This window comes from Hippocampus bargibanti, linkage group LG03 (genome assembly GCF_051943395.1).
Source record: "Hippocampus bargibanti isolate YZ-2025 linkage group LG03, ASM5194339v1, whole genome shotgun sequence".
NCBI classification, from domain to species: Eukaryota; Metazoa; Chordata; class Actinopteri; order Syngnathiformes; family Syngnathidae; genus Hippocampus; species Hippocampus bargibanti.
In genome coordinates, this window is record NC_142736.1 from 21,700,044 (window position 1) to 21,771,322 (window position 71,279).

The following is a 71,279-nucleotide window of genomic DNA, read 5'->3' on the forward strand; positions in this document are numbered from 1 at the left end:
GGGGTCGGTTGTACAAAAGGCAAATGCTGCTCCATCGTGAGTGGGAAAAACATTGCCAGAGGCCTGACCGCAGCTTTATCGGTACCAGCAAGAAAAGCCAAAACGTGAACAAATTCAGAAATGGCGCTACACATCATGCTTTTCAATTCCCGAATAAATTCAAGATGGCAGCGAATGAGTTAATGGATTATTTTTCCTGACTCCTTTTCCTTTCGGCTTTTCCCTTCAAGGGGTCGCCACAGCAAATCAGTGTCCTCCATCTTTCATGACCAGTGCTACTTATCCTTGTCATCCTACTAGCATGTGGAATTGTGGAGCTTGTAAAGACAAATAGCGCACTATTACATGCACCTGTTTCTGCAACATGATGCAATCCTTCTGATGATGATGATGATGATGATGATGATGATGATGAATGATGAATGGCGTCCGCAGTGCCTCTTTCTCCCGAGCTGCATTTGGAGCCCTTGAACTGCACCACAATTTCGGCGCGCTGGCGGCTAGCGCAGAGAAATTTGGCCAGCGTACAAGGCTACAAGCTCTTTTACCACGAGGAGAGCCAGTCCGAGAGCGCCCCACTTCAGCTGCGTGCCTCGGATCACTCACACACCATTGGAGGCCTTGGTGAGTTGACCTTTCATCCAAATTACTTCACTTTTCTTGGCTACACTGAATATTGCATAATCTGACTGACTCTTTAAATTGGTGGGGCAAAAATTTGGCTACCTAACATGAGTATTGTTTTCAGAATGGTGGACGTATGTTATTTGACATACAAAAAGGCATTCATGAGTCATTATAAAACGACAATTCTTTACTTTGAAAGAGGATATAAAAACTACAACTATTCTCTTAGCCAGTCAGTGCTCATAAGGGTTGAAATAATTGACCAATCTCAAATGCTCTCTTGGACAATAGATCTTTCTCAGAAGTATAACTCACTCAAAAAATGGATAGCAATTAACACTTGGCTGCAGAAAGGAGCGCATCAAAATGGAACTGTATAGTGCCACTTAGCAGTTTTTTTTTTTTTTTTGACGACGATACTAGTGCAGCGTGTTCTACCGGAAACAAATTCCTTGTGTGTTCTACATACTTGGCAATAAAGATGATTCTGATTCTGATTCTGATTCTGATTCTGATCAGCCACTGACATGAATTGCGGACAGACGACACTGCACGTTTTATTGAGGGGGTAGAGAGGTTTAACACCAGCGATGTGTCAAAATGTTCTGTCCTTGCAAAGACAATAATACTTCACTTTAATTCACAATAACTACCACACTACATCTCTATGTACTACATAATCAGTTGGATGTGCCATTGTTAGATCTTTCTTCTCACTGTAGTTTTTATTCAAATATTTTCAGTCTGTTCTTGTATACCTATTTACCAATACCGAATAGCTACCGAGCTAGATTTTCACACAACTCTGATGACAGATAAAAAGTTGTGTCTTGTGTTGGGTAGAAGTTCATTAGGTGTAGAATAGAAAGAATGGGATCAGGTCTCACTTCCATGGGGCCTGTGTGTGTGTGCCTGCGTGTGTGTCAGTGTCTTTTCAGCAGCTGCTCTGTAGTGTCGGTTGGACGGGAGCACATCACAGCTCCTCTGGCCTTTGAGGTCACTTGCATTCATTCTAGCTTTTGGTTTTTTTGTTTGTTTTTTGTTTTGTTTTTTTGGGGTGTGAAGAGGAAGTCTCATGCAATGTAGTGGACAACTGACCATCTGTGGCCGGAGGGGGTCAACCAGGTGGCCAACAGCTGACTTGTAAATTAGGCCGTGTGATGGTTTAATAGCATTCAAAAGAAACGAGCGGGCGCAATAAACGACTACCTTTGAAACAAAACCTTGCTTCTTTCATTTACTCGTTTGGTTTTGGTGAGAGTTATTATATGTAAGCAAAGCTAAATATGCTTATAAATGAAATGTATTATTCTTATTCTTATTCTTATTCTTATTCTTATTCTTATTCTTATTCTTATTCTTATTCTTATTCTTATTCTTATTCTTATTATAAAAAAAATCAAAATACATTTCCGAGCTGTTACTTTTGCATTACTTCCGATCAAGTATTTTTTGTTTGATGTTGGATAGCTGACTTCCCACTTTGAATCATAAATTCACAGCGTGTTGAACTAGCCACTGATAAACATTAAGCCACTCTGAACTTCGATTGTCTTCAAACCAAAGTTTCAGCTAAATAAAATCCGCTTTGCCAAAGGAGAGTCTCGGTGGCGTTTAGAAGAGTGGGGACGGCCGATAGTGGAGGCAGATTTACTGTGTGTTTTATGGCCACAATCAGTGTTGTCCACATCAAAGCATCTCATTGTGTTTGGCTCTCAAGAGTCACAAAGCTGCTTTATTGGCCGAGGCTTGAAACCATTGCAGCCCCTCACCAGCCGAGCTGTCGGCCAAACAATCAGCGTGTTTACCTACGTGAAAGAAAACCCAACTCTTGGATTAAATCTATTCAAAGTAGACTTTTCAAATGCACCTCATGTGAACATTCTGCTTTTTAAAAGTTCATTTAGCTTGCTCAGATTAACACACTCAAGGCTGCGTTTATCAAATACAAACATCATTTTTTTTCATACAGTATCGGGACATCAAGTATCACCAAAACTGTTTTATCACAGTTGAATTCCTTACTTAAAGGACAACTGACACCATTTTTTTGTTTCCAAACTGACATCAGAAAACCGTTTAATAGCATCTAAAATACCCAAAACACGCAGGCTGATATTTTTAGTGAAATGCAAAACACCAATAAAAATGAGTTAAAGTGTCCCAAAACTACTTCAAAATGACCTCGGAGATGGCAAGTTTCAGAAGGTCCTGCCCCCTTGTTCGTGACGTCACGCCAGGACGTCTTGCCTTGCTCGTAGCGTTGGTTGTCCTTCAATAGTCACGTAAAAGGTGACTTAAAGGACAACCGACATCACTTTTTTGTTTCCTAGCTGACATCAGAAAAACGTTTTATAGCATCTAAAATACCCAAAACACACAGGATGATATTTTTAAAGTGAAAGTCCCACTGGATTCCTGGGAGTACTCATTAACATATTCAAAGTTTAGAGATAACCTTTATTAGTCCCACAATGGGTAAATTTACCTGCTTGTTTTCATGCTTGTTAGCGTTCCACTTGTATTAGCATTGCTTAGGGGCATGCATTCTTCTTGTGGTTGACTTCATACACTTTGAACGCCCTCTATGGATATTTTAAGTGATCTCCTTTACACGGCAAAGTCAATCATCCTCCGTGATTTTATATGGCTTTGTTTTCATTTTCAAGCTTCCTTTCATGCGCATTTTTTTTACTCTCACTTGGACAAAAAAAAAAAATCACAATAAAAAAAAAATAAATAAATTATTGAAAGATGGTGTGGAAGAGCAATATTGTGAGTGTGAAAGTGTTTGGGGGTGAGTGTGTGAGTTGTTTTCTTTGAGTGTGAGGCTTTTGGATAAGATCCTGTTTTTTGTGTGTTTGCATGTGCATTCGTTGAGGGAAGTTTTTTGGTTGAAATAGAACTTTTTTTTTGTTGAATGTGAGATTTGAATGTGTGTGAGCTTTTTTTTGGTTTTAACTCATTCACTGCCACTCCCGAATTTATTCTGGAATTGAAAATATGACAAGGAGCGCCATTCCTGAATATGTTCAGCTTTTGGGGTTTTTTTGCGGGGTGCCGATAAAGCACTGGTCAGACCTCTGGCAGTGTTTGTCTCTTCCATGAGGAACAGTCGCCACCACTTGCACCTCATATTACTACACACCCATATAGCTTAGGTCTGAACTCTTTTTTTCTGATGAAAGAAGGGAGTCTAAGGTTTTGTACGCTGCATTGAATGTTTATGTCGTCCTAAAACTCAATATTCTGTGGGTCCTGCAATTTGAGTGAAAATGACAAAAATCCTGGCACTGGAGTGGACAAATTTTTGCACGTCTGGCAGTGAATGAGTTAATAGCAGTGTTGAAAAAAGAATAGAATAAGCATTTATTATTGTGTCGCAAATCTGGAAATTTTACATTTGGAAACGTTGCATGGGAATGAACAGAAATTTACCCACCTTGTTCCTAGCCCTTAAGAATTATGAATTATTAGAATTAGAATTAGAATTATTTGGCATGAATTATGGAGCACTTTCTGGGCGTGTGAGGGATTTTTAACATATTTTTTGTTTTGATTTAGATTTCTGTTGTGTGAGAGTTAAGACATTGTTTTTCACCCATGTTGCACATTCATCTTTTTGCATGGTTGTTCTATGTTGTCATTTCAATATACAGTAAAGTCTCGTTATATCGATATCGGATATATCAATAGTCGCACGGAGAAAAATACATGCAAACAGGGTCGGATATATCGATAGTCCCGGTTATATCGATATTTTTTCGGACTCCCTTGAATATCGATATAACGAGACTTTACTGTAGTACATGAATGAATAACCTAAACGTGAGAATTCCATTTTGAACGAATTCAGAAGTGTTTTAAAGGCAGACGAAATCCCCTTCTGATTATCTCTGCTGTCTTTATGGGTTATAGATATATATTTAGCATTTTAAGTGCTTTTATCTCCTTTTCACAAGTGAGTTTCCTCTGAGTACTCGAACAGAGTGGATCTAAATTAGAGAGAATTCCAGTGTCATACCTTCTTTGGGTTCTGCACATATTGAGGATTTAATCTAAGCAGACACAAAAACGCTGCCTGTTCATTTTCCTGATGACCAGAGGACCTTCATCATTTGAAAATTCTTGTATTCTAAATAGCATTTCCAAAACATCAGAAGATCAGAATCAGAATCATCTTTATTGCCAAGTATGTAGGACACACAAGGAATTTGTTTCCGGTAGAACACGTTGCACTAGTATCGTTGTCAAAAAAACTGCTAAGTGGCACTATACAGTTCCATTTTGGCTACTGTTGATTGCACGTCTGGCAGTGAATGAGTTAATAGCAGTGTTGAAAAAAGAATAGAATAAGCATCCATCCTTCTATTGTCAATAACATTGATTTTGGAATGCTCAGCTGTGACCAAAGTGGATATTGGTGATTCAGCACTGGGTATATGGCTGCACGAAGGCTGACTCTGAGCTGTTTGAGCAGTCCCAAATGATTGAAAGCGCACCGGGAGGGACAGGAATGTGTTCCGGAGGTTCCGCTCGAGTGTAAAAGGTGTGACTTTTTCCTCCAATGTGTGTCCTTTGCCTGGCCTGTGGGGTGAGCTCAAATAACTCAAACCTTTTGGCACCAGGCAGCGCTGTGTCCCCAAGTGGACATCCATGCCTCCTGACAACACGTCATCTGTTCATTTTGTTGATGCAACCTCAATATGTGTGATGCGTGTCATCCTGGAGATCACTTGAAGGATCAATTTGCGCTGACATTTCTGTTTGTTTTTGGGTATGCGTGTGTGTCAGGGTGAGAGTGAGGATGCGGGGGACGGGATGATGGATGCTGGGGTGAGTCCTGACGTTTACGACCCCTGTTCAGGGCGGGCTTGCTTACGGCCTGGGGGGCCTTTCGTAGGGCAGAACAAAACGTGAGAGGCCAATGAGGTCTGCATTTTTGCAGTTGAAAAAAGAAGAAAGAAAGAAGAGGGTGACCACTAATGGCTCAAATGTGCCCTTTACTACAAACACTTTGATTGATTGATGGAAGTCAAGCCATGAGAGATTTACACCTGTGGCAAGCACAGGAAGATACTTTACTCGAGGAAGCTCTCTGAATTGAAGAATGCTGTATTCTAAGAATACAATTTCAGAGCAGAGCGCCGATGCGTATGTGGAACTGCTGCGGCTTGGAATTGAAGTGGATTTATGTGGGACAGGAGATGTCAGACAATCTCTTTTCGTTGATGGATGCTACAGCTTCATGTTTGCTTTCAATATTTAGCTTGTAGCAGACGTGCACATTTCACCATGACGTCCCTGATCTGCTGGTGAAAAGAACGCTTTGTTTCTCTCCTCTTTCAATTAAGAACTGCGTCATGTAACAAAGAGGGTGCAGAAAGTGATTAAGATTGAATGACCTTGTCCTTAGTGTTGTGTCACATTATTATTATTATTTTAATTTCAAGATAGCCACACGAGAGTGGCTGCCTTTAAAGCAGCTCCTGTATTTTGTTTTTCTACTTCTTCTTTTCCTTTGCTTTTATTTTCATCAATTTGCTGCTGTGAAATGAAAGTTTCCAATGTGCACCGAGTTTAGCTTTACTTAGGCAATGAATGAGACAATTAAAAACGGACCTATTTTTGAAACGTTGACTTTACCAAAACACAAGAAACTGCATTGGAAATGAACCACACTTCCTTCACCAGTTCAAACAATTCAGCATTTAAATGTGACTCTCTGTAGTATTGTCCTGTTTTTGCATTTCCTGTGCTTGACCCTCCCCCACCTCCAAAAGAGCCCAAAATCCCCTCCTTTTGCAGGATTTAGCTTGCCCGGATTCCATGTCAAAGGTCATAGCCCAGATGTCACAGTTTACGCCCTCTACCCCGCACCCCACTCACCCCGTCGAAGATCCTCTGTAACATAATTACGCCAGGTCTTTTGTATTGAGATGCACATTATGCTTTTCTTTTGAGAGAGACAAAAAGGCATCAAAGTAAAGTGTTCATTTAGGTCCCTTAGCTCGGTATCCAAAACTCTCAAATAGTTTGTAACTATGCAAAGTATGATGGCAGAGTTAGGGGAACTAATAAGAATCCCTGTGAGTTTCTTCTCATATTTCACACCCGTGACCTGAGTTTTATCTCAGCTTGACCCCCTGGCCTTGGTCTGGCTCCAGTGCAGCTCCTCAGGCCCGTGTGGGGGGTATAAGGCGAGCCACTCCTCCCCCTCCTCAACACCTCCACTCGTGTGTGCTCATAACTTTTCCCCTCCATTATTCTGCTAATGTTTAACATTACAAATCTTATGTTGTTCTTCTGAAACCACAACTGAAGGTACATGTGCACATATGTTTTTTTATAACTTTGCTGCCCTGAGACAGTGACTGGAATTTTTTTGGTTCTGAATTGCAAGCAAGAATTTGAGACTGGCTCGATGTACAGTTTATCAGTACAGGTATGCCTGTTATCATAATGGCCAAGGCATGCATACAAAAAGGATCAGCACAATGACCATTGAATTTGAACCCCCCACCCCCCAAAATTTTCTTACATTCTATTTAATTATGCCATTATTGTATGTTTTTGAGAAGTATTTTTTACAGAGTGCCATGTTTCTGGTTTCCATGCACTTCAATGGTGAAAGATTATTTTAGATGCAATTGTTACACAACACGCAAGTGAGTTACGAGCATGGTCACGGAACAAAATTACGTCGTGTTAATTTAATTAAAATATTTTTGGGACCAGGACCAAAATAATGTAATCTTGGTATGAATGATGGAATTGTACCAAATTGATATTGATGTAAACATTGAACGGGCATTCATGAACATGTTTGAGGAAATGGATGGCATAACCATGCAACTCATTTTTAACTTACAGTCACAATATCAATCCAAAAATATGAATGTGCTTGCTAAATTGCCTGTTTTTCCCTTCATACTTGTGTAGATTGTCGGTAAGCCAAGTCATGGTCGTTTGGAAATGAACACCATGTATTTGTTGAATTAAATTTTCACTTTTTGTACGCTGAATGAAAGTTGCGGAATAATGTATTATATATCCTCATTTAAACCATATTGCACGGTATAACGGGATTTTATCTTCAAAATCTTGTGAATCCATAGTGTGAAATAAACAATTGAATTTGGTCACATGGGCAGGGTCCTTAAGGTCACTGCGGCCCACAACTGCCGTTGACCACCACCAATGTCTTTCCCAGGAGATTTTCTTAGTCCAGTCCCCACCCCTTAACCTCCCAGTTGTGACTGTGAATAGAAGTGTCCGCTGACCACTAAGGAGCAGAGGTTGACCTGAGTAAGAGAAAGGACCTTTTTGGTTTTTTTCTGCATTCATAAGATGGATGACGGGGTCATTGATCCAGTCAAAATGGTATCGTGAGAGCATCTGGCCCGTTGACATGGTTCTCATCCAAAGCCCCCATTAACCCTCCACCTACTCAGTTAGAATAAATGGGTCCAATTAATTCTCAGTGATCAGAAGCAGGAAATCTTTGTCACTCTTAATCAATGTCCACAACTGAAACCCTACATTGTTTGATTTTAACATGTTGTCATCTACTTTCTTTTTAAATATAGACCCACGGAAGAAGTACCACGTGAAACTTCTGGCTTACAACTTCATCGGCGATGGCTACCAGGCTGACCAAACTATCAGCACTCCCGGATGTGTCTGTGAGTTTGAAAAGCATTTCTTGTGTCAACAACACTGAAAAAAAGGTAGACTAACACAACACTTTTTTTGCTGTGCTGTGTTACGACACTGAAAGTGCACAGCTCTAAATTTGGACTAGCCTGTACATACTTTCCATATTGGAAAAATCCATCACCTAATGGTGGTTTTAAAATTGGGGGCTGAATGATATAAAATGCAAGATTAGTTGATGTTCTCTGTGTTTTACCTTTGTGATGTTCAATAAGTACCGGAATCCAACTTTTAAGATGTTGATGTTGATTTCATAATTAGTCCAAACAATACCCAAAACAATTCATGTTTTTATAAAAAAAAATCTGAATGAAATAACTCGCTTTTCCCCCTTTCATGTTTACAGCTATAAATGTATGAATTATAGGCGAAACATCTGACTAGTTTACAATCTTATATCTGTCATTTGTTCAACTTCACAAAAGAGAGAAAAATCAGCAAAACATTGTATGATGTTTTGCAAAAAGAGCTCAAAATAGCTAATCAAATAAGCCAGGCCTTACTAAATACGTATCTTTCCGATGCTATCAGCAAGTATCATTTCCTCTTTGCATTTGTCAGCTGTCCGAGATCGCCTCGTGCCGCCTCCGCCACCACCACATAACGTGTATGCAAAGACCAACAGTTCGTCAACCATTTTTCTTCACTGGGGCCGACCAGCCTTCACCTCCAGCCACGCGGTCAACTACACCGTCCGATGCAATCCCATCAGTTTGCAGAACGCCTCCCTGGTGCTTTACCTGCAAACGTAAGAGCTTATTCTCCGTGCATGTGCCATAGATGTGTTTATGCATTCATCAGGCTTACATTTTTTTTAATATCAATCTTGCATTCAGGAATGAGCAAAGTCTTTTCGTGCGAGATCTGCAGCCCAACACCAAGTATGAATTTGCTATCCGGCTTCATATTGACCAGCTGTCCAGCCCATGGAGTCCCGTGGTATACCAGAGCACATTCCCTGAGGGTTAGTGCCTTCTCATCAGCGAATCATTGATGCTGAATCATATCGTTGAATTATAAATGAACACACTTCAATTCATTGTACGCAATGTGGACGCCAGTGGCTAGCCGTGCATGTCAACTCTAGGCCTTCAGTAATGCGACGTCTGAATCACTCCACAGCTGTGAGTGTGGTGTGATTTACTACACGTCCACTTGAGGGTGTCGTTGGCCTGAAAATAACTTGTGAAATGATGTCCATCTATTAGTGACTAGCCAATCATGTGACCAGTCAATTGTAGTTTGCGAAAACTCTTGACGTTTCCAGCGCCTTCCAGCAGGCCTTAGGTTGTCAACTCGAACTCTGATTGGTTAAAGCAACAGTTTCATCTACATTGGTTTTTATGCTGCAGGGCCTGCGGAACTGATTGTGAAGGTGTGTTGGTAGATTTCTGACCCTAATAACAAATGATGGCTGAAATGTGATTGGTTAAATGCTGAAATACAAATCACATCTGGAAGCAGCACAACAAGGGAAAAGCAATGAAAGGAAGCTGAAAGACAATGTGGGATGATTTAATAAAAATTCGTGAACAAAATATAATTAACATTAGTTTGTGATTCAGATATAAGGCCAGCTGAGAAGCCCACGCAGGCCCTGACGGCTCACCACGAGTGGACGCTGATTTAGTGGTTAGCATGTCTACTTCACAGTTTTAACTAGCACAGAAGCTGCTGGAGCCTATTCCAGCCGGCATTGAGCAGTCGACGGGGACACCCTGAACCGTTTGCTGGCCAATCGCAGGGCACGCAGAAACGAACAACCATTAATAACCACTGGATCACCGGGCCGCTGACATATGAGATACTGCAAGATATTTTTTTTTACAATCCCACCTTTAAAATAAACAAGCATAGGTGAACACACAATCTAATGGCTTGTTACCCATCCATTTGTTGTGTGACAATAATAATGCAGTTATACGGGTTCAAGGTCATACAGGCCTTTTGATGGAAACCATACATACATACTGTACAAGGGCAAAAAAAATCAGTCTGACAACCTGAGTTGACATGACTTTATCTTCCATCTTGGACAGCTCCAACGCTGCCTCCTGCCAGCATCAAGGTGACTCTGATCGAGGAGGACACTGCCCTGGTGTCATGGAAACCCCCAGAGGAGGCCAATCTTTCTGTTACACACTACACAATCCTGTATGCCTCCAGAAATGAATGGCTCACCGGGGAATGGCAAGTGGTGCAAAGAGAAGGTATGTGTATGTGTGAGAAGAGGGATCAAAGAGCAACACAAGCAGGCAGACACATAAATCCATTCACAAAGCTTTGCTCCAGTCCTAGACAAATGGTCCATTGGAAATCAATAAGTTATTTCATCTTCACTGACATTTTCTCTTCCCTCTGTTGTGTTGCGTGACTGCTTAAATTCACTGCGTTTGTCCTTCTTTAGTGATTACTTTGCTTTTCACCTTATTTACACACAATCTTTTGAACCACGCCTACAAGCAAGTACCCGTAATTGAAATCCATGTCAATTTGCTACCAAAACATGAAAAATGATAATGGTGATTATCAGAATCAGAAAACCTTGATTCATCCCACAATGATGAAATTTGCAATTTGATGACGGTGGCCCACTGGACGACTGGTTAGCGCGTCGGCCTCAAAGTGCAGCGGTGCAGGATTCCATTACACCAACACCCAATTTCAATTTTCAACCCAAGATTATTACAAAGCTTTTATATTCAAATGATGTGTCAGAATATTTTTTGTTCCCCTTCATTCAACAACTTTGTATGGAAACATAGTCATAAATACAACACCAAAAAAAAGCAAGGCTATGCTTCTGTGTGACTGACAGGGAGCATCACCATGGCACTTCTGGAGAACTTGAAGCCTGGCCACTTCTACCTGGTCAAAGTGTCGGCGTCCAACAACATGGGCGATGGGCCCTTCTCTCATCTAGTGGAGCTGACAGTGCGAGCAGATCCCTCCTCTGGTCACCACCCGAGGCTCTCCACACACACCAATGGTTAGCAATGTCTTCATTTTATTTCATGTCTACTCTTTTTCAAATTCAACACTTGTTTAGTGTAGCTACAGGTAAACATAATCTGCAATGCAAAAATTCTTCAATAGAATCTTGCTTAACTCATTCACTGCCAGACATGCAAAAATGTGTCCAAATGTGTCGACATAAACATTCAGGTACCAGAGGGCCATGTTTGCCCTCTGGATATGTTTTTCCTTTCCACGAGGGGGCAGCATTTGCCCTTTGTGCAGCCCGCCCCAATTGCACCTCATATTACTTCATACCCATGTAACTTAGGAATTAAGTCTTTTTTTTCTGATGAAAGAAGAGAGTCTAAGGTTTCTTCCGCTGCATTGAATGTTTATGTCGTCCTCAAACTCAATATTCTATGGGTCCTGGAATTTGAGTGAAAATGACAAAAACCCGGCATTGGAATGGACACATTTTTGCGTGTCTGGCAGTGAATGAGTTAAAGGACAACCGACGTCTCTAGACAAGTTGTGTCCATAATTTGTAAAATGGCTTCAAATGCCTCCCATGCCCTCATATCTGTTGTAAACAAGCTGCAAACCCAGTCCCCCAACGCCTTGTTTATCATCTCAGGGGACTTCAATCACATTTCCCTGAAATTCTCCCTCCCAACATTCACACAGTATGTAACTTGTGCCACCAGAGACAATAACATATTGGACCTATTTTATTCAAACGCCAAGGATGCATACAAACCCTCCCCCCCCCCCTCCCCCCTCTCGGAAGAGCAGACCACAATATGGTTTATCTCCAGCCTGTGTACAAACCCCTTGTCCAGAGGCAACCAGCTGTGACCCGCACGATCAAAAGATGGTCCACAGAAGCTGAAGAAGCTCTGCGGGACTGTTTTGATTCAACCAGGTGGGAGCTCTTTACTGAGATTCATGGGGAAGACATTGACTCACTCACCAACACCATCACAGACTACATTAACTTTTGTGAACAAAACACCGTACCCACCAGGACTGTGCGGTGTTTTGCCAACAACAAACCATGGATTAATCCCGACATAAAAGTCCTCCTGAAGGAGAAGAAAAGGGCTTTTGTGTCGGGCAACAGAGAGGAACTGAAGGCCGTGCAGATCCAACTGAGGAGGAAGATCAGAGAGGGGAAGAAGGCCTACAGGATGAAAATGGAGGAGCAGCTGCAAGCCAGCAATGTCGCTGGTGTCTGGAAGGGCCTGAAAAACATCTCAGGCCACAAAAGCCCAGTGACATTGTACGAAAAAGACAAGGACTGGGCAGATGAACTCAACCGCTTTTTCAATCGGTTTGACAAGACGCCAGCCGCCCCCGGCCCACCGTCAACTTCACCTGTAGCTGCACCTGCACCAACTCTCACTGTGGCCTTACCCTCCCTGCCCCCTCTCACGACCAGCTTTCCACAACCAACATCTGCCCTCCCAACCGTTGCCACACCCTCAGCCGCCACTCTGCCTCCTGGTTCCTGCCTGTCTGTCACAACTGCGCAGGTGAGGAACCAACTGAGGAGGATGCAGGTGAGGAAGGCAGCAGGTCCGGATGACATCAGTTCCCGACTCCTCAAGACCTGCTCCGACCAGCTGTGTGACATTGTCCAGCACTTGTTCAACCTGAGCCTGAAGCTGGGCAGAGTTCCACAGCTGTGGAAAACGTCATGCCTGGTCCCAGTGCCCAACATTGCCAACCCCAAAGAGCTCAACAGCTACAGACCGGTGGCGCTGACGTCTCACCTGATATAGACGCTGGAGAGACTCGTCCTCGCCCACCTGCGACCGCTGGCAAGCTCATCGCTGGACCCGCTGCAGTTTGCCTACCAGCCCAGCATCGGTGTGGAGGATGCCATCATCTACCTTCTCCATACGGCCTTGCTGCACCTGGAGAATGCTGGGAGCACGGTGAGGATCACATTCTTCGATTTCTCCAGTGCCTTCAACACCATCCAGCCAAGTCTACTGGGGGACAAGCTGCGGCATGCCGGAGTCGACCATCACCTCACATCCTGGATTACAGACTACCTCACAAACAGGCCACAGTACGTGAGGGTAAAGAACTGTGAGTCGGACAGGCTTCTCTGCAGCACCGGAGCGCCGCAGGGAACAGTCCTGGCTCCATTCCTCTTCACCCTCTACACCTCGGACTTCAACTACAACACCCCAACCTGCCACCTTCAGAAGTTCTCTGACGACTCAGCTATTGTCGGCCTCATTACAGAGGGAGACGATAGGGAGTACAGGGGACTGACAAAGGACTTTGTGGACTGGTGCCAGCAGAATCACCTCCAGATCAACACCGGCAAAACCAAGGAGCTGGTGGTGGATTTCTGCAGGAAACAATCGTCACCTGCACCATTGAACATCCAGGGTTCGGACATTGAGAGGGTGACCTCCTACAAGTACCTGGGTGTTACTCTCAACAATAAACTGGACTGGACAACAAACACGGATGCCCTAATCAAAAAGGGACAGAGTCGCCTCTTCCTCCTCAGGAAACTGAGGTCTTTTGGAGTTCAGGGGTCACTCCTAAAGACTTTCTATGACTCTGTGGTGGCTTCAGCCATCCACTATGGCATTGTCTGCTGGTCAGGCAGCATCACCACCCGGGACAGAAAAAGACTGGAGCGCTTTGTCAAGCGGGCCAGTTCTGTCGTGGGCTGCTCGCTGGACTCTCTAGAGGAGGTGGGCAACAGACGGACGCTAGCTAAACTAAAAGCTATGACGGACAGCCCCTCCCACCCCTCCTGCCCATCCTGACAGCTCTGGGTAGCTCCTTTAGCCAGAGACTATTACACCCGCGCTGCAAGAAGGAGAGGTACCGCCGCTCGTTCCTACCGACTGCTGTCAGGCTTCACAATTCCCAATGATCACATGTGAAAAAAAAAAAAAAAAAAAAAAAAAAACTGGACACTTGTAAATATGGGTTGTTGCAATATATCTAAATGCATTTCTTGATTCTGCACTATGTACAGTCTTGTTTATAGAACGGTTTTTGCACATCTACATTTGCACAGTATACAGTTGACATTTTTATTTTGTTATGCTTAGAATATCTTGTTTTCTATCCTTTCACTCCCACCCCAACCCCATCCCTCTTCAATTGCTGCTGTGGACTGCAAATTTCCCCATTGCGGGACGAATAAAGGTATTCTGATTCTGATTCTGATTCAAATGACTTCTACTGGGTGTATTTTAATTAGATTCCACCGCATATCGCTATATTTTACGTTTTAAGACTCGCGCTGAACATTCAGGAAGTCTTGTTTTTGAGTTGGTGACGAGTCCGTACGTGACGTCAGAAAAGGACCGCCTCCTCACCGTAAAAAAGACGCATTGTAGCGTCTTTCCATCACGTCAATGTATTTTGCTGTACTGTTTTTTTTAAACCATGTCTTACACCCAAAAGCCGCCAGCAGAGGGAGGCAAACTCCATGGAAGGAATGTATCAGCCTGTGGAAACGGGCTGATTCATTCCTCACAGCTCGGTGCCCATTTTATTGCCTCTTTTTTGGGTGAGACATTCCCCCCCCCGCCCGTTTGCCTCAAAATGGCCCAAATAATTGTTTTAATCGATTGCAAACATGTATGCGTTGTTCATCAGGACTATTTGAATCATATTCATAACTGGATGTGTAACAAGAAAGCATATTCTCCGAATCTGAAGCCATTGTTTTGATTCACTAGCAATGCAAGACGTCTTGGCGTGACGTCACGAAATGGGGCCGGGACTTTCTGAAAATGCCCAATTCGCAGCTCAATTTTTTGCAGATTTTGGACACTTTAAGTCATTTTTATTGTTGTTTTGCATTTGACTAAAAATATCATACTACATGTTTGGGTATTTTAGATGCTATAAAACGTTTTCCTGGTGTCAGTTAAAAAACAAAAAAGTGACGTCGGTTGTCCTTTAAATGGCCATGATTGAGCTACAAAGGTGGAAATGTATTATTACAACACTTTATTATGCATCTACTGTACTTAATGAGCTGAAGTTAAGCATTTGCAAGATCAAACAAAAATTCCCACCACCATGATACTGTATTTTTGTTTAATCAAAACAAATTGGTTTATCAAAAGAAGTGCGGTGGAAAGAAATGGTCGACAGAGGATTATTGTGACTTCCTCATCTGACTTTATGCAATGTTTTCCGATGGCTTCTACCACCTAGACCAAACGTCAATGACGGGCATCACTGTGGGGGTCTCCATTGCACTCATGTGCATCATCATCTGTGCTTTCATCATCGTAGGCCGAGGCAAACATAGGTACAGTCTAATAGTAGTTTGCCATCCACGGTTCAGTCGGTTTGATGTTACTTGTGCGTTCTTCGTAGGAAACAATCAGCCGTTAAAATGCACAGAGAAGGAAGGAATTCGCCCGCCTCTACTGCAGGACATCCCGGCTCACAGGGGTTCGCTGAGAGCCCTGATGTGAACATCGCCGTGATGAGCCAAGATCATTTCATCGATACCAAGGTGCATAACACAGCAACAAATCACCTAGTTATCCATTTTGTACATTGTAATGAATTTTCCTGTATAAATAGCTGCAAAATGGTGGGACCATAAATAATTCATTCACTGCCATTCCCAAATTTATGCGGAAATTGAAAATATGACGTCGAGTGCCATTCCCAAATTTTGGTTTTTCTTGCTGGGGTGCCGATAAAGCGCTGGCCAGGCCTCTGTCAATGCTTTTCCCTTCAACGAGGGGACAACATTTCCCTTTTTTCCATGTTAGTGCTTTGTTCCAGCTTCACCTGTTGTTAAAGCGCTATATAAACCAATATGTATGTATTGCATTGTATTTTGGACAGCCATCCTCATTTCAAACTCATATGACTCCAGACACATAACATTTAGGAATTAACTCTTTTTTTCTGATGAAAGACAGTCTAAGGTTTCTTACGCCGCATTGAATGTTTGTGTAGTCCTAAAACTCAATATTCTGTGGCCTTGGAATTTGAGTGAAAATGACAAAAACCATGGCACTGGAGTGGATACATTTTTTTGCACGTTTGGCAATGAATAAATAAGTTAACAGTAATTTACTGTTATTTCACAATGCACAGTACGGAACTATATTATGATGTACATGGCATTAGAATAAATTCTGTAATTTTCACAATATACACTATTTTAGGTAACAAATCTGTTATAGTAATTAATCAGATTTAGATGCCACTTTTCTGAGATGCTTCTCATTAGAGTACGCTAAATATCCGCCTGGGTTCATATTTTGTAAACTATTCATGCTTACTTTGCCTTCCTTCGTAGGGTGGAACAAATCTCATCATAAATTCCCTTGGTCCAGTTCAGTCTAGTGCTGAGAAGAAAAGCAAATGGTTTTCCTTCAGTGGCCCTGGCGACAAAAGCATGAAAGAGGTGCAGGTAAAGTAAGCATAGTCATTGAAATCAAGCATCTGACAAAGTGGAATGGAACAGAATCAAATTCGTTCTACGCTAACCCTTTGAAGGACAGCGGTTACCACTTTGGACAGTTTATAAGGTTAAAAACTTTGTTGTTTGTTGATTTGGGTTGCACTCCACCTATGGAGGTACATATCCAATTGTCTTTTAATGGAGAGGTGGACACCGCTCACGTTCATCCTGTTTCACAATAAAGCTATATATTAGCTATTTAGCTAGTTAGCTGGCTATCTATTAGCTAGCTAGCTAGCTTTCGATCTATTTAAGTACTTCCGGGTTGAGTGAACGCTGGTGCGCGTGGCTGCCACTGCTCGCCCACAGAGAAACTTATACTGTGACTGCAAAGTGACCTTGAGAGTTTTGAAAGGCGCTGATAAATCAAATGTATTATTATTATTATTATTAATTAGGAAATGTCTATATAACTACAAGACATTATTTTTTAAGACCTCTGGAAACGCTTACATGTTACAATTATTACTTCTACATTTTTTGAAACACCGCAATGTCTTACCAATGATGATCTAAACTACTTATAAATGGAGCCTGTGAGCGACTCAGTCTGGGTATCACATTGGTGACTGCGATACTAAAAGTCGCGCGAGTAACACAAATGAAAATCTTTGTTGTAACCTTCACTGCTCACGGATGGAAACCCCAGTTTGTGTGTAACACAGGTGTTTTTTTCTTGCTCTTTGTATTGTAGAAAACGAGACGAGGGACTGCTTCCTACCAGTCAGGCTCCACCGTACTGACCTACAAAGAGGAACTGTCGGTCCCCGCAGAACAGACCACCCCCCCGCAGAGTCTGCTCGGGCTTCCCGGGGATTCGGAAGGGTCTTCCAACAGCGAAGGCAGCCACGCCACCACAGACTCTGGTCGCTTCTCCCAAGACGAGACGGAGATGATCAACCTGTTGTCTGGACCGAGCAGCCGCCAGACATCTGTGACCACGTCGGATGACAGCGGTGGCGACGAGGAAGAGGAACAAGCGTGTCGTCTAAATGGTCAGAGGGATTTGAGGTTGGTGGAGTCGCTTGAGGATCTCCGCTGTCATCAGGAAGCCCAAAGCGCTCGGCCACTGCTCTCAGTCTGTGAGGTTGTGTGAGTATATTATGTGTGTCAGGAGAAGGAAAGCCAATTGAGCATTTGTTCCATATCTTTCATATTTACCTTCGGGTTCGTCAACTAGTACTACTTGACAATTCAGTGCAGTAGGAGAAGTTTCTAGTGACATTTTTAACACAAGTACTGCCTACTAGTACGTAGTATGGCCTTCATGTTCTGTGACGAATTTGACCTCACAAGGAACAAAATTCAGCGGACTAGTGTAGCATTTCAATTTTGGAATACCGGTAGTTCTAAGAGAATGAACAATTTACTCGTTGAAGTTTCAATTGATACCTAGTTGATTTTTATGTCACAAATAGCACCAGTAGCATGCGGTTTTGCCTTTCATTGAGTTGACCTCGTGCGAAAGTGGAGTTAAGTGCAGTGCACTGCGCAAAAATCTATAGTTGTGGAAAAATCCTGCTTTTTATTACACAAACTACTTATGCACTGATTTGTTTTACCAGTAAAAAAAACTAAAGCATGTACCGGTTCATGAATCCAAAGCGGGAAATTATTGATATGAAATGTGCTCAGTGGCTTTGCTTGTGTGTGCGTGTGTGTGTGTGTGTGTGAGACTTTGCAAACCGTGATCCTCAAGCTTGCTCCATTTTATCTTAGCAGGCATTTCTTTTATTTTTTTATGTTCTTTATCTTTTGTATATCATTTAAAAAAACTAAATCTCACCCACCATGAATGTTTAAGAAAAGAAAGATTTTATTGAAGAGAGTTTATCACTGGAGCGAAAGGGAGGTCCTTTTTCGCTGATTATCTACCTCGGTTCGCTTGTGAGCCAAACCTCCGCTGTATATTTAATAACTACTGTCCTGTGCGACTTTACATAACCTGTGAAACTTCATGATGATTTTTTTTTTCTAATCGTCCTCCCATTTCGTCTTGATTTTCCTTTACCCTTTTCTTATTCACTGCAATTTGAGTCATGGTGTCGTGGCTTCCATTCTTTTTCTGAAGATGGATGCAAAACACACATTTGTCTCCTCGGATGTTGCCGAGGTCCCGAGCCAGTATTAAGACGTGTTTTCGTATCCATGATTTAGTCACGGCGTGGAAGCAAGTCATGTATATTCTTGTTTGTTTGTGTTGTTTGTGGACAGCTTTTCTCGCTGTTCTTGTTTTGATACTACCTCCCATTAATTTGATTCTTTGTCGGCTTTCTTGAACTCAGGGAACAAAATTTAGTACATAGAAAAAAAATCATGTAGTGTTACATGGTGAACTGACAGGGTATCGATCTTTTCAGGACTAAATAAGCTGTGTGTCGAAATGCCGAATAGATTTGCTATGAATGTATCTCTGCCAGTAGCTGAGACTTCCCACACAAGACCCGAGTCCTTTTGTGATTTTCCTTTTTATTTTTTGTTTGTTTTTCTTCTACGTCTACCTCCTGCTTGTGTCCATGGGCACAAAGCAAGCAAGTGTATGGCCAGCCATTTTGAGCATTTCCTCCATTATGCTTGATAGCCACTTTAAGGTCCAAGTCACGAGTAATGCAATTCAGCACACCTGCAGCGTATCACATAAATGCTTAATGCTTTCATTCTAAATCCAACTGAAAATCTATGCGCTTTTTCCTCCTCACTAGTCGGACCACTTTGTCATACTCGTGAGCAATTCTGTGTTTCTGCAGTTGTAAACTAAAATGCGTGCATATTTGGCATAAAATGAAGATATACATGGAATAATAAAAGATGTATTATTGACATTTATGGCAAGAATGTTGGAACAACAACGCTACTTTTTACATTTTGTTTTAAAATGCAAGACACAAAAAAAAATCTTAAAACATTTCAGCAAATATGCCCAAACCAAGAAAAGAATCAGGTTTTCTGACTTGAAAATATTATATACATGTTATTTTGTGTTAAATATCTTTTAGTTTATGGCTTAGAGAAATGATTATAAAATTCCACAATTGCAATTTTGATTTTCAGTGAGGGAAAACTGCATGCAAGTGCCTGGACCTTACGCTATAAGTCAGGATGTGAACGAAATCCTCAAATGGCTTCATACTTGTGCCAGCAGTGGCACGCAGGTACTGAACCACCTGATCATTGGCCTTAGCGTGGATGCATCTCAACTCTGGGAGGCCGAGCGCCACCTCCTGTTTCTCAGGTAGAGGTCGTGAATCCATAAAGTGTGATTGGAGTAACACCGCGAGTGTTAAGTCATCAGGGATGAAAGTGAAGAATCTTTATGAACGACATACGGTTCGACTTTGTGAAAATGTCTATTTTTGTGAGATGTTTTGTACGACTGAGTACATGTTATCGTTGAATCTCGCTTCAGATATCTTTTTTTTTGTTGTTTTCCTCTAGAGTAGATAAAGATTAGCACTTGTCTGCCATCTAGTTTGATATTAGTAGGCCAATGCGTAGCGGTGACTGACACTAAGACCCAAAGATGTGACACTGAATTTGTTTTAAATTACGGCTGAATGATTGTTCAAACGATCCCATTTTCTACCTCAAAATTGCAATTGCCAATTAATATACTACTACTATTAATATACTACTACTTTTTCCAGTTGTTCTTTACATGCATTTTTTTAACAACGACGACTAAGAAAACAAGCTGTATTAAAATAAACAATGTCAGCGTTATCGTGTTTACGCTAAAATCAAATCTAATGAATCATGAATGAATATTTGTCTACTTCAGTTCAAGTAGGGAACTGACTAAGCACTGACTTGCAGTCTTTTAAGTATTCACTGCGACAGCTTTGTCAAATTCAACCAAGCAAATGTGGCTTATAAAATGGATGTCAAATATCAATTTGACGTCAAGAAATTGTTCAGCCCTAATTTGAGTCTTATCAGCGGACAGGAGACTGTGGAATAATCAAATGCTTTTGCCAAAGATGAAGATCAGCCAAGACGCTGTTCCTCAAAACCAAGCCTTTAATGCACATTAGTGGCCTTGAACTAGGACAAGTTCCCTCAGGAAAGTGCCAGTGGAATTCACGTCCATGAATGAAAATCGCTAATCATTTCTATGCTGCGCACAAAGTTCCTGAGTTCCTCCAAAACTGATGCAACCAGATGTTTGTACATTGTAGGTTTAGTGATACCTGTGTTGCAACAGTGCGGCCATGTGCTTGCAAATGTGCACCCAATCATCTTTTCTGTGAGTCAGATGCAGCTGTATCATGGCTGACAAGTTCATTGAAAATGACATAAATATCAAAATTAATAAAAAAAAAATAAAAACCAATGTGTTTTAAAGAAGTATCAGAAAAACAATCAAAATTTGAAATTGTTTTCCTAAAGACTGCAGAAAGGTCAACGGGTGCACAGATGTTGCTACATTGCTGCTTCTAATCAAAGGATTTAATCAGAGGTTGTTTTTTTGGATGGTACAATCAGTTACATTTTTTTTCAGGAGATTATATACCAAAGATTTTTTCTGCAAAGGTCACCGTTGCATATTGGCGAGAATGGATCAGTTCAAATGCATTGTTTCTATTTGTGATATGTTGTCCTTGGCCAGTATTCTCAAACAGTTGAGAAGAAGCTACAACTCACTGCGCTAAATGGTGTGATGCTCTTTTGTTTTGTTTTTAGGATTCCACGAAACGGAGGTGTTGTCATGTTTTTTTTTTTTTCAATGTGTGGTTCTCAGAGTCTGGCTCAAGACAACTTATTCACACAATAGAGCAACTTTGCATTTTGTCCTGCTCTCTACTCATGTGTTCCTATCCGATCATGTGAATTGCAAAGAATGGAATTAACCAGTTTCTCGTTTTTTCCCCTTTGGGCAGTAATGTTGTGATGATGAGTTCATGTGTCGAGAGCCATGGGTCATTTTTATAAAACTCAGGGGGACCCCAGGCTGCTCTTCCACAGAAGATAAAGTAAGAATAATTGAATGTATCTCTTATAATAATGTTTTTTTGTTAATGTTTGTCTGTTTGCCTTTGTCATCACAACAAATTTGTTTTCGACAAATATTGTTTAGATTTTAGACTGTCTTAACTTGTGAAAAGTCTGATTCTCAATAAAAGCACAAAAATACAACAAACTAGGCTTTTTTCCTAGAGTTGAATCAAAGTGTTGATTTTTTTGTGTATGAAAAGCCTGCATCAAATTCTCGGCAAGTGACACACAGATGTATCCCAGAGCTTGATCGTGGCGTCGAACAAGTCGTGCTGTGAACTCCGTCCGACGCTGTGCGGGTCTCTGCGAATCTGTGTGTGTGTGTGCGCGTGTGTGTGTGTGTGTGTGTGTGTGTGTGTGTGTGTGTGTGTGTGTGTGTGTGTGTGTGTGTGTGTGTGTGTGTGTGTGTGTGTGTGTGTGTGTGTGTGTGTGTGTGTGTGTGTGTGTGTGTGTGTGTGTGTGTGTGTGTGTGTGTGTCTAAATCCGAGTCCAAGTGATTCTAGCCCAGGGGTGGGCAAACTTTTTGACTCGCGGGCCGCATTGGGTTCTAAAATTTGACAGAGGGGCCGGGCCAGGAGCATTTGGTGTTTGGGCCGGAAATACTAAACCTAAAGCATTAAAGGACAACCGACGCCTCAGGACAAGGTATGTCCATAATTTATAAAATCACTTCAAATGACTTCAACTGAGCGTATTTTACAAAGATTCCACAGCATATAGCTCTAGTTTACGTTTTAAGACTTGCGCTGAATATTCATGAAGTCTTGTTTTCGAGTTGATGACGATCCCCATGTGACGTCACGTTTGGACCGCCCCTGACCGAGAAAGCGACGCACAATGCATTTTGCAGTACTTTGTTTAGTCTGAAAACTTCGTGTTGATCCGTGTTGATGGCGAAATTAGAAGGATAACACATAAATAACGCGATGGTGAATCCTTTTGTGTTGCACCAAGACAACTATTTAATATTCGCTGACAAAAATTCCCAGCTGACAAATCAGCCCATTTCCAACGGAGCTTGGGTGCAATCTTCTAGCCCAGGCATGGGCAAACTACGGCCCGCGGGCCACATACGGCCCGTTAGGCTTTTCAATCCGGCCCGCCGAACTTGCCCAAATTATAGTACAAACAGTGTCTAAAACTCATGACAAAAAGCTAGCGAACAACAGGGCAGATAACTGAAAAGTTGCCTGCCCCATTTTTCCCAACTTGAAGCAAAATGAGACCAATCCCATTAAGAAACATTGTCGCAAAGTATAAAGTTTTTTTTTAAATCAAGAATGCACCAACTACAAATGCTACCTTACTTAATTTACGGCAAATGCGCATGGCTGTAAATTTTGCTACAGTAGTCGATTGTCATTGTGGTGCACAATGCAACGTTTGCATTGATTCCCACGAGCCACTAAGCCCCTTTCATAAGTCTCATGTACACTTTACAGTCACGGTTTAATGTAAATTTACGTTTTGTAGCGTCACATATGTTGTTAGCTTCTTTTGAATCTTTCTTCTAGTTTGAGGTTCTGTGCATCTATTTTGGAAAATGACATGCAATTGCACGACTTTGTAACGCTTGCGAAAGTCCGGAAGAAAGAAGCAGGCTTCTGATTGGCTGCCGAGCCGAGTATGCAAATTTCAACTGCAGGTAGTCTATGTTTGTGTGCTCGGCGACGGTACACGTGTTTTGTTAGCGCGTGAAGGCGAGAGCGTCAGTGAGGAGTTTGTTGAGCGCGCGGTCAGGACAAACCATCTATGATTTGGCGGAATTTAACACAAGTAGGTATTATTGAGCTTGAATATTTCGTTGTGTAATAATATGTTTTGAATGTTGAAAGTGATTCCATTTTTCAATAAATGTTGATTTCTTTGCCCCTTCGATGGAAACTTAAAAACAGACGCAATCTTGATAAATCACAGTGCATATGTTATTTTAATCTATTTCCATTTCCTCCTCCAAGTATCTGCGAAATAGTTTGTAAATGCCATATCTTGCATATTCCTTGAGACAAATTTATTAACTGATCAGGGATATTTTTCACATTTGAAAGACAGTTAATAAATTGGGTTGTAGTGTTTTTACTGTGCTATGAGGTTTGTACATACTACATTTAAAGGACAACCGGCACCATTTTTTGTTTTTGTTTCCCACTGACATCAGAAAAACGTTTTATAGCATCTAAAATACCCAAATCAGGCAGGCTGATATTTTTAGTTAAATGAAAAACACCAATAAAAATGACTTCAAAATGAATCCGGAAATGGCCAGTTTCAGAAGGTTTCTCGAGAATCAAAACAATGGCTTCAGATTCGGAGAAGATGTTTTCTTGTTCTTGTTCTTCTGAAGAGGAAAGCATAAATGTTTGCAATTGATTCTAGGAGTCCTCCCATATCAATTCGAGCCGTCAATGACAGCAATGTAGCACCCAGAAAAAGCAGAAGATTGCGCCCAAGCTCCGTTGGAAATGGGCTGATTTGTCAGCTGGGAATTTGTGTCAGCGAATATCAAATAGTTGTCTTGGTGCAACACACAACGATTCACCATGGCGTTATTTATGTGTTTTCCTTCTAATTTCGCCATCAACACGGATTAACACGAAGTTTTCAGACTAAACAAAGTACCCAAAATGCATTGTATGTCGCTTTCTCGGTCAGGGCGGTCCAAACGTGACGTCACATGGGGATCGTCATCAACTCGAAAACAAGACTTCATATATTCAGCGCAAGTCTTAAAACGTAAACTATAGCTATATGCTGTGGAATCTTTGTAAAATACGCTCAGTCGAAGTCATTTGAAGTGATTTTATAAATTATGGACATAACTTGTTCGGAGTATTTCCGGCCCAAACACTCCCTCCAAATGCTCCTGGCCCGGCCCCTCTGTCAAATTTTAGAACCCAATGCGGCCCGCGAGTCAAAAAGTTTGCCCACCCCTGTTCTAGCCCGTGATTCCACCGATCTCTCTGTCGCGCTACTTACAGACTGTATATAGTATATACAGTCTGTATACAAGTAACCAAGTATACTGTAACTTACAGTATATACTATATACTGTAAGTTACAGTATACTTGGTTACTAAGTTACTTGGCCTGCGTGGGAATGAGTCAGGCTGACTTGAAAGACATCAAAGGGTTGAAAGGCGCACTTCAAAGGCACACTCACGCCAGCGCCGTGGTGTGCACGTGTGACGCCACAGACCCATTACAAGCCATTTAAACAAGAAGCACAAACGAACACATCCATTCTTCGATAAAAAAAAAAAACAGTGCCTTTATGATTCCCTTTCTGCTTGCCTTGGATACTAATATAAGAGTTAAGACTTCATCTTTGTTTCGTGTTTTTTTGGTCACCCATCATTCGGAAAAGGCCAAAGTAAAATCATTTACACAATTTTCGTTTTTCTACTTTCATTCCTTTCATCACTTTGCTGCTGTGAAATGTAAATTTCTCCACTGTGAGACTAATAAAGGCATATCCAATCCAATCCAATCCAATGTTTCTCTTTACGGGCATTTCTTTCATATGGTGTACAAGCAAGGAGCGTGTTAAATACGGACGGACGTTTAATTTTCTTTCGAACGTTAGGAATGCGGTATGCTTTAAATGTAGCCACGTTTTCTTGTTTATGTTTTCAAACCACGACGTCACAATTTCCAACATGCACACGGTTGGTCCCGCCCTACCTTAACTAGTTTGGCTACCGCGGTGCCTCATGGGAAATATTGTTGTTTCAGTTCGATACATGGATTACTTTTCGCCAGCCTCCTCGATTTTAGAACTACATTTCCCAGGAGCTATTGGCTTTGTTGTGACAACAAGCCCAGGCCCGTGAATCGTGCAATATTTATTGGCCTGCCTGCAACCATCTACAATTCTACATCGTCGGTGGACTCCCAAATACAGGTTTTTTTTCTTCTTCGTTTAATATTTTTTGCTAATTTATCGAGATAACGAATTTACGTTATCGACACCAATTGAAGACGACGCACATTCCTCTTTGCTTAGCGCGTTTAGAACCAGTTCGTCATGGCAATATCATGTCACGACCAAAATTGAGAAAAACGTAACTGTTCTGTTTTTTTTTGCCCAATGGATTAAGTCGTATATTCTACTAGTTTACTAGTGTACTGCTAAATGCAAAATGCAGCCTTTGCCTTTTCAAAAGCCTTTTTATGAACTACTTAATTTCATACTTACTTTCATACAAAATGGTATCGTATAAACTGAAGTTCACGAGCATAACTAATGATGTCAACCCATGAGTTGGGGTCCCTCACTATAACACACTGTGGCGGTTTGCGATTTATGACGCAATAAGGCCCTGCGTGGAATAAAACGTTGCACTGTGCAACTCGTGTGTTGTAAATAAAAAATGTGAAAGTGTTCGCGAACATCTTTTTTCAACTTTCTCAGCGTTGCTGTAAAATTGGCATCATGTCAAACACATCCAGTGATACCGAGTCGTCCTGTGGCTGGAGCATCATCAGCATGGAGGTGAAACACTCAACTGTCACAAAAGCTGCAGTTGTAACAAAGCATTTTACAGAACATGAGAGAAAACACTAACATTAATACAACCATAGAACAACACATTTTTTTCCATCCTTTGAAATGTGTAGTCTATTTTCGCTAATTGATTGCACATATCATCCTACCTTGAGTATGATATGCACCAAAATAAAAGAATTAAAAAATACAATACACCTACTGGGAACATCGATGTTATATTTACAACTTTAAAATTGAGTACACATTCTGCTTGAGCCGCAATGCACAAAAGCCTTGACAGACAAGCAAAGTTTAACTCATAACTTTTGACTGCACATATCCGTTCATGATTGAGTACGTCATACAACCATTTTGTAACTGAAAAAAAATCTATGGATTTCCACTTTTTTACTGACTTTTGAAGACAAATGTTTTTTTTTTTTGCATCAGAATTATGTATAAATGTGCACAACGAAGAACTTACTTTCACTTAATCTATCTGTCGTTTTATCTGACATTCTATCATATTAGCGAGCAAGCTACCTTATTCAGTGACATGAGACAGATAATTTAAAAAAGATTTTTTTTAATGTGTTAATGTCAGCTCTTGTGAATCTGATAGGATTGAGTGAGTGCCTACGTATCCAATCAATAGTCTTCTTTCATCCAGAAGAGCGCTAACATATTGTGGTTAACTACAGTCTTTAATTTTTCCAGATGATTTGTCTAAAATTATCTTTGCCAGAGCCTAAGAGTTCACATCAAATGAACAATGCATTGAGATCCTGTCATGCTTCAGCGCCTTGTGCTGTGCTTCCAGGGCTCCGATATTGAAACTTTGGTGGCAGACATCCCGGGAAAGCCTGTAGCCGATACCCAAGAGGTTCCTGCTCTGGAGGAACTCGAACTGCAATACTTTCAAGGCTCAACTTCTGCTTGTATGCATCGAGCGACACTGTTAAAAACAGTATTACTCTGAAGCATACTCATAGACAAAAAATGGGACCGGTTTTACTTTGCTAAGCACACAAAAACAAGTCGGGCGCATTGGGTTGGGTTGGATTGGATTGGAATTGCCCTTATTAGTCTCGCAGTGCAGACAACTCATATTTGAGGCTTTAGAGAGAAAGTCAGAGAGGCCAGACTGAGATGGTTTGGACATGTCCAGAGGAGAGACAGTGACGATATCGGGAGAAGGATGCTGAGCCTTGAACTGCCGGGCAGGAGACAGAGAGGAAGACCGAAGAGGAGGTTTATGGATGTGGTCAAAGAGGACATGAAGGTAGCTGGTGTGAGAGAAAAGCATGATATGGCGACCCCTGAAGGGAAAAGCCGAAAGGAAAAGAAGAAGAAGAAGAAGGGTCTCGCGGTGGAGAGATGTACATTTCACAGCAGCAAAGTTATAAAAGGAATGAAAGTAGAAAAACAAAATACAGGAGCTGCTGGAAAGGCAGCCACTCTCGCAGTGTCGTCTTGAAGTCAAAACGACAAAAACACGAAACAAATAATATGACAAATCAAAGACACAGAGAGACATTCATTCTTCAGGACTTGCTGTACCCTCTTTGTGATGACATGAAGCAGTTCTAGATGAAAGAGGAGAGGATCAAAGCGTCTTTCCACCAGTGGATCAGGGACATCATGGTGGAATGTGCACGTCGACTACAAGCTAAATGTTGAAAGCAAACACGCAGCTGTAGCATCCATTGACGAAAAGAGATTGTCTCACATCTCCTGTTCCACATAAATCCGCTTCAATTCCAAGCCGCAACAGTTCCACATACGCATCGGCGCTCTGCGCTGATGCTCCTTTCTTCTTATCGCGGGTTCCTCAAGCCATGCATCCATCCAGCCGCAGACTGTCCAACAGCACTGACCTTTCCGCTAAACAAAGCGGGGCTGTGAAGATGCTGCCCATTACAGGCGCAAAAAAGCACAACGGCCCCTTTGGTGTCCAGCGATGGCAGTCGAATGGCTCCGACATTCCTCTCATTCAAAAACAGTACTGGCATATTCATGCTGCCGAAAAGGCGCAACCGCTCAGCACAGTCGCCTCCTTGATGAATGTCGTGGTCAAAAATGCTGAAAAACAATCTGTATCTGTTCCACACGATGCACAACAACACAAAGTGACAAAAGAAAACACAAAACAAGACAAAGACAACCAAAAAAAGCAAGACTCGTGAGAGCACTTGCTGAGGCTGCCTACTCGGGCGCCATCTTGGACAAATAGTACAAATACTCATAATTGGTGTGGCAAACCGCCACTAAAATGACAACTATCGGTGAAAATATACAAATACAATTTTATAATGTGGAGTAGCAGACAGTTGTTGGACATTACGAATGGGGAAAAAAATGCTATTCTTTGTGGGAGACCTCGGGCATTTATTGGATACTGTATTCTTGTTACCAAGCTTGAAAGACAAAATGGGCAAAAGGTGGTTCTTATGGTGGAGAAGATGATTTCTGCTTCTGTTTTGTCATCACGCTGAATTGTCTTACTCTCCCAACTAATGCTTCTGATATTTCCAGCTGAATGTAATGATGACAAAGATTGCTCACCGGATGACACACTGGGAGAACAAACCGTGGACAAGACACTGTGCACCTCGGAGGTGAGGAGAAAGTCACTCAGGAACCTCGCAGCCACATGGTCGCGACTTTCTGTAACAACGTAACACTCCCGCCCCCCAGGGTGGAGCTGATGACTCGGCGGTGGAAGACCGTGTTGGCGCCTTGTCCTTCAGCGACCACTCTGACATTGTGACGCTACAAGAACTGAAGGAGGACGAGTGTGACGGCACGGAGGGAGTGGTAGCTGCAGACGAGGGCTCGTCGTTTCTGGGCATGTCGTGCAGTAGCCAGTATGCGTTCACCGCCGCAGATCCCGGTAGGACCTCAAAAGCGCTCTGCTCGTGGCTTCTGGATGAACCGTTTGTTTCTTTGGGGAAGAATATTGCCACCCCTAAAATTATCCCGCCACATGCTCCTTGTTACTTGTTTATTTGACATCACCAAATCAGGTCTGAGGTTGAGTGACTGGAAAGTTGCGCAAAGCCTTGTGAACTTGGGCCGCCGTCTACTACGAAGTCGGCTCGCAAGAGGCGGCACTTTCTCAGGTGGTCAAAACGTGTTTGCGATCAACTAATCGACAAGAAAAAGCTGGCGTGACACATGCCCCGACTAATCATGATCACTGATGTGCTTTTCTGTTTTGCACCGTTTTGAGGCTGGTTTGTATTTGCCGCCTTGTTTGCCACGCATATATTTCAACTTATTCACTGCCATTCCCAAAATTATTCGGGAATTGAAAAGCATGACGTGGAGTACCATTCCCAAATGTGCTCAGCTTTTGGTTTATCTTGCCGGGGGGAGGGTGTGGATAAAGCACTGGACAGACCTCTGGCAATGTTTTTCCCTTCCACGAGGGGGCAGCATTTGCCTTTTGTACAGCCACCCCCATTCCAAGCTCCGATAACTCTAGACCCATATCACTTAGGAATTAACTATTTTAATAATAATAATAATAATAATAATAATAATAATAATAATAATAATAATAATCATAATAATAATAATACATTACATTTTAAGCACCTTTCAAAGATCTCAAGGAGACTTTACAGTCACAGACAAGCATAGGTACAATAGTAAATAAAATGCAATCACGAAGAGAATACAATAAATAAAATACAATTATAAATAGAAACAAGAGAGAGAGAGAGAGCTCCACAGAAAATGCAATTTTAAATAGGTGGGTTTTGATATGGGACTTGAAGGTGGGAAGAGAATCGATGTTACAAATGTTGGGAGGAAGTGAGTTCCAGAGTTTAGGGGCAGAGCAGCTGAAAGCTCTGTCACCCATCGTGCTGAGACGGGCGGGGGGGCATAGAGGTGGAGGGAGGAAGAGGATCTGACGGAACGAGAGGGAATAGAAATTTGAAGGTCACATTATTATTATGGCCTTAAATAATAATAATAATAATAATAATAATAATAATAATAATAATAAATAATCTTTTCCTTTCGGCTTTTCCCTTCAAGGGGTCGCCACATCAAATCAATGTCCTCAATAATAATAATAATAATAAAACCCAAAAGCCTTCATTGTCTTCAAAATATGACCCAGCGCCTTATACGCAGGTGCGTCTTATATGTGAAGTAATATTGAACCACAGTAGGTCTCGCAACTACTGTCAGCATCCACCACCTGTATTTCTCCCTGTAGAAGTTGTGCACAATGCATGCTGGGATATATAAAAATTACTATGCCAAGTGGAGTTTTTTTCTTGATTTTGCCATAATTTTCAGTTTTTGCCTCAATGATTAGAAATTGAAAATTTGGCATCTTTTGCATATTTTTGTATTTCGTCCCTCGAAAAAAAACCACCACTATTTTTGACTGAAAGTTTTATGACCAAAATATTCCACGAAAACTCAGAGGGTACATAAACGTTTTAAAGAAGGAGGATTCATAATCTCAGAAAATTATATTTATTATTGTAATGTGATAAACCCTGATAAAACTCTGGACTATGTTTGAGTTCACAAAATGCATAATTTGGTGTTCCTTATTTGTGGAAAGCATTTTAACATGTCATTCGCCTAATACCGTGGAAAATACGGTAAATTCATTTGCGTTGTCAAATTATAATACATGCCTCATTTTGAATTTGATCACTTTGTTTTTTTCTTAATTTTTGGAGAAAACATTTGTGTTAATGACTCAACTGAAAGCTTCTGCATGATGATAAAGGACACACAAAGTACATTGGAATAATTTTGGCATGAATAATCTCACTCACGTATGCATGCATATGTATATACAGTACATGTATATATCATATTTAGTCATTTCCCCTCTGTTTATTGAATACACATTGTGGTGACGATGACATTGACTTCTACGCATGTCTCTGGAAGTTTTCCCAGCCCAGCCACCACCCGCAGCCCCAAATATCAGCAGCAGCGATGATGAAGCAGCACCAAACTTGACGTTGCGAAGGCGCAGGTTGAGGAGGAATACGGCAAACGCCGCAACAGAGTCCTGCGAGGAGGATGAGGAGGAGGAAACGACCGTGGAGACTGAGGAGGAAGACGAGAAAGAGCAGGTGGAGCAAACTGCTGTCAGACCAGCGACGTCGAGAGCGTCATGCCAAGGCAGAGGAAGCCTCAACTCATGTATCCTACTCGCCCTCGTCATTGCTCTCAGCATGGCCTTTGGACACTTTTATGGTATGGAATCCGCCACCTAACTAATGTGTTTTTTGTTGCGTGTGAGTGGCGCATTGCACTTGTGTGCACATCTGTCTCGCAGGTTGACAGGTTCAAGAACCGGGCCTTACTATGGAGTTTTTGTGTTTTTCATCTTCCCCCCACATTGCAAAAACAACTTTTAATTCAAGACTCTGTTTGCCAACCTCTATCTCCTCCAAATTTGACTTAACTCATAACTCATTCATTGCCATTCACAAATTTATAAGGGAATTGCAAATATGACATAGAGCGCCATCGAGAATTTGTTTGTTTTTTGTTTTTCATGCTTTGGTGATGATAAAGCGCTGGCCAGACCTCTGATGCAGCATTTTACCTTTTTCCCCATGTTGGCGCTTAGTTGCAGCTTCAGCTGGTGTGAAAGCGCTCTATAAACCAATATGTATGTTGTCATGATCTGGTTGGCGACCAACGGGGGGCGCTGTCGGCCCCGCCTGTACCTGCACAGGTGCTGGTCGTCCCGATCAGTGGCGGACTGCCACGTTCGGATTGGCAACGGGTAGCGACGTCAGCCCTGCCTGCGGCCTCGCAGGTGCTGGTTGTTTTAATCAGTGACACTGAAAAGGACTCCCGGCACAACCATCCGGTGTCGGTTCATTGTTTGTTGCCTGCTTTGTACGCATTGTGTATGCATTGTATGCTGTGCATGTGTTTGTTTAACCTTGGCGGACTTTTACACTTGATTTTCTTTTGATACTTTGTATTTTTTCTGTTCAGATGGTTTTGATGTTTTACATTTTGTTCCTGCTGACCTTTATTTTAATACAATTTGTCAAACAACCCCCTGCTCCCTCCTGCCTGCTTTTTGGGATCCGCACCTGCCATCACCACCTTGCAAACCGTGACATATGTATTGCATTGTATTTTGAACAGCCACCCTCATTTCAAGCACATATAACTCCAGGCCCACTTCTTCTTGTCCTTTCGGATTTTCCCTTCAAGGGGTCGCCACAGCAAATCAGTGTCCTCCAACTTTAGAGGTTTGATCCGCATGTTTGTTTTGGCCAAGCTTTTACATTGGATGCCCTTCTTGACGCAGCCCTCTGCATTTATCTGGGGCTGGGACCGGCAGAAGAAGACTTATGTCCCTTTGTGGCTACAGAACAAGCAACTCGCCCAGTAAAAGGCTCCCGAACAGAAAATGGTCACCGGCACAGCAACATTCAAAAAAGCAAAAACTATACTCACCATTTGATGACAATCTCCAGGCCCACATGAATTAGGAATTAACTCTTTTTTTTCCTGACAAAAGCAGAGAGTCTAAAGGTTTCTTATGCAGCATTGAATATTTATGTAGTCCTAAAACGCAAATTCCAATGACATTGACAAAAGCCTTCGCACTGGAGTGGACACATTTTTGCACATCTGGTAGTGAATGAGTTAATCAAAAACCTCAATGCTCAGTATCAATGAAAACTACTACAATAACTACCCATTAGTAAAATAATGATGAGCTTATTTTCCCAACCATTAATGTTGTCTTCTTTACAGGCCCCTCGCAACTACAAGAGAGACAGAAAGCGGCAGACAAATTCAGAGAGAGTGTGAGGGATGTGCTTCATTCTCATGTTAGTATTGATGGCCCATTAATCCTCCTTTTCATCATCCTTTATTATAAAAAGTGGATGTATTAATGTTGTTGAGGTGACTTTTACATCATTGTCTCTGTCCTTTTGTTTTCCTGTGCAGGTGAAGAGCGACAATGTTGGTCTAGATGATTGGGATGATCAGCACCTTATTTCATTGCTCACACAGGTCATCAAGAAGATGAGCAAAGAGAACATGGAGCTCAACATCCAGCAAGAATTTGTTCAGGTAGCTTCTGTTTCCTTTCTCCAGGCACGAGTGGAAAAAAAAATCCACTCCAGGTTTCCTGAAATTTATTTGCCTCGGTGGGCAAATTTATTTGCCTTGGGTCCAATACCCAAGCAGCTTTTGCAATAGTAACAGGCATGCACTTAGAGAGTATATGAATGGACTGACAATGACTTTGTGGTTCATACAATACACAATTTGTATTTCATAACAATACTTAAAGGACAACCGACACCATTTTTTTTTGTTTCCTAACTGACATCGGAAAAACGTTTCATAGCTTCTAAAATACCCAAAACACGCAAGCTAATATTTTTAGTCAAATGCAAAACACCAATACTGGGCAGATTCAGATAGTCCCGCACCCCTGTTCTTGACGTCACGTTAGGTTTGTCCCACACACAAACTGCATTGCACCAGAATCAAAACAATGCCTTCAGAGTGTTCAGATTCGGAGAATATGCTTTCTTGTTACCCATGCAGTTATGAATATGATTCAAATAGTTCTGAAGAGGAAAGCATAAATGTTTGCGATTGATTAAAGAAGTCCTTCCGTATCAATTCGAGCCGTCTGCAAGCGATGAAACCTGTGAAGATCTGGACTCCGATGTAGCAGCCGAGAAAATGCACAAGATGGCACACAAGCGGCGTTTCATCCAGTATATAAAGCCGCTTAGAAGAGCCGACCTTCGGTTAAAGCCGCCCGTGATTGGTTAAAATCTGTGGTAGAAGACAGAGGGATGGGTTTTACGCACACACACAAAAGGATGCAGCGGAACACTTTGAGCAGCACACGAACAGGAGAGATGGTGAGAGGAGAGAGAGCTCAACAGCGCTACAGAGTAACAAATGACACGGTGGAAATATCCTAGCGCCCAATCGCTAACTCCGGTTAGCTTCCTCGTTCGCCTCCGCTGGTGCTCGACTGCTCTTGTCCATTGGAAATGGCTGGTTTGTCCGCTGGGAATTTGTGTAGACTTACACCTTCTTTATGCGTGTTACCGTAATTCACTGCCACACAACGATTCACCATAACGTTACTTATGTAGTTTTCCTCCTAATTTCACGATCAACATGGTGTTTTCAGATGAAAAAAAGTACCCAAAATGCACTGTGTGTCACTTTGTCGGTCAGGGGCGTACCGAAAGTGATGTCACTTCCGGCATCGACATTAACTCAAAAACAAGACTTCATGAAAATTCAGCGTGAATTTTAAAAAGTAAAATATAGCTACATGCGGTGGAATCTTTGTAAAATACGGTCAGTAGAAGTCATTTGAAGTGATTTTACAAATTATGGACACAATTTGTCGGGAGGTGTTGGTTGTCCTTTAAGCATATTTACAATTGCCTGCAAACCTGTGAATCGTCTTTTCCTTTTGGCTTTTCTGTGACTGGCTAATGGCTAAATTATGAGGTAAGAATAAATGCGGGCAGTTATTTCCTGGCTAATGGTACCCTCTAGTGGAGTTCTAGTAAATCACACCAGACGTAGCACAACTGAAGGTTCATCAATGAAATCCACTGCCGCCACTGGGGAATGAGTCCCTTGCGTATATTCTCGCTACTTTGCTCACTTACTCATAGGCCAGCCCCCATCACATTCTCTTTTTCCTAATGCCAATTAGGTCCAGCGAGATGCCCAGGCACTCTTAGCCAAACGCAGGAAGGCGGAGAACCTGGCGTTGACCACCACGAACCAACAGCTGCAAAACTCTTTGGGGCAAGAGGAAAAGTCCCTGTCCACCTTGCAGGACGAGCTGAGGAGCCTGCGTTCCAGGATTCGAGATCTGGAGGCCACAGGGGCCGCAGCTGATGCACTGCTGTCGGAAAACCGGAGGCTGAAGGCGGAGCTGGAGGGCGAGAAGGAATTGAGGAAGAAGTTTAAGAAAGAGAGGAAGCTTACATATGAGGCAGAATCCCAGGAGCTTAGGTCGCGATTGCAGGAGGTGGAGAAGAAGCTGGTCTTTGAGCAGCAGCGCTCTGACATGTGGGAGAGGCTCTACCTGGATACCAAAGACGACGACCAGGCTAAAGGAGACATGGACCCCAAAGTAATGAAAGCCAAAGTGTGCACATCGGGGATCGTGAAAGAGACATTTGATGCAGTCAAGAACTCAACCAAGGAGTTTGTCCACCATCACAAAGAGCAAATTAAGAAGGCCAAGGAATCTGTGAAAGAAAACCTGCGCAAATTTTCCGACTCCGTCAAATCCACCTTCCGCCACTTTAAGAATTCGGCATCCACCTTCCTCGACAAGCTGATAAGAGAAGATACACCGTACTCCGAGGCGAGAAAGTACAGGAAAACAAAGGCTCATCCCAAACAGGACGCCAACTCACGCAAACCAGGAGACAAAGTCCATAAGGAGCAAAGCCAGAGCGCCAACCTTAAAGGATGCCAAGGTGTCTTTGATTGCGCTTACCAGGAGTCCACAAACCTTTTCAACAAAGCCACGGAACCCATACGAGCAGATGAGTTCCACCAGCTGCTGTGGAGCTACTTGCAGCGGGAAGTCCACCACTTCCATCACTGGAAGGAACTGGAGAGCTTCATCAATGGCTTCTTCCACAACGGCCTCTTCATCCACGACCGCATGCTCTTCACCGACTTTGTGAGCAAAGTGGAACACTACCTGGTCAACATGCCCGAGTACCACGGCCTCCTCAACGACGTCTTCAGAGACTTCGATGACTTTATCTACAGACACCTCTTTGGAGATGCGTACACCAAAAGCAATGGGCCCAGGTGAGCAGACCGCTGACATCACAACTGTTCAACAAGGTTTGGGGGCCGGGGAGGAGCCGTCGCCATTGGCTCAGATCTACCTGTAAAAACGTCTCAGGTCAACTTTCCCATCTGAAATGGATGGCAACTAAACTGCTTCAGTTTGCCCTGATGTGCTTTTCAAGAAACAAATACACTATTACACTATTGTAGTACAGTGATACCTCGGTTCTCGACCATAATTCGTTCCAGGACCCTGTTCGAAAAGTGATTTGTTCGAACACCGAAACCATCTCTTTGCTCCTGTCACTTGCGAGTTGATAGCGGGGGGCGGGGCTGCCTCTCCCGGCCGTTCTCCACCCGCTGTCAATTCTCTAATCACGAACACGGGGCATTTATACGGTTCGCGATCACCTCGCCAATGCCGGATGATTGACTCAACTCGCCACCGTACCTGGACTCTTCCTTCGATGCGCGAGTGTATCCGGTCCAAGGTATTTTCCCCGCGTCCCGTAAATTTATGTCATCTTCCGGGATTGCGTAATTTTGCACCCTCGTGTGCCATTTGCTTTTTGGCGTAGTAAATGGGTCGGATCACCTCCTGCCTTCTTACTCGCTGTGTTTTCTTTTATTTGTAAATAAACATCCTGCTTGGGTAGTACGTCTGCCGCCTGCTTTAGGATCCCAAACATTCCACTACGTTCCGACGAGTCATCTGCCGTCACTCTCGCTCGGAACGTGACAGCGATGGATGACTCGGCTACAGGATGTTCTTTTCTCTTCAAATATCTATCCAATGACACTTGCTCTCAGTCCCACAGCCACATCACTAGATTTCACAGCCTCCTTATTCTTTAATATCGTACTGATCGTAGATTTCGCCATGCAGTATTCCCTCGCCAGATCAGACACTCGCACACCTCCTTCATATTTTGCGATTATTTCTTTCTTAAATGCAATAGTTGTACGCACTACTTTTCTTTTGTCACTTTAAGCAGCACTTACTTTCTTTGGAGGCATGATTAGGGGCCAAAACTCTTCGTACACCTATATTAAACGCGAGAGCAAAACGCAGCACGTCCGCAAGGGACAACAGTTGGTCACGGAGAGAGCGATATACCCGTACGCCGCTCAGCACCCCACCCTCGCGTACGCACTCACGTGTCGTATTGGAGTTCGAACACAGATTGGTGTTCGAACTACGAAGCAAGAATTTATCGAATACTTTGTTCAGACTCCGATTTGTTCAAACTGTGAGACGTTCGAAAACCGAGGTTACACTGTATAGGTATTTACAGCAATAACATGATATGGTACTTAAAAAAAAAAAAAAGTCCTCTGCTTGCACTAAAATTAACCAGGCGTGCAAAAATGTGTCCACTCAAGTGCCAGGGTTTTTGTCATTTTTACTCAAATTACAGAACCCACAGAATATTGAGTTTTAGGACTACATAAACATTCAATGCAGCGTAACAATCCTGAGACTCTCTTCTCTCATCGGAAAAAAAGGTTATGTTGATTTTATTTGGCTCTAGAGTTATCTGCAATGGAAATAGGGGTGGCTGTATGAATATATACTGTATTGGTTTATATATCGCTTTAACAACAGCTGAAGTTGGAACAAAGTGCTAACATCGACAAAAGGGAAAGCTGCCCCCTTGTGGAAGATAAAAAAAATATTGCCAGAAGCCATGGCCAGCGCTTTATCGGCACCCAAACAAGAAAAAAACAAACCGAACAAATTCTGGAATGGCGCTCGACGTCTTATTTTCAATTCCCTAATACATTTGTGAATGGCAGTGAATGAGTTCATCTTAATTAAATTGTGAGTTAAAGAGACTGGTAATGTTACACTGATTGCGAGAGAGAAAAATATATGGAGTTTGCATGTTCTCCTCATGCGTGGGCTTTCTCTGGGTATTGTGGTTTCCTTCCACATGGCAAAAAAAATGCATGGCAAGTTAACTCATTCACTGCCAGACAATGTGCAAAAATGTATCCACGCCAATGCCAGAGTTTTTGTCATTTCAACTCAATTTGCAGGACCCACAGCATATTGAGTTTTTGGACTACATCAACATTGAATTCAGCGTAAGAAACCTTCGACTCTCTTCTTTCATCAGAAAAAAGTTAATTCCTAAGTTTTATGGGTCTGAAGTTATCTGAGCTTGAAATGGGGACGGCTGTACAAAAGGTAAATGCTGCCCCTTTGTGGAAGGGGAAATCATTGCCACACGGCTGACCAGGACTTCATTGGCACTAAGAAAAACGAAAACCCGAACAAATTCAGGAATGGCATTCCACGTCATATTTTCAATTCTCAAATAAGTTTGGGAATGGCAGTGAATGAGTTAAAACAAGTGAATGAGTTAAAAAAGGCCTCTGCATGTACTAAACTGAATCTTAATTGTGAGTTAGAAACTGTGGTTATATTAGACTTATTGCACGAGAGATAGTGTATGTTCTCCCCACGACTGTGGGTTTTCTCCGCGTATTGCGGTTTCCTCTCACATGTCAAAAAAATGAATGGCAGGTTATTGTATCACTTAAAATTGTCCCTGGGTGTGATTTTGCACGTGTTTTGCAAATAAGCATGAGTCTTTCTGCACGTAAGGTTTTTGACTCGTTTTTGACGTTATACAGAGAATCTAATTTTGTGAGTCGCCTTTGACTCTCTTTCCTCTTTGTCTTCTTACTTGTAAATACAGTAAAGTCTCGTTATATCGATATTCAAGGGAGTCCGAAAAAATATCGATATAACCGGGACTATCGATATATCCGACCCTGTTTGCATGTAATTTTCTCCGTGCGTGCATAGAAATAGTATCGATATAACCGGGAATATCGATATATCCGATATCGATATAACGAGACTTTACTGTACTCCCTGTGTTCAGTCTTGAATCTCCCAGCGGGCCTCTGGAACGACCAGACTCGGACTCCCGAGAGGAGTCGAGGACAAAGCATCAAAGTCGTCGGCAGCAGAGACAAAAATTGCGGCATCAGGGTGAGCGACGAAACAGACACATGGCCGACGTCAAAATCGAACTGGGGCCCATGCCGTTGGATCGCAAATACTGAATGAACACTTTTGGAACGTTTGCACCACAATGGGTTGCTCTCGTCACTTTGCACAATGTGTTTTATGTGTTTTAACCCGACTGAATGTCAGGGTGGTTTTCCATCTCAACATTTTTCAGGCGCACTTTAAATGTCGTGGCTGTGGATTGAGATCGTTTTTATGTTTAGAAAAGAGCATCTGTTTTGAAACCCTAAAATAGAACAGAAATCACTGAGGATACCCCCCACCCCCGCAACAAATAAGCAGTCCATCTTAGACTACAAGATATTCAAATGATAGCTTTATATGCAAATGAGATACAAATTCTGTTATGGCCTACAATCGCTGCTGCTATTGTAATAAAAAGAATACATTTAATTTACAAGCGCCCTTCAAATCACCCAAAGACACTTGACAAGTAAAGGAATAAGAAACTCCAGAACAATAAAACCATAAATAAAATGATAAATAATACAATGAAAAATAAAAAAAGAAGCCCTCTGTGTCATCATGACACGATTCACATTTTGGTTTTCTCTGTTGTTTTAAAAATTGATGTGAAACGGTTTCATGTCAGCTAAAGCTCAGTATCTGGTCTCTTTCTGAAAGTCTGCTCTTATACTCGTTAAAAATTGCTGATTTGGCAGCTTAAGGTCTTGTGATGAGTGGGGGGTCTGATTTCAAGATCCAAATTAGCTTGTGTGATGCAATTGCTTTCGAATTGTTACTGTTCAAACATGTCTTTGTGTAATGTGTGTCTGTCTGGCAAGAGGGCAAGGGGGAAATGACAAATTTAAATAAAACAAACTTTTCAAAGCTTTTTGAACATCCAGTGCATAAAATCAAACGTGATCCCGTGGTTGTCGTTTATAAATAAAAATTCTTCCTCCAACGCCTCCCTCAGGAAAATGAGTGTGAAATATATCAATTGTTTTGGTGTAGTTGTTTTCATGCAGAAATGCTGTGATCTTCTACAAGATACACACAAAAAAACAGCATTATAGTACCATTTCCTACTTTTAAGTAGGATTTTTTTCACACTTTTTACCTTTTCCATGACGTCAAAGAGAACCAAGTGAGTAGGAAGTAAATATGGATACGTATTTCGGAGCCAGAGAAGCGGGTCTTCATTGAATCTGTCTGATTCGTTCACGTAGTCCACCTGGCTGAGATTAGTGGGGCACTCGGGAAACCTCATCTTTAATGGGCAGTGGATATGGCTGCAAGGGGAGAAAGAGTAACTTTGGCTTTGTACCGTGCATCCAGATGGTAAAGTGTTGAAATTGTTGTCTTGTTATGTCCTTGTTCTAAACTTGAATAAAGATTTTTTTTTTCATTCACTTAAAATTACACAAAGCACTTTGTAAATGTATGTAATTAAAAAACTTTCCAGCACTGTAAGGCAAACCTAAAGGCCTTCATTTTTTTATTTTTCAAAGCTGACCATGCACCTTATATTTCAGTGTGCCTTACGTCTGTGTAAGCTCTCAGTCGTACAGGAGTGGTCCATCGATAAGAAGGTTTCTTCAGCCGTCATCTGTACAAAAGTGAAGTTTTCGGACGTTTCGCCTCCTATCCAAGAGGCTTCGTCAGCGAACTAAAGTCTGACTGGTCGTATCGGCCCCATTTATATATCCCTAATGTCCAGACATGGTGGCGCCGGACACAGCTATGATAGGTCTCTACTCTCAGGTTGGGGGGGGGGGGGGGGGGGGGGGCGGGGGACCCCTCCCTGTGGCCCCACTGATTGTTCCTACATTCCTGACTAACGACTGGCCTATTACCCCCACTCCCCCCGGTATCACCTCATCAGCATAACGACCCTCATCAGCATTGCGAAAGTTGCCTAACCTGTTTTGTCTAAGCAGGCTATTGTATGAACGATCCAAATTGAACCTCACCCCACCAGACCGGTTTAATGAAGGATTTTGTTGTTTTATAAGAATCGCTTCTTTTACCCCCCTTTCAAACCATCTATGTTCTTTCGCTAAGATTTTAACCTCATTGTCGTCAAATGAGTGGTTGCTAGCTTTTAGGTGCAAATGTACTGCCGATTGAGGCCCACTAGTTTTATCCCTGCGATGTTGATAAAGTCTTTTTTTTGAGAATTTGTTGAGTCTCCCCAATGTACTGCTCTTTACAATTTTCATTCTTACAATGTATGGAATAAACTACATTACTTTGTTTTTCATTTGGTAGCCTATCTTTTGGATGCACCTGAGAGTAGGGACCTATCATAGCTGTGTCCGGCGCCACCATGTCTGGACATTAGGGATATATAAATGGGGCCGATACGACCAGTCAGACTTTAGTTTGCTGATGAAGCCTCTTGGATAGGAGGCGAAACGTCCGAAACCTTCACTTTTGTACAGATGACGGCTGAAGAAACCTTCTCATCGATTCAGTGTGCCCTGTATATCGAAACGGTTTCAAAATATGACATTCATTGAAGGTGCCCCTTGTAATCGTTATAGTCTGGAAAATATGGCACAAGAGCAACATAGAGCAGCTATAGAATCATCAGAGGTCTTTCTGGCTGTTTTTATTCCGCTGGAACAGGAGTGTCAAACTCATTTTTTGCCACATTGTACTTTGATTTGCTTTCGCGGGCCGAGTACAATGATGTGGCGAGCCAGATGTGGCCCCTGGGCCTTGATTTTGACTCCTGTGTTGTACACAATGGCATTTTTAGCCCGAAAAAAAGGACCATGTATAGCAGAGTGTCAATTTTTTTTCTGGTTGCGGGCCACTTCGGAGTTACGGTTTCCCTCGGAGGGCTGATTTTTTCTTACCCATGACAATTTGACATTTTGGGACAGAACTCATCAAGGATCATGACAGTTGACAAACATGATTTTCTACCGCGGGCCACAATAAATGGTGTGGGGGGGCCACATCTGGCCCCTTGGCCTTGACTTTGACACCTGTGTGCCAGCACTAGCGACGCCCTAATCCATACGAGAGTTATAATAAGCTATTCGAAATATTGCTCAGTATTAAAAATCAGACCAGGATTGCCAGATGGTCCAGGGGAGTAAAACATCTTTTGGACCAGAGGCTTGGAGTTCCTATGCTGGTTTGGGTGAAAGGTCACGCCCAGTTTGCCAAATGTAATTTGTATTTAAAACAAACAAGACAATGGAGTGTCCCTAGAACATCTTAAATTCATCAAACATCCTCCCACATGAGTTTGAATATGATTGGTTAATTCTGAATTGATTAATCATTAAGCAGAGCTGTGGAGACATTTTAAATCCACCGTCGTCATTCATAACCTGTACCGTGATGCTCCATTTCATAACAAGGCTATATCTGGAAAAAGGGAAGCACTGACTGCTTTCCGTATTTGGCACCTGTAATAAGGCGTTGAGTGGCAGGACATGGCGAAGAGGACATCTGGCCGTGAGACATCATGACAAAGGACATGGATGTGACTCATGACGTCCAGAGCGCCACGTTGGTGAATCAGGCCCGTGTAGAGGGCTATCAGCAGGTTGGATACCAACAAACCGGCAGCGGCTGCTCGTCGCCAAGCTCTCATACGAGCCATCGCTGTTCCTGACAACGTGCACATAAAGTTCAACGTGGGATGGTTCAGCTTTGATGTTACAGTGATACCTCGGTTTACGAACCCCTTGGCTTACGAACGTTACATTTATGAACATTTTACCTTGGCATACGAACTTTTCGTACACGTAGCTGCCTCAATGAGTGATGTGTGGTTCGCAAACGAGCCCGTTCTTCTAACAACAAAATGGCAGCCGACGGTTTTTGTCCTCTATTCCGCGCCCCCAATCTTCGGTTAGAGCCACGTGATTGGTCCAGAACGCAGCAGTGAGGGGGGGGGTTTAAACATTAAAGCGACAGGCAGACGACAGTGAGAGAGTTTCAACTTTGATAGTTCAAAGGCAGAGTGTAGACTGAAAGGTTAAAATATCCCATCAATCAGGCTCCACACACAACCCACACAAGCCATCTGTACACTTGATGCAAAAAGCTATCAACCCAGCTAAACAGAACACAATTGATGAGGAACAAGGTAAAATTATCGCAGAGAAAGCACCTACAATGGATCATTCCTCAAGATGGTGAAAGAAGAAGGCTATGTTCCTCATCAAGTGTTTAATGCTGAGGAGACCGGCCACTCCATTCCACCAAGCCATCAACGACCATCACAAAGATAAATAAAACGACTTTATTATATAGTACAGTTTATTTCTTTAATTTAATACCATAGCACATGTATTATACATAAAATAAGGTATATTTTGTGTAGTTTTAAGGCTTAGAAAATTAGAAAGTAGAAAATTATGTTTTATGAGGCCCTGGGAACGGATTATTCTCATTTTAATGGTTTCCTATGGGAAATAAATTTTTGGGATACACACTTTTCACCTGACACAATGGGAACTAATTAAGTTTGTAAGCCAAGGTATCACTGTACATGTAAAAAAAAATGTTTTCATTTTTATTTAGAGAACCACTTAATAGTTGAACTAACCCATTTTTATTGTTTCACAGGTAATATACAATACAATACAATATACGCACTAAAATGGAAAAGTATATGATGGTAGTTATGAAAACAAAAAAATGGGATTGGCAGGTCAGGATTTTCAAGATCGGGGTCTGGCGTTGGGCCAGAGAATCGCGATTGCTGCACCCTTCATAACTAACTCCTCCTTCAGCGTCTTTTAAACTGGGCTGCTTTGAACTGTGAAACACCCAAGGCTGAAAATGAGTCTTACTCTGACCCTGCACACCACACCCCTAATTTATGAATCAAATTAAGTGTCATTTTCCTTCATAAAATTTGAAAAAAAAAATATTTATATAAATAAAAATAACAGGCAAAATGTCTATTGGGCAGCTATCGCAAGAAGTTGTAATCGGGACTTACCACAGAAGATCATACAAAAGGGAAGCACGGGGTAGATGAATCTAAACTCCTTGTGAGGAAGTAGACTGAAAAGAAGTTCATGGCATGATATGAGGAGGCAAGATATTAATATGAGGAGATATGAGTATGATTTGCGATGCTTTACCTGTACACCCCGATGGTCCAGATGATGGCCACCAGCAGGATTGTGTACTTCCTGAACACGAGTTTGCATCCATACAAAAAGAATGGCACATGAGGGCCCATTATGACCGGGAAGCCCTGAGTGAGGTACCAGTGCCAGGGATGGGTGCCAAATAAATCGGCCACTCCATCCAAGACGTTCACCTTCAGGAAGTTGAACGGCACAAAGATCCACTACACAACAGAAAACAAGCAATGAACCAAAAATATGATTTTGCACAAACTACAGACGCTACACTTATTTTTTCAAAACGATGCCTTGGCACGACATTGCAAAATATGCATTATTAATTTGATTTACAGAATGGCACGACTAGAAATCAACTTTTGTGAAAAATGAGTACAAGGAGACTAATTTTGAACAAGTTGTGTGATGCTTTAGCTCACTGGTGTCAAAGTCAAGGCCCGGGGGCCAAATCTGGCCCACCACATCCTTTTTTTGGCCCGCAAAAGCAAATTAAACTTCCAATGATTCTTGCTAAAATCCTAACCCAAATTTCATATTTTTGGACGTGAACCACAATAACAGTCATTATTCTTGACTTCAGATTTGAAAACTAGTTATTCATTAATTTTCTGTGCGCAATATGTGGAGAGGATTAAACATTCTAATGCAGGGGTTGGGAACCTTTTTGACTCACAGAGCCATAAAAGTAAAATATTTAAAGTAAAATGTTTTTCAGTGAGAGCCACACACACACACACACACGCACGCACGCAAACATGCACACATGTGATTTCAAGAAAATGTCAGAATATATCATTTAAAATAACTTTGCGATAATACCATTAATACCATTAATATGAATAGTTTTCTGTTCCTCGCGATTGTTAAAAAAAACAGCCAAACGATTGGAATGAAAGTCAACTTGCCGGGTCCATAGGCGAAGCTACTGCTAGCTAGCCTGCACACTGCTCATTAGCTTGCACGCTTGCTTTCTGCTGTCTCTCACAGAAGTATATTGATGCTAACGTTAGCATGGGGCTTGTCAAAGTGCCACTGATATTCAACTGTTTCATTCATGGTATTGTTTGATTGCATCTGTCCATTCAACATCCTTTTTTAAACTTGTCAGGCTTATTGAAAAGGGGGCGTTTACCTGTTTCGACATCAACGGCCATAGGTCAGTATCAACCAATCAAAATTGCGCTTTCCGCCAACTGCCGCCCAAATAGGAAACGAACAGCGAAAAAGTGAGAATTTGCATTTCGTTCTATAGGCGAGCCAGATGCAATCATCAAAAGAGCCATATATGGCTCGTGTGTCATAGGTTCCTGACACCTCTTCTAATGGCTTCCCCAAATTCATAGCGGCCCTCGAGAGGAAACCATAACTACAATGTGGCCTGCGGCAAAAAAAAATGACTTTGACACCCTTGCTTTATAGATTGCTTGCTTGCTTTATAGATTCGTTTTAACTCATTCACTGCAAATGTATTTGGGAATTGAAAATACGACGTAGAGCACGATTCCAGAATTTGTTCTGGTTTTGTTTTTTTCTTGTTTGGGTGCCAATAACGCGCCGGCCATGGCCTCTGGCAATGTTGTTTTTCCCTTCCACAAAGGGCGGCATTTCCCCTTTTTTCCATGTTAGCGTTTTATTCTATCTTCAGCTGTTGTTCAAGCGCTATATAAACCAATATATGTGTATTGCACTGTATTTAGGACAGCCACCCTCATTTTAAGGTCATATAACTCAAGACACATATCATTTAGAAAATAACCTTTTTTTTCTGATGAAAGCAGAGAGTCTAAGGTTTATAACGCTGTACTGAATGTTTATGCAGTCCTAAAACTTAATATTCTGTGGGTCCTGGAATTTGAGTGACAATGACAAAAACACTGGCACTGGAGTGGACACATTTTTGCACGTCTGACAGTAAATTAGTTAAAGACTATTTTTTTTTCTCACAATGGAGAAATTCAAAATCTAGAGCCGCAAAATTTCCTAGGCAGCAAAGTAGAAAAACATTGAGTATTTGCATGCACAAAATAAATGTAAACATTAACTGTAAACAGTACAGAATGCTTTATAAAATACTGTATAGACTAAATCTGTTTTGAATGTATGGTTGGTGTTCAGCAAGCGTTTCCAGTTCACCTTTCCATAGAAGATGGAGTCGATTATGGTTGAAATCACGATGGCCACAACCCTAAAGAGGAGACCAAAACACCGTTACCTCCAAGCAAGACAATCAGATCAGAATGATGAATGTGTGAAGATGAATGAACCCAATGGGGATGTAGTCATGAACCACGAGTCGCAGTTTTTTATCGTCCCGCCAGAAATGGTAAATCAACAGCGGGAGCCAAACAATCAGGGCCGTTGGGCGAATACTGACCGCCAGGGCAACGAGGCTCAAATATTTTTTGCTGAAGGGGAAATCAAACGTGAAGAAACAAGGTGTCATCCAGGAATCTGGTCACATTTTTGAGATGTTCACGACGTCAAGGACACCTGCTGTGTGTTCTGGATGCTGGCATGGGGAAGTAGCACAAAGCCAGACAAGTGATTGTGGCCTCCACACTGTTACTCAGCGTTCTGCTGCAACAGTACCATGTGAACCACGAGCACAGATGGCAGAAGAACTGCGCACACACACACAAATGCACACAAACAAATTCAAAATGCCATGGAATGGACAGTCCCTCAAAGACAAACCGGTCTAGTCACCGTCCATTTGGCAACGTCTCGATCTGCCAGTTCTCTGAGAAGGAAGAAGAATTTGAAATCTGCAAACGCAGTGACCAGTGCTTGAAGTAGGCGAGGCAGCCAAATCTGCAGGGAAAACAAGTTGTTTCAACAATAAACCAGGTCTGACCCAAAACATGCCTGAATATAAAGACCAAAAATAAAAAAACAAAAAGAAGAAATCCACTTTCCAGAAGGTACACATGGTCGCAATTCATCCAGTGTAGCATTTTATAGATGACAGCAAAAAAGAGAGGATAAGTGAAGCCTCTTATGCCTTCCTTCCATTCCCACGTCAGATGTCCATAAGTAACGCTGTTAAGGCTCATCATAATGGGCGTTACAAATCGAATTTTTTTTTGTTGTTTTCATGATTGGTTGATTCAACTGCAAATGGTTTGCGAGGCATCCTTTCAAGGGAGAACATGAAAAGAAATGTCAAATTGTAACAGTTTTTGCCAATTAACATACATATTGAGAATAATAAAAAAATAAAAATAAATAATAATAATAATAATACATTTAAGTCACAGGTGTCAAAGTCAAGGCCCGCGGGCCAAATCCAGCCCGCCACATCATTTTTTTTCGGCCCGCGAAAGCAAATCAAACTTGTTAAATTCCATGATGATAGCTAAAATCTGAGCCAAAATGTCATATTTTTGGATGTCAACCACAATAAGTCATTATTCTTGACTTCAGATTTGAAAACGAGTTATTTATTAATTTGCTGTGTGCTGTATATGTACTATTTGAAGGGATTTAAACATTCTAGTGGGTTCCCCAAATTCATAACGGCCCTCAAGAGGAAACCATAACTACAATGTGGCCCGCGGCAAAAAATGACTTTGACACCCCTGATTTAAGTTATAAGAGCCTTTCAAAACTCAAGGTCACTTTACAGTCACATAAGTTTTTTTTTCTGTGGGTGAGCAGCGGCAGCCGCACGCGCCGGCGTTCACTCAACCAGGAATAACTCAAATAGATAGAAAGCTATCTAGCTAGCTAATAGCTAGCCATCTAGCCAGCTAACAGCTACCCAGATAGCTAATCGATAGCCAACCAGGTAGCCAATAGATAGCAATATATGTAGCTAATAGATATCCAGTTAGGTAGCAAGCTAGATAGCCAGCTAGGTAGCCAGCTAATATCTAGCCATCTAGCCAGCTAACAGCCAGCCATCTAGCTAATAGATAGCTAGCTAGGTAGTCAATAGATAGCCAACCAGGTAGCTTTTTCATGGCTTATCTTTCAGCACACGAGCGTACGCGGTAGCGGTAGAAAAGCTTGAGCCTAAGGTATAACACGTCTGTCAAATAAATTCCATTTCAGGATGGAACCAAAACCTCTTTAGAGTAATATTCACTTCTAAAAGACAAAAAAAAATTGATTCTCGCGTGATATTTACAGTTAACGCCATCTTACTTGTTTCTTTTCTTTTGAGTTTGACACTATGCTCTTCATATTACTCAGTCTAAGAGTTCAAAGTTTGCATAAGGCAGAGTATTTTCTCCTTCTTATCACATCGCTGAAGTTGAAGAATAGCAAATCTTGGCTTGTTTTGACCAGTCTTGACGGAATAATCTCAACTATGCCAAGACGAAGACTTTTAAAATACGTGTTTGACACGCCTTGAGTGCTACAACACTATTCAAAACTGTCTACTTTACAGGAATCAAATCTCTATCTCCTTTTTTCAAATAACGCATGTATGCCTACTATTAAGATCTTATTAGTATTGAGATCGACTTCTCTAGACCAGAGGTGTCAAACTTATTTTTTGTCGCGGACCACGTAGTTCTGGTTTCCTCTCGAGGATCGTTCTGAATTTGGGGAAACCATTACAATGTTTAGTTCCGTCCACATATTACATATAGAGCGTTTTTTTGTCGCTTTCACTCAAATTCCAGGACCCAAAGAATACAGAGTTTTAGGACTACATAAATATCCAATACAATGTTAGAAACTTAGATCTTCTTTCATCAGACAAAATGTTACTTCCTAAATTATATGGGTGTGGAGTGATCTGAGCTTGAAATGGGAGCAAGTGCACAAAAGGCAAATGCGCCCCTCTCGTGGGAGGAAAAAATTGCGGTCTGACCAGTGCTTTATTTGCACTCCCCGCAAGAAAAACAAAAACCTGAACAAATTCGGGAATGGCGTTCCACGTCATATTTTCGATTCCCAAATGAATTTGGGAATGGCAGTGAATGAGTTAATGAATAACTCGTTTTTACATCTGAAGTCAAGAATATTGACTGTTATTGTGATTTACAAGGGACAATTTGAAAAATTTGGTTCAGACTTTAGCAAGCATCATGGCACTTGACATGCTGGATTTGCTTTTGCGGCCGAAATAAAATGATGTGGAGGGCCAGATTTGGCCCCCGGGCCTTGACTTTGACACCTGTGCTCCAGACAGATTCAACTGACTATTCTGAGGAAAATCCATGGATGGCTGCTGCTAAAATAGATGTAATGAAAGGATATTTGAAGACCATACGATGAGCGACCTCCACGGACTGCCAGTACTCATCCGGAACAAAGCTGCTCTGAACCAGAAAGCAGTTGACGACACGGAAAATGACAGCCAACGCTGCCACTCTCGGCGCATCTATATACAGCAAGAATTAAAAATGACAATAATCAAGGCGCCGGCATTTGTACGATGACATCACACCAACCAGGAAATGAACCCACCCCTCCAACAGAGAGGATCATATTGGTGTCTTAACAACGGGGACTGGCTTTTCACAACTTTCACATCCTCCCCATTCTTCTTGAGATGCGAACGCTGTCTCAAAGTGTCCATGTGGCTGTCGTGTCCTTACAGCAGATCAGGGACGTGGTCAGAGCAGGCAAAAGAAAACAGAGAGAGCCTCCTTGTCAACTCCTCTATGAAGAGATTAAAAAAAAGATAAATAACGTACTTTTCGGTGTAGAAGGCACACGTAAAACAATTCATTTTCTTCAAAAGCTGACCTTGCGCCTTATACGCAGGGCTGCCTTATATGTGAAGTTAAAGAGTTTGATGGTTCTCTTTATTTGTAAGTAGGTTCGTTGTCAGATCTCCCAGGTAGGTGACGCGCAGAGCTTGATCGTGGCGTGGAGTCGAGCAAATCGCGCTGTGAAACTCCATGCGATGCTGAGCAGGTCTCTGTCCGGGTCTGAGTCCGAGATGAGTCTGATTCTCTCCGTCCCACGACAGTTGGCACTTATAATGTAGTAAGCCTCAGATTAGGAAAACTTTTATATATTTAGATATTCTTGTAGGAAACAAATTCCATGTGTGTTCTACATACTTGGCAATAAAGATGATTCTGATTCTGATAACTTTTTTCAATCAATGAAGGTGCGCCTTATATGGAAAAAGTTTGAAAATACACCAATACACTTTCCTTTCATCTAACTAGCAAAATGAGCCTGTCGTTTGACGATCATAGCTGGTACATTGACAAAATATCATCCTGTGGGCTCTAAATGGCCGCCATGCTGCACATTTGAGAGCCCCCCCCCCCCCTCCCCACCATTAGAAAGTGCTGCGGCCTGTTGTGGACGTGCAGCCACCATCGTTGTCGCCAGGGATATCTTGCACTCCCTCGTATTCTGTTAACTATATTTTCCTCCAATAAATTAATCCTTACTTGTTGATTATAATTTTTCGATGATTTTTGACAGAGATTTGTTTGTAACAAACATCAGACATGCAGTCATGATACCGTACATGTGGGTCATTTTATAACATATGAAACAGAGAGAATGATCAAATACCGGTGTATAAGGCGTGCCCCCAATGAAAGGTGTATTTTCAAACGTTTTCCATATATAAAGCACACCGTACTGTAAGGCGCACCTTCAATGAATGAAAAAGTTTTCCATATATAAATATGTAAAAGTTTAGCCAATATAAGGCACACCACATTATAAGGTACTAGAGTAGAGGCTGGGGTTACACACAACTTTTTCTACAGGGGGAAATGGAGTCGGTGGCTGCTGACAGTTGTTGCGAGACCTCTTGTGGCTCAATATTACTCCCCATATAAGGCGCACCTGCGTACAGGTATAAGGCGCAGGGTTATTTTTTGACGAAAATCAAGGCTTTTTTGTGTACCTTATATACCGGATAATACGGTAGTCTCTACAATCTAAATTTTCATTTGTAAGAATTGAAAAAAAAATAATCAAGGTTACAGTCCATCCATCCATTTTACGATCCACTCACAAGGGTCACAGGGGGGTGCTGGAGTCTATCCCAGCTGTCATTGGGCAGTAGGTGGGGGACACCCTGAACCGGTTGCCAGTCAATCGCACGGCACACAGAGATTGAACAACCATCGCGCTCACACTCACACTCACACGCAGGGACAATTTGAAGTCTTCAATGAACTCGCTATGCATGTTTTTGAAATGTGCGAAGAAACCGGAGCACCTCGAGAAAATCCACTCACACAGGGAGGCTGGAACCGAGATCGAACCCAGATTCTGCACTGTGAAGTCAACGTGTTAACCATTTTCTACCGGGCCACTTCTTCAAGAACACACCTCAGAAAAACAAACAAGGCGAGACAAATGCAAACAAAAGCAGCGTGACAACATGTGTACAAGGTTCAAATAGCAATGAGGGTCGTTTTTATTAATTCCGAAACTTACTGTGGTAGAATCTCAGAAGGCAGTGACAAGTATCTAAAATCGAACAGCAAAACTGCCAGAGCGAGCCAAGTATGCGACATCCATGGAACAATCTGGTTTTGCTCGTCTGGGCACAGAGTAGATTACCAGTTACACTTGCCCCTATGTTGTTGCTCAACCAAACTTCAAACCGATAAACACGTTAAGGCAAAAATTAGTGCATCCAAAAGATAGGCTACCAAATGAAAAACAAAGTAATGTAGTTTATTCCATACATTGTAAGAATGAAAATTGTAAAGAGCAGTACATTGGGGAGACTCAACAAATTCTCAAAAAAAGACTTTATCAACATCGCAGGGATAATACTAGTGGGCCTCAATCGGCAGTACATTTGCACCTAAAAGCTACTAACCACTCATTTGACGACAATGAGGTTAAAATCTTAGCGAAAGAACATAGATGGTTTGAAAGGGGGGTAAAAGAGGCGATTCTTATAAAACAACAAAATCCTTCATTAAACCGGTCTGGTGGTGTGAGGTTCAATTTGGATCGTTCATACAATAGCCTGCTCAGGCAAAACAGGTTAGGCAACTTTCGCAATGCTGATGAGGGTCGTTATGCTGATGAGGTGATACCGGGGGGAGTGGGTGTAATAGGCCAATCGTTAGTCAGGAATGTAGGAACAATCAGTGGGGCCACAGGGGGGGGTCCCGCGCCTCCCCCAACCTGAGAGTAGGGACCTATCATAGCTGTGTCCGGCGCCACCAGGTCTGGACATTAGGGATATATAAATGGGGCCGATACGACCAGTCAGACTTTAGTTCGCTGACGAAGCCTCTTGGATAGGAGGCGAAACGTCCGAAACCTTCACTTTTGTACAGATGACGGCTGAAGAAACCTTCTCATCGATGGACCACTCCTGTACGACTGAGAGCTTACACAGACGTATTGCTGCCAACTTTGGGAGAGACATCCTTCTGCTGGTACGTAACTTAGAAAAGGCCACCTTTAAATTAGCTGATTTAAAGAACCACCTCAGATTCAATCTTAGATGTAGACAGAGACGGTTAATTCCTAAATGCTTGAAGCAAGCACCCCTGGAACCCGGATACTTAGCCGATAAAATGCAACAAAATTATACTAGGAAAATTCTAAATTTGCGTATTAGGAGACTTAACATAGAGATAAAAAACAAACAGTCAGAAATAGAAACTTATTATCAGCGATTACAAACTAATCTTACCCACAAAATCTATCAGGAAGTGTGTGAATTTACTAAATCCGGTTATATGAGGCACCACAGCAAAACCAAAGAGAGACAAAAGGGTAAATTTCAAAAATTACTTTCACTGAAACAATCTCAGCTACTGGTAAACACGCGTAAAATTAGGTATGAACAGTTTGCAAGGGAGAATTGGATCAAAAATTTGTCAGACAGAGATCTCTCAGAGACAGAAAAGGCGAGGTACTTACCAAAGGCTTAAACTTCTCAGTGACTCCTAAAACTATACCTACTATAGATTATATCACAGCTACTGAATCGGCTATTAAAAATAACAAACTTTCGTATGCAGAGGCAGATGATCTACGCATTAAAATATCAGCTCTTCTCAGTAGTGCCAAACTTCCTCCGTCCAACATAACATTAGAAGAGAGAAAGGCGTTAACTACTCTACAAAAAGACAAAAATATTACTATTTTGCCAGCAGACAAGGGCAGATGCACAGTGCTGCTCAACACATTGGATTATGAAGACAAAATAAATAGGTTAATCAGTGATTCTAACACGTATGAGCAACTAAAAAGGGACCCTTCCAATAGATACAAGAAAGAAATGATTGACTGTCTCCAAAATCTAGAGAAAGGAAAACATATAGACAAACAGATGTATTTTAGATTATACCCGGGAGAGGCCACGCCATGTATCTATGGCCTGCCAAAAATACATAAAGAAGGGTTCCCCCTCCGACCCATTGTTTGTAGCATTGACTCCTCTACATACAATGTAGCCAAATATTTAAAAACTATTTTAGCTCCGTTGGTTGGTAACACAGAATACCACGTAGAGAACACCACAGGGTTTGTAGAGAGGATCAAAGACCTCATATTGGAACCTGAGGAAACTTTGGCATCATACGATGTGACTTCTCTCTTTACATCTGTCCCAACCCCAGCAGCAGTCTCAGTGGTGAGGACGAGGCTGCTGGCGGATGTTTCTCTGCATGAAAGAACCAAATGCGGATCACATCGGCCAATTATTAGAAATCTGCCTTAATACTACGTATTTTCATTCGGAAAAAATTTTATAAACAAATCCATGGTTGTGCTATGGGCTCACCAGTTTCACCCATAGTGGCTAATCTTTACATGGAAGAGATGGAGAAACAGGCCCTCACATCCTTCCCAGGGACAAAACCTAGACACTGGTTTAGATATGTGGACGATACTTTTGAAACAAGAAATTCAATCCTTCACAGATCATCTCAACTCTGTAGGCTTCAACATTTTTTACTCGTGAGGACATTCAAGAGAACCAACTAGCCTTCTTGGATTGTAAAGTAATTATAAAAGAGGACAGAGCGCTAAAAACAGAAGTCTTTAGGAAGGCTACGCACACTGACCAATACTTACTTTTTGACTCTAACCACCCTTTACAACATAAACTAGGAGTTATCAGAACCCTCCAGCATAGGGCTAAACTAATACCAACTAGCACTGAAGGTAGACAAAAGGAGTCAAAACATATCAGGAGAGCACTCACTAACTGTGGGTACCCTCAGTGGTCATTCAACAAATGTCAGAAAGAAAGAATAGCGAACGAAACCAATAATTCTCAAGATTCTAAAAGGAGAGGAGTAGCAGTACCGTACATTGCAGGAGTTTCTGAAAAATTACAAAGAGTCCTTTGGCAACATAAAATTCCTACTTATTTCAAACCGATAAACACGTTAAGGCAAAAATTAGTGCATCCAAAAGATAGGCTACCAAATGAAAAACAAAGTAATGTAGTTTATTCCATACATTGTAAGAATGAAAATTGTAAAGAGCAGTACATTGGGGAGACTCAACAAATTCTCAAAAAAAGACTTTATCAACATCGCAGGGATAATACTAGTGGGCCTCAATCGGCAGTACATTTGCACCTAAAAGCTACTAACCACTCATTTGACGACAATGAGGTTAAAATCTTAGCGAAAGAACATAGATGGTTTGAAAGGGGGGTAAAAGAGGCGATTCTTATAAAACAACAAAATCCTTCATTAAACCGGTCTGGTGGTGTGAGGTTCAATTTGGATCGTTCATACAATAGCCTGCTCAGGCAAAACAGGTTAGGCAACTTTCGCAATGCTGATGAGGGTCGTTATGCTGATGAGGTGATACCGGGGGGAGTGGGTGTAATAGGCCAATCGTTAGTCAGGAATGTAGGAACAATCAGTGGGGCCACAGGGGGGGGTCCCGCGCCTCCCCCAACCTGAGAGTAGGGACCTATCATAGCTGTGTCCGGCGCCACCAGGTCTGGACATTAGGGATATATAAATGGGGCCGATACGACCAGTCAGACTTTAGTTCGCTGACGAAGCCTCTTGGATAGGAGGCGAAACGTCCGAAACCTTCACTTTTGTACAGATGACGGCTGAAGAAACCTTCTCATCGATGTGCTTAGAATATCTTGTTTTTCTATCCTTGAGGGGCCCTCTTGGCGTGAACTCAAGCGGCAGAGGATACGGTTTCGAAATAACATGTTTTAGGTCATGAGGTTTGGGATGAGGAGGACTGTGGAGCGTGTTAAGACCGCAGATGTATTCATTTTTTTCTCGTGGGATGCTTTGGTGTTTGCGTCTTTCCTTGGAGGGATGTTAAGACTGTCAAACTAAATAAATATTTCATTATCACATTGCATTATTACTTATACACACACACATAAAACAAAACAAAAACAAAACAAATAAAAAAAACAAACAAACAAACAAACAAAACAACGTTAAACGTCATCATCTTCATCTCTGCTACCTCCAGTTCTGCTTTCTGTCTTTTCCTCAGTGGCACTGTCTCCATTCCAAACGTCATGGCGGGTCTCACCACCGTTTTATACACTTTTCCTTTCATCCTAGCTGAAACCCTTCTATCGCACATCACACCTGACATTTTTCTCCAGCTGCTCCAGCCTGCCTGGACACGCTTCTTCACCTCTTTTCCACACTCAATTGCTCTGGACAATTGAACCCAGGTACTTAAAATCTTCCACCTTCTTTATCTCTTCTCCCTGTAGCATCACTTTTGCACTTGGATCCCTCTCATTCACACACACTTCCTGCGACGGATCTTCATTCCTCTCCTTTCCAGGGCATAGCTCCACCTCTCTAGTCTCTCCCCCACCTGTTCCCTGCTCTCGTTACAGATCACAATGTCATCTGCAAACATCATGGTCCAATGAGATTCTTGTCTAACATTGTCAGCAATCCCGAATACTTTTTTACAACTACTCCTGAATACTCAATACATTGTAAGAATGAAAATTCTTACAACATCTTGAATTTATTCAATACATTGTAAGAATGAAAATTGTAAAGAGCAATACATTGGGGAGACTAAACAAATTCTCCAAAAAGACTATCAACATCGCAGAGATAATACTAGTGGGCCTCAATCGGCAGTGCATATGCACCTAAAAGCTAGCAACCACTCATTTGACGACAATGAGGTTAAAATCGTAGCGGAAGAACATTGATGGTTTGAAAGGGGAGTAAAAGAAGCGATTTTCATGAAACAACTAAATCCTTCATTAAACCGATATGTTGGGGTGAGGTTCAATTTGAATCGTTCATGCAATAGCCTGTTTAGGCAACATAGGATTAGTAATACTGATGAGGTGATACCGGTCAGAGTGGGGCAATCAGGCCAGTCGTTAGTCAGAAGGATAGGAACAATCAGTGGAGCTGCAGTGAGTAGTCCTCTGCCCCCCCCCCCCAACCTGAGAGCAGGGACCTATCATAGCAGAGTCCGGCACCGCCATGTCTGGACAGTAGGGATATATATCTAGGGCCTAAACTACCAGTAAGACTCTAGTTTGCTGACGAAGTTTCTTGGATAAGAAGCGAAATGTCCGACACCTTCAAAGAAGTACAGATGACGGCTGAAGAAACCTTTTCATCAATGACTCTCTGTGTATTTCTGTTGTCATATTATTTGTTATTTAGTTTTTTTTTGTTTTTCTTTTTTTCTTTTAAGATGGCGCCGCTAAAGTGGCTGCCTTTCCAGCAGCTCCTGTATTTTGTTTTTCTACTTCTTTCTTTCATAACTTTGCTGCTGTGTTACTTCCGGGTAGAGTGAATGCTGGCGCGAATGGCTGCCGCTGCTCACCCGCGCAAAAAAATTCTGTGACTGTAAAATGTCCTTGAGTTTTTAAAGGAGCTTAGAAATTATATGCATCAGAATCAGAATCATCTTTATTGCCAAGTATGTAGAACACACAAGGAATTTGTTTCCGGTAGAACATTATTATTATTATTATTATAGTCATGATACATACATACATACATACATACATATGTAACGGAGTTGTGCACTTAGATTATTAAATTATGAAGGAAGGGTGTACAACTCCGTTACACATACATACATACATACATACATACATACATACATACATACATACATACATACATACATACATACATACATACATACATACATACATACATACATACATACATAGAGTGTAAAGAGCAAAACAGGAGTATTTCAAAATGTGAGTTATTTATTCCAAATGACAATTTGCGATTTCGGGAAGGATTTAAGCAAGAATCGCGGAAGGGTATTCCCGCACAAATAAGAGTAGAAGTGATATCAGTGTGTTTTGCAATTTACTTTGCCATTGAAATGACAACGTTTCAACTTGCGTTTATGATGCGGGCTTTGATGTAGCAGAAAACTTTATGACACATTCGGGTTCATGTTGGCCATAAAGGAGGACACTTTTGGAAGTCGGCCCTCAGCGTACATTCTGTCACCGGCCGGCTAATCCAATCGTTGACAGAAGAATAAAACACCTGACCCGACCAAATGCATCTGTTCTCCATGTAAGGGACAACCTTGCCAGAGTCGCCATGTACCCGCATCTCTTGATGGCCTTCTTAGCCAACATTTTGCAGTCTCCTGTTATGTGTGAGTATGACATAAGGCGATGCTTCTTAGTACACGGTTAATTATATTGCTTTGCGTAACAGAAGTCACCAATCCATTTAGCTATTTGCAGGGGGTCGCGGTGAGATTCAATTGTGTTAAATAATGGGAGTGTGAAATAGAAGCCCTATTGTATCAAAATGTGCGATTTTGGGCCATCTTCTTTGGACCCCATGCCTAAAATAGCATAGGGAAACCTCAAATTATAGAGTTATTTAAACATATTGCTTGGCTGCGCGTGATGAAAATGTATTAGAGGTTTAGAAGTTTGTAGTTAACTCATTTGCTGCCATTCACGAATTTCTTTGGGTTTAGTTTTTTTTTCTTGCGTTGGGTGTGGATCAAGCGCTCGTCAGACCTCTAGCAATGTTTTTCGCTTCCACGAGGGGGCAGCATTTGACTTTTGTCCGTCTTAGCGCTTTGTTACAGCTTCAGCTGTTGTTAAAGCGCTATATAAATCAATGTATTGAATTTTGTACAGCCACCACCATTTCAAGCTCAGATAACTCCAGACGCATATAACTTGGGAATTAACTATTTTTTCCAATGAAAGAAAAGGGTTTAACGTTTCTTACAACAAATTGGATGTTGATGTAATCTTAAAACTCCTTATTCTGTGGGTCCTGCAATTTGAGTAAAAAAATATTTTTGCACATTGTCTGGCAGTGAAGGAGTTATTATAACTTCCATATAACTTCCATATAATTTCTCCACTGTGAGACTAATAAAGGCATATCCAATCCAATCCAATCCAATCCAATCCAACTTCCCTAAAACAAGCAAACTTGTACTCTCAAAGTAAGAGCAAGTGTCTTGCACAAACAACAAAATTTACACCCCTCTCTACTATATAGGCAGTGACGAGTTTAAATAATTTTGGTTGTGTGACGCTTATGTTTTGCACCTGAAATGAGTAGCATTTTCGCAGCCTCGCTTTGATCAATGCGTGGCCTGAGGAGCTGACAATGAGAAGAAAGGAACGTCAGCGCATAGCGCCGATTAGTATGTGGAACTGGTAGTGGTGACTTGGAATTGAAGCGGATTAACATGAGACGGGAGATAAGAGCAAATCTTTTTTCGTCATCTTTTTCATTCTTGTTGCTTTCAAACTTTGCTTGTAGCAGACGTGTGAATTTTCAGCATGATGTCTTTGTTCCACCGGTGAAAAGGACACTTTGAATCGCTCTGCTTTCATTTATTCCTGTTTCAAACAACAAAATTAATGCAGCAAAAGTTATGATTGCATGACTGCGTGTCTTATGTGTAGTATTATTTTGTCATTTTATGTGAACTGTTGTCTTGATCGTGGCGCGGGCACCCACAGCAGCTCTTCTTGTTTGTTGTCTGGTTGAGAGGAAATAAATGTCATCTCTGCTGCATGTTGTAAATACAGCACATTTGACAAGAAAACTTGACTTGCTCGTGCTCGTCTTGACCACCGCCTCCTAATAATGTTGAACGCTTTGCATCAAACCCCCCTGCCGAGCGAGACTAATCTTCCAAATGTGTATTTTGCCACAGCCGAGACGGAGCTCCAGTGCGACGTGAACAACGGGTGGCAGCCATACTGCAGTCATTGCTATTTGATGGCCGGAGACCTGAGTTGGTCTGATGCCGAGAAGTACTGTGTCAATCACAAGGCTCACTTAGCCAGCATCCACTCAGAGGCGGAGTTGGATTTCTTGACAAGTAAATATCAAAACAGGAACTTTGGCTTGGGGATTCATGAAAATTCCAGGAATGATGCCCCATTGCATTACAACATTTGTCAATTTGGTTTCTGGGGACGGCCATAAGCATCTCGGATGGACCGCTTATCGTTTGGGGGGGTGCCTTTTTTTCAACGTGTCGGTCTGTAAATGTATGTACGGTATTTTGTGGTGTAAAAGGCGTACCTGAGTAAAAGGCGCCCCCCAGTGGTGTATTTTCATATTTTTTTCCATGTATAAGGCACACCGGCCTATGAGGTGCACCTTGAATTAATAAGGTTTTCCAAATATAACAAATATATAAATGTTTTCCAAATATAAGGTACACCGCATTATAGGGGGCTACGGTAGGGGCCGGGGTTATGCACTACTTCTTACACAGGGGGAAATGGAGTTGTGGCAGTTGACAGTAGTTGCGAGACCTGTTGTGGTTCAACATTACTTCACATATAAGGCGCACCTGCCTCATATACCGGAAATGACATATCTTCATTACCTACCATAACAAACAAATAATGAACATGAGTGATTTGAAGGTATAAGTGCACAATCCCGGATGGATGGAATATTTTTGCAAAAATAGGCATATTTTTCAAAGTGCTGTTCCCCATTTTTAACATTAGCGTGGTTATATAAATGTCCAATACAAGGTTTATGTAGAAATGAACAAAAAAAAAGGGTGAGTGGATAGGTATCGATAGCCAGATAGCACGAGTTGATAAAGTGTTTTGGACTGAGCTAAAAGTCATGGATGCATAAGATGAGTTAGAGTTCTCTCAAGCTTGAGTTTCTTTTCTAAACATTTTTTTCTATCGAATTATTTTACATTTATTTAAAAAAAAACTAATATACTGTATTTAAGTATGCTGGTCACAAACATTTTCCTCGATTAAGGGAATATAAATTTGGGAGACAATTTTTAAATGTCATCCAAGATGCTAACAAGTTCTTGGCCATCCCCTTCTGCCTTTGTGTTCAAATTGATTGTTGTTCTTTCCTGAAGATCTCCTGGTTCAGTCGGGACGGTGGAGCGCATGGTTGGGAGTGAGCATAGAGTGGCGGAATAAATTCTTCTATTGGGATTACGCCATTCGCAATACTGACAATACCACATCGGTAAGTCAATCATTATGTTGGAAAAAGTTGGAATTGGGAAAGAATTCACTCCACGGAAAAAAGATTGTGACAAGTGATCTTGGTAAACAAACTAATATCCGTTTCCTGAACCACTTTATCCTCATAAGATTCACTGGGGGTGCTGGAGCCTATCCCAGCCATCTTCAGGCAGTAGGCCAGGCACACCCTGAACCAGTTGTCAGCCAATCATAGGTCACACAAACAAACAACCATCTGTGATCACAGGCATACCAAGGGACAATTTAGAGCAGGGGTGTCAAACTTGTTTTTTTGCCACGGGCCACATTGTAGTTAGTCTCCTCTCGAGGGCTATTATGAATATGGGGAAGCCATATGAATGTGTCATACCAGCACTACAAATTAATGAATAACTAGTTTTCAAATCTGAAGTCAAGAATAATGACTGTTATTGTGGTTTACATACGACAATTTGATATTTTGCTTTGGACTTTAGCAAGCATGACACTTGACATGCTTGATCTGTTTTCGTGGGCCGAAGAAAATGATGTGGCGGGCCAGATTTGGCCCCCGGGCCTTGACTTTGACACCTGTGGTTTTGTGTTCAATCAGACTGCCATGCATGTTTTTGGAATGTGGGAAGAAACCATTCGACCTCCGAGAAAGCCCACAAGACAACATGCAAACTCCACACAGGAAATTAAAGTTTAAATAACGTGAAAAAAAGATTGTAATACAAGTTACTCTGTATGAACACATTCTGAGGACATCCTCAAGCCACATTTCCCATGTGATACACAGGACTACTTCCGGTGGAGTAAAAGGGAGCCCAACAACGCCTTCCGCAAAGAGGAATGTGTTGAACTGACACGAGACGGACATCTCAATGACTACATTTGCAAAGTCGAGCAGCAATTCATCTGTAAAAAAGGTCCGAAAGTCACGCAACCCCGGTGTACAGTACTTGGAATATTTTTTTATTAAATTGCTCATGTGAAATTTTTTTGCACCACTGCAGCCAAGGACTTTCGCCCCCTACCGCCTACTCCCTCGCCGTGTAATTGCCCTACTCACCCTCAGTACAATTGCCCCACTTGGGCCGCTCCGACTGCATGTTCGTCTATTGCGCCTTCTTCTACTCCTCCTGCCGACCTGCAGATACCACGACCAGGAAGTGTCATACTCTGGAATGAAAAATCATCTTGGACACACATGCACGTTGACATCAGAAACTCGTGCATGCTTGTAGTGTCTCCTCATTGGGTGAGTTTTGGCGTGGGATGGATTGAGTTGGATTGGATTAGCCTTTATTAGTCTCGCAGTGGAGAAATTTATATCTCACAGCAGCAGTGATGAAAACAAGATGAAGGCAAAGAAAAAAAGTAGAAAAACAAAATACAGGAGCTGCTGTAAAGGCAGCCAGTCTCGCGGAGCCATCTTAAAGTCAAAACTAACAAATAATGTGACACAACACAAAAGACAGTCTTCAGTCTTAAGCAACTTCTGCACCCTCCTTGTTGTATGAAGCAGTTCAAGATGAAAGAGGAGATGATCAAATCATTTTCACCAGTGGATCAGGGACATCATGGTGAAATATGTATGTCTGCTACAAGCTAAATGTTGAACGCAAATACAAAGCTGTAGCATCCATTGGTGAAAAGAGACTGTCTCACAGCTCCTGTCCCACGTAAATCCGCTTCAATTCCAAGCCGCGACAGTTTCACATCCGCATTGGCGCTCTCCGTTGACGTTCCTTTCTCATTGCGGGCTCCTCAAGCCATGCATCCATTCAGCCATAGACTGTCCAACAGTACCGACCTTTTCGCTGAGAAAAACGAGACTGTGAAAATGCTGCCTATCACAGGCGCAAAAAAGCACAATTGCCCCAGAGCTGTCTGGCGATAACACTCAAATGCTTTTACAAAATTTTCATGCACAAATTACATTCAATTGCAAATGTGTGTGTGTATGTGGACAGTTTGGATTCATAGTTGACCTTTTGGGCTATCTCAGCGCGGGCCGCAGCATTGCCATCAGAGGACGAGTCAAACCGTCAGCTGAAAGGTACTTGGACACTATCCTGAACCGAGAATGTTACTGCCAAATGTTTGCGGATCTGTGAACAAGGGAATAAATGTACAGTAAAGTCTCGTTATACCGTTATCGGTTATATCGATAGTACTGCTTATTACGATACTATTTCTATGAACGCAAGGGGAAAATTTACATGCCGCAGGATCGGATATATCGATAGTCCGGTTATATCAATATTTTTTCAGACTCCCGAGAATATCGATATAACGAGACTTTACTGTATATGCAGATTAATCTTCAAACTGATCACGGCCAACTGTACCGCACTGCACCTGGAGTTTAACATCAAAGACCAAAAAATTATCATGGCCTCCAACCTGAACGGTACCGAAGACAAAGAGGAGACGACATTGGACTTGTTCCCCATTGAACCCGGACTCGATTTTGAGGTTACTTCACTCTACATCTACTTGATTTGTTTATCGGTGTCAGTAAGGTGGTCAAGTGGTCTTTATTTCAATTTTAGTTTGAGGTATTTTGTCAAGCTAAACACAAAAAATGTTTTGCCGAGTAGAAGGCTACATTGCTCACCCCGACGTCATCTTCTCGTTCAGATTATCATCTGGTGTGACGTGGACCGCTTCTCTGTGACTGTCAACGGAGACAGGCAGCTGGATTTCCCAAACAGGCTTCTCAATGTGCAAAGCATCAGAATGCTGAAAATGTGGCGTGACTTGTTGCTGATGGACGTCAGGCTGATTTAATGTCCTTGTTGGAGTCGATAGTAACTACAGTAAAGTCTCGTTATATCGATATCGGATATATCGATAGTCCCGGTTATATCGATACTATTTCTATGCACGCACGGAGAAAATTACATGCAAACAGGGTCGGATATATCGATAGTCCCGGTTATATCGATATTTTTTCGGACTCCCTTGATTAAGGGAATATAAATTTGGGAGACAATTTTTAAATGTCATCCAAGATGCTAACAAGTTCTTGGCCATCCCCTTCTGCCTTTGTGTTCAAATTGATTGTTGTTCTTTCCTGAAGATCTCCTGGTTCAGTCGGGACGGTGGAGCGCATGGTTGGGAGTGAGCATAGAGTGGCGGAATAAATTCTTCTATTGGGATTACGCCATTCGCAATACTGACAATACCACATCGGTAAGTCAATCATTATGTTGGAAAAAGTTGGAATTGGGAAAGAATTCACTCCACGGAAAAAAGATTGTGACAAGTGATCTTGGTAAACAAACTAATATCCGTTTCCTGAACCACTTTATCCTCATAAGATTCACTGGGGGTGCTGGAGCCTATCCCAGCCATCTTCAGGCAGTAGGCCAGGCACACCCTGAACCAGTTGTCAGCCAATCATAGGTCACACAAACAAACAACCATCTGTGATCACAGGCATACCAAGGGACAATTTAGAGCAGGGGTGTCAAACTTGTTTTTTTGCCACGGGCCACATTGTAGTTAGTCTCCTCTCGAGGGCTATTATGAATATGGGGAAGCCATATGAATGTGTCATACCAGCACTACAAATTAATGAATAACTAGTTTTCAAATCTGAAGTCAAGAATAATGACTGTTATTGTGGTTTACATACGACAATTTGATATTTTGCTTTGGACTTTAGCAAGCATGACACTTGACATGCTTGATCTGTTTTCGTGGGCCGAAGAAAATGATGTGGCGGGCCAGATTTGGCCCCCGGGCCTTGACTTTGACACCTGTGGTTTTGTGTTCAATCAGACTGCCATGCATGTTTTTGGAATGTGGGAAGAAACCATTCGACCTCCGAGAAAGCCCACAAGACAACATGCAAACTCCACACAGGAAATTAAAGTTTAAATAACGTGAAAAAAAGATTGTAATACAAGTTACCCTGTATGAACACATTCTGAGGACATCCTCAAGCCACATTTCCCATGTGATACACAGGACTACTTCCGGTGGAGTAAAAGGGAGCCCAACAACGCCTTCCGCAAAGAGGAATGTGTTGAACTGACACGAGACGGACATCTCAATGACTACATTTGCAAAGTCGAGCAGCAATTCATCTGTAAAAAAGGTCCGAAAGTCACGCAACCCCGGTGTACAGTACTTGGAATATTTTTTTATTAAATTGCTCATGTGAAATTTTTTTGCACCACTGCAGCCAAGGACTTTCGCCCCCTACCGCCTACTCCCTCGGCGTGTAATTGCCCTACTCACCCTCAGTACAATTGCCCCACTTGGGCCGCTCCGACTGCATGTTCGTCTATTGCGCCTTCTTCTACTCCTCCTGCCGACCTGCAGATACCACGACCAGGAAGTGTCATACTCTGGAATGAAAAATCATCTTGGACACACATGCACGTTGACATCAGAAACTCGTGCATGCTTGTCGTGTCTCCTCATTGGGTGAGTTTTGGCGTGGGATGGATTGAGTTGGATTGGATTAGCCTTTATTAGTCTCGCAGTGGAGAAATTTATATCTCACAGCAGCAGTGATGAAAACAAGATGAAGGCAAAGAAAAAAAGTAGAAAAACAAAATACAGGAGCTGCTGTAAAGGCAGCCAGTCTCGCGGAGCCATCTTAAAGTCAAAACTAACAAATAATGTGACACAACACAAAAGACAGTCTTCAGTCTTAAGCAACTTCTGCACCCTCCTTGTTGTATGAAGCAGTTCAAGATGAAAGAGGAGATGATCAAATCCTTTTCACCAGTGGATCAGGGACATCATGGTGAAATGTGTATGTCTGCTACAAGCTAAATGTTGAACGCAAATACAAAGCTGTAGCATCCATTGGTGAAAAGAGACTGTCTCACAGCTCCTGTCCCACGTAAATCCGCTTCAATTCCAAGCCGCGACAGTTTCACATCCGCATTGGCGCTCTCCGTTGACGTTCCTTTCTCATTGCGGGCTCCTCAAGCCATGCATCCATTCAGCCATAGACTGTCCAACAGTACCGACCTTTTCGCTGAGAAAAACGAGACTGTGAAAATGCTGCCTATCACAGGCGCAAAAAAGCACAATTGCCCCAGAGCTGTCTGGCGATAACACTCAAATGCTTTTACAAAATTTTCATGCACAAATTACATTCAATTGCAAATGTGTGTGTGTATGTGGACAGTTTGGATTCATAGTTGACCTTTTGGGCTATCTCAGCGCGGGCCGCAGCATTGCCATCAGAGGACGAGTCAAACCGTCAGCTGAAAGGTACTTGGACACTATCCTGAACCGAGAATGTTACTGCCAAATGTTTGCGGATCTGTGAACAAGGGAATAAATGTACAGTAAAGTCTCGTTATACCGTTATCGGTTATATCGATAGTACTGCTTATTACGATACTATTTCTATGAACGCAAGGGGAAAATTTACATGCCGCAGGATCGGATATATCGATAGTCCGGTTATATCAATATTTTTTCAGACTCCCGAGAATATCGATATAACGAGACTTTACTGTATATGCAGATTAATCTTCAAACTGATCACGGCCAACTGTACCGCACTGCACCTGGAGTTTAACATCAAAGACCAAAAAATTATCATGGCCTCCAACCTGAACGGTACCGAAGACAAAGAGGAGACGACATTGGACTTGTTCCCCATTGAACCCGGACTCGATTTTGAGGTTACTTCACTCTACATCTACTTGATTTGTTTATCGGTGTCAGTAAGGTGGTCAAGTGGTCTTTATTTCAATTTTAGTTTGAGGTATTTTGTCAAGCTAAACACAAAAAATGTTTTGCCGAGTAGAAGGCTACATTGCTCACCCCGACGTCATCTTCTCGTTCAGATTATCATCTGGTGTGACGTGGACCGCTTCTCTGTGACTGTCAACGGAGACAGGCAGCTGGATTTCCCAAACAGGCTTCTCAATGTGCAAAGCATCAGAATGCTGAAAATGTGGCGTGACTTGTTGCTGATGGACGTCAGGCTGATTTAATGTCCTTGTTGGAGTCGATAGTAACTACAGTAAAGTCTCGTTATATCGATATCGGATATATCGATAGTCCCGGTTATATCGATACTATTTCTATGCACGCACGGAGAAAATTACATGCAAACAGGGTCGGATATATCGATAGTCCCGGTTATATCGATATTTTTTCGGACTCCCTTGAATATCGATATAACGAGACTTTACTGTAGTATATGCTTATTAACCTGTCAATATTGAGAAAAGAACGAAAAAAATGATTTAATGTGCAAGAATGTCACTTCTGTGCCAAAAGGACCAGTGACTTGCAGTCAGAGGAGGCAGGTGAGGCTGTGCCTCACCTGTCATCATGGAAATATCAAATGACAAAATAAATTAAACAGTTATATTTAATGAGTGATTTGTACTTTAACGTTCTTTTCCATTCTTCACCATTTTTTTTTTTTTTTTCAAAATCGCTGAATTTTCACATTTACCATTCAAATACTAAGTGGAGACGAGCGGTGAGGCAGCAGCCAGCTGTGCCTCACCATGGATTGCACAATCACTATGCTAACTGCTGGCTTGCTCTGCAGAGAGACCGCATTGCTGTCCCTCTGCATATCGGTATTAAAGTGTTCAAAAGCTTTCAATATATGAACTAAATTTCTACAGTTTAGCTGGTGTATATAATGTACATTCACTGTACATTATAAACACTGTACTACAGTGTTTATTTTATTTTATTTTAATCAAAACATAGGTGAGGCACACAGTTCTCCTGCCTCATGACAGGGGGCGCTGGTGATTACAGATTCTTCTTGCGACTTCTCGGCTGCATAATAATAGAATTAGTGACAGCAAGCTACAGTAAACAGTTAGCAAGTTCAGTACATTTTTTCGTGTTGCTTGGCCTTATTTTCAGAACGGTGGATTACATATCTAAATTGAAAGTTATTTTCTAAACTGGACTTTCAATCGAAGCAGGAAATAATTAAAGGAAAACCAACACTGGACTGTATAGCTCACAAACGGTGAGGGATGAATGTAAATCTCCTGGACAGCTTCTCAACTTTTTGGCCAAGAAGGATCTCATTGAAACTATTCCTGAAGCGACAAAGTTGCTCCAGCTCGTGCTCACTGTTCCAGTTACTACAGCATCAGTGGAGCGGTCATTTTCAGCACAAAAGACTGAAAACATACAGTCGGAACTGGACTGATCAAGGAAAACTTTCTTCACTGACAGTGATCTCCATTGAGACAGAGAGACTTGGACTTCATTTATAAGTAAAGGTCACACGATAATAACATTTTTTTCAATACTTTTTTCTATGCTACAGTTTGTATACAGTATATCAAGAATGGTGACATGACATTTTAAACAAAACATGTTAACTGTTGCCAATCAAATGGTGAATAAGCTACTCTGTGGAGTTCATATGTTTGTAAATCTGACTGAGATGATGTCAGTGCCTCACCAGCCATGAACCTCACCCCACCTCACTGAAAAGGACGATATACCAATGGGAGAGTTTGGCTCTTTTCTTCCTCAAAAAAATGTACGAGGGATCACTGTAAACCAGAAAGTAATTTGGGGGGTCATTGTTGCTCAAAATAAAAGGGCAAGAAAATAATGAGGAGAAATGAACAACTGTGTGAGCAGGATTGTCCTGAGTACGGAGCCTACGAATTTGAACACAGCCATTGAATGTCACTTGACAAACTCCAATAATCACTCAACCAACACCATTTTTTTTTGTTTCCTAACTGACATCAGAGAAAAGTTTTATAGCATCCAAAACACGCAGGCTGATATTTTTAGTCAAATGCAAAACACCAATAAAATTGACTTAGTGTCCCAAAACTACTACAAAATGACCTCGGAAATGGCGAGTTTCCTTGTTCGTGACGTCACGCCAGGACGTCTTGCCTTGCTCTAGAATCAAAACAATTGCTTCAGATTCGGAGAAGATGCTTTCTTGTTACTCATCCAGTTATGAATATGAGTCAAATAGTTCTGAAGAGGAAAGCATAAATGTGTGCAATTGATTAAAGAAGTCCTTCCGTATCAATTCGAGCCATCAGGACTCCAATGTAGCGTCCCAGAAAATGTACAAGATGACGTCCAAGCTCCGTTGGAAAAGGGCTGATTTGTCTCCTGGGAATTTGTGTCAACTAGTATCAAATAGCTGTCTTGGTGCAACACACAACGATTCACCATCGCGTTATTAATGTGTTCTCCTAATTTTGCCATCAACATGGATCAACACCAAGTTTTCAGACCAAACAAAGTACCCAAAATGCTTTGTGTGTCGCTTTCTCAGTCAGGGGCGTTCCTGACGTGATGTCACGTCAGGCATCGTCATCAACTCGAAAACAAGACTTCCTGAATATTCAGCGCGAGTCTTAAAGCGTAAAATACAGCTATATGCGGTGGAATCTTTGTAAAATACGCTCAGTAGAAGTCATTTAACGTGATTTTACAAATTATGGACATAACTTTTCTGACATATAGCATATAGCATACTAGCACAGTCCTCAAAAATGTTCAGAACAATTATTTAAATGCAGACATGATCATTGTATTTGGAAAAATATGCTATTAAATGAAAATCAGTATGGCTACAAAAACAAAATGGCATCAAGGAGCCACGAGTATAGATAAAGAATATTTTGTTGAAAAAAAAACATCATTGTATAGTGATATGTTTTAGCACCACTAATTCAACATGCCACCTGACTATATAGCATTCATATTGTATATCGCAAGGATTCTGTCACGTTTTGCGAGGTGGTGATGGCGGGTGCGGATCCCAAAAAGCAGGCAGGAGTGAGCAGGAGGTTGTTTGACAAATTGTAATAAAATAAAGGTCAGCAGGAACAAAATGTAAAACATCAAAATGAACTGAACAGAAAAAATACAAAGTATCAAAAGAAAATCAAGAGTAAAAGTCCGCCAAGGGTTAAACAAACACATGCACAGCATGCAACAAACATGCAGCAAACAAGCAGCAAACAATGAACTGACACCGGATGGTCGTGCCGGGTGTCCTTTTAAGTGTCAGTGACTAAAACGACCAGCACCTGCGAGGCTGCAGGCAGGGCTGACGTCGCTACCCGTTGGTCGCCAATCTGATCGGGACGACCAGCACCTATGCAGGTGCAGGCGGGGCCGACAGCGCCCCCCGTTGGTCACCAACCAGATCATGACAGATTCATCCACCACTTGGGACTGTCAGTAAGTAGTCAGTCACTGAAAGATAACTTCTTTTCCTTTGGGATTTGCCTGTCAAGGGGTCACCACAGCGAATCAGTGACCTCCATCTTCAGAGGTTTGATACGCATGTTTGTTTTGACCAAGCTTTTACGTCTGATGCCTTTCCTGACACAACACTCTGTATTTGGGCTTGGGACCGGCACAAGAACACTTGGTCACGGTCAATAAGCAAAGTTATTTATTGCATGCACAAACCTTGCACTGTCTGTTTCATCCAATCATGATTCACATTCTAGGCCTCAAAAGACAACTGCAAGTTTGCTCAAATACTTAAAAAAAAAAGTCAGAAAAAGAGTCTCCCAAACCTCCAGCCTCAACCCAGGAGGCTCTGAGCTTTTGGAAGGGAAACATGTGCGAGGGGCAGCGGGGGAAGCAGTCATTGGTCCTGGAGGTGTGGCTGTCAGATTTGGCCGGGGTAGTCACACTTCGGATGTGTACTGCCACAGTATTCGGTCAACCACCCTCCCCCAATCATGCAGATAGTTTGTTGCACACGTTACATGAAATTTGACCTCTGCATTTGACCCCTCAGTGAACACACATCGTTTGCGGTCTGTGCTGAATCACACTGTAGCCATGTGTGGGTGTTTTTTTTTTTTAAACTGGGGTGTCTACACTGGCAGATGATTATCTTAATCCGCTGCTCACCCGCAGAAAAAATATCCTGTGACTGTAAAGTGTCCTTGACAGTTTTGAAAGCCGCTTATAAATTAAATGTATTATTATTATTAATCACTTAAACACGGCAGCCAAGGTGGCATCTGTCGTATGGCGTGAAGTGTCCGGGCTGCGAGATGCAACACATTTCGTATACTCGGCTCATGATGTCCAGAGTGCCACATTGGTCAATCAATGGCTTGCAGCAGCGCCGCGCTATCGACAAACTTGGACGCGGCTACTTGTCGCCACCAATAGTCCTGTTAACACACACAGAAAGTGGACTAAACGAATGCGGTTCACCAAGAGTTTCCTACTGGAATAGAACTGGTGTGAACATAGTGCTAATAGGGAATGAGGAAATCCGATTGGTGCTCTCGTAGAAAATTAGCATTTAGTTTCGGGAGTTGAATCAAATATCCAATTCAATATTCACACACAAGCAATGGACTTACATTGAGAAGACAGAAAATACATCACAGGCATACACTTGTCCCAATACTGTATATGAATGTAAATAAAGAGTAAAATCAAGGAACTTCAATCACAACCTTTTTGTCCTCTTATTGATCTTAATGTCTTTTTCCATACATGTACTGCTACACACAATCTCTTGTATTTTTAGCTGTTTTTTCTTTAGTCAAATTTAGAATGGTAGCTGAACCTACACATTTTTAAATCATCCGAAAATTTTAGTTTATTAACTCATTCACTGCCATTCCCTAATTTATTCGGGAATTGAAAAGCATGACGTGGAGCGCCATTCCCAAATTTGTTCAGGTTTTTGTTTTTCTTGCTGCCGATAAAGCACTGGTTAGACCTCTGGCAATGTTTTTCCCTCCCACAAGGCCAAACATTTGCTTTGTGTG

General features: G+C 41.9%; 5 protein-coding genes across 7 annotated transcripts in view; 4 read left to right on the forward strand and 1 right to left on the reverse strand.

The window, feature by feature from the left end:
- The window catches only part of prtga (protogenin homolog a (Gallus gallus)), a 42,192-nt gene extending 22,768 nt beyond the window's left edge, over positions 1–19,424 (forward strand). The window contains exons 9-18 of the mRNA XM_088993172.1: positions 436–624; positions 8,217–8,312; positions 8,905–9,091; positions 9,180–9,307; positions 10,383–10,553; positions 11,162–11,332; positions 15,505–15,601; positions 15,670–15,811; positions 16,613–16,726; positions 17,472–19,424. Of these exons, the coding sequence (XP_088849298.1) occupies positions 436–624; positions 8,217–8,312; positions 8,905–9,091; positions 9,180–9,307; positions 10,383–10,553; positions 11,162–11,332; positions 15,505–15,601; positions 15,670–15,811; positions 16,613–16,726; positions 17,472–17,873 (1,697 nt within the window). The 3' untranslated portion in view covers positions 17,874–19,424. The remainder of the gene's footprint in view (positions 1–435; positions 625–8,216; positions 8,313–8,904; positions 9,092–9,179; positions 9,308–10,382; positions 10,554–11,161; positions 11,333–15,504; positions 15,602–15,669; positions 15,812–16,612; positions 16,727–17,471) is intronic.
- A 6,100-nt stretch (positions 19,425–25,524) lies between these two features.
- On the forward strand, positions 25,525–39,286 carry ccpg1 (cell cycle progression 1). Of its 2 annotated transcripts, XM_088992563.1 has the most exons (11): positions 25,525–25,670; positions 26,181–26,261; positions 27,076–27,193; positions 28,791–28,873; positions 28,953–29,148; positions 29,282–29,377; positions 31,182–31,493; positions 33,024–33,100; positions 33,222–33,347; positions 34,975–36,095; positions 38,972–39,286. In XM_088992563.1, exons 2-11 carry the CDS (start codon positions 26,202–26,204, stop codon positions 39,153–39,155), a joined length of 2,373 nt encoding a protein of 790 aa, XP_088848689.1. In that variant the 5' UTR covers positions 25,525–25,670; positions 26,181–26,201; the 3' UTR covers positions 39,156–39,286. The 2 variants fall into 2 exon arrangements, with proteins under 2 accessions (XP_088848689.1, XP_088848687.1); XM_088992561.1 differs by lacking the exon at positions 29,282–29,377 and having other exon boundaries at positions 25,539–25,670.
- Positions 39,287–39,421: 135 nt separating this feature from the next.
- LOC148900669 (GPI alpha-1,2-mannosyltransferase 3-like) lies at positions 39,422–51,714 on the reverse strand. Of its 2 annotated transcripts, XM_088992565.1 has the most exons (14): positions 51,558–51,714; positions 51,337–51,449; positions 49,608–49,733; positions 49,398–49,521; positions 47,102–47,219; positions 46,893–46,997; positions 46,677–46,807; positions 46,451–46,591; positions 46,320–46,371; positions 44,181–44,392; positions 44,036–44,100; positions 42,489–42,693; positions 40,184–40,355; positions 39,422–40,106 (listed from the first exon to the last, which is right to left on the reverse strand). In XM_088992565.1, the coding sequence occupies exons 2-14, from the start codon at positions 51,416–51,418 to the stop codon at positions 39,978–39,980; spliced, it is 1,662 nt and encodes a 553-aa protein (XP_088848691.1). In that variant the 5' UTR covers positions 51,419–51,449; positions 51,558–51,714; the 3' UTR covers positions 39,422–39,977. The 2 variants fall into 2 exon arrangements, with proteins under 2 accessions (XP_088848691.1, XP_088848690.1); XM_088992564.1 differs by having other exon boundaries at positions 39,422–40,355.
- Positions 51,715–61,337: 9,623 nt separating this feature from the next.
- LOC148900670 (galectin-4-like) lies at positions 61,338–63,470 on the forward strand. Its single transcript, XM_088991313.1, has 3 exons — positions 61,338–61,454; positions 61,542–62,587; positions 62,847–63,470. The coding sequence occupies exons 2-3, from the start codon at positions 62,436–62,438 to the stop codon at positions 63,319–63,321; spliced, it is 627 nt and encodes a 208-aa protein (XP_088847439.1). The 5' UTR covers positions 61,338–61,454; positions 61,542–62,435; the 3' UTR covers positions 63,322–63,470.
- A 75-nt stretch (positions 63,471–63,545) lies between these two features.
- On the forward strand, positions 63,546–66,890 carry LOC148900671 (galectin-9-like). Its single transcript, XM_088993173.1, has 6 exons — positions 63,546–63,555; positions 63,614–63,726; positions 64,507–64,636; positions 65,562–65,769; positions 66,029–66,188; positions 66,354–66,890. Exons 1-6 carry the CDS (start codon positions 63,546–63,548, stop codon positions 66,501–66,503), a joined length of 771 nt encoding a protein of 256 aa, XP_088849299.1. The 3' UTR covers positions 66,504–66,890.
- Positions 66,891–71,279: the final 4,389 nt, after the last annotated feature.

Coding starts and splice junctions, on each gene's coding strand:
- ccpg1 (XM_088992563.1), top strand. CDS start 26,202: ATGTCAAACACATCCAGTGATACCGAGTCGTCCTGTGGCTGGAGCATC. Junction 29,378..31,181: donor AAGAGGCGGCACTTTCTCAG/GTGGTCAAAACG, acceptor TGTCTCTGGAAG/TTTTCCCAGCCCAGCCACCA. Junction 33,348..34,974: donor TCCAGCAAGAATTTGTTCAG/GTAGCTTCTGTT, acceptor AATGCCAATTAG/GTCCAGCGAGATGCCCAGGC.
- LOC148900669 (XM_088992564.1), bottom strand. CDS start 51,418: ATGGTTAACACGTTGACTTCACAGTGCAGAATCTGGGTTCGATCTCGG. Junction 49,734..51,336: donor TGTGAGTGGATTTTCTCGAG/GTGCTCCGGTTT, acceptor ATCTGCTGTAAG/GACACGACAGCCACATGGAC. Junction 49,522..49,607: donor TGATCCTCTCTGTTGGAGGG/GTGGGTTCATTT, acceptor TGCTGTATATAG/ATGCGCCGAGAGTGGCAGCG.
- LOC148900670 (XM_088991313.1), top strand. CDS start 62,436: ATGCTTTTACAAAATTTTCATGCACAAATTACATTCAATTGCAAATGT. Junction 62,588..62,846: donor GTCAAACCGTCAGCTGAAAG/GTACTTGGACAC, acceptor CTGTATATGCAG/ATTAATCTTCAAACTGATCA.
- LOC148900671 (XM_088993173.1), top strand. Junction 63,727..64,506: donor ATACTGACAATACCACATCG/GTAAGTCAATCA, acceptor TGTGATACACAG/GACTACTTCCGGTGGAGTAA. Junction 66,189..66,353: donor AACCCGGACTCGATTTTGAG/GTTACTTCACTC, acceptor CTTCTCGTTCAG/ATTATCATCTGGTGTGACGT.